Source organism: Pseudopipra pipra, chromosome 19, assembly GCF_036250125.1.
Source record: "Pseudopipra pipra isolate bDixPip1 chromosome 19, bDixPip1.hap1, whole genome shotgun sequence".
NCBI classification, from domain to species: Eukaryota; Metazoa; Chordata; class Aves; order Passeriformes; family Pipridae; genus Pseudopipra; species Pseudopipra pipra.
This window is the reverse complement of record NC_087567.1, coordinates 1,134,940-1,195,904: the sequence shown is the minus strand read 5'-3', so window position 1 is coordinate 1,195,904 and position 60,965 is coordinate 1,134,940. Positions and strand designations below refer to the sequence as shown.

Here is a 60,965-nt window from a genome sequence, read left to right as displayed (position 1 = left end):
TCCCCCCTCTCTGCCTGCTTTGCCAGCTTTCCTGGTCCCTGCACCCAGAACTGGAATCTGCTCGAGGAAACTCCCAGTCTGATCCAGTCATTCAAAAGCCACCACTCATTGGGACCAGCTTGGGCTGACAAGCAAAGCTCCTGTCTACAGGGTAAAAGAGGCAGAGAGGATTGTTCTGGCACAAAACACAGGCATGACGCTCCAGCGTGATCCAGACCTGACAGGCAAGATCTTGGTCTTTATCCCAATGCTGTAATGCAAAATCAGACAGACAAAGTCACCCTCTGGAGCAACCCAGGTGTTTGTTTCTTCGTTAGTGATCCAGATACAACACAGCTTCCTGAAGGACGGTGAGGGCTTTATTCAGATTCTAAATAAAGGGTTTGGAAAACTGATCTTTTGAAAAAAAAATCAGTGGAGAAAACCAAAATAAAATGGGAACACAGATGTATCGTCACTCCTAATTTAACCTAAAAAGTAACTGGATTCCATTTTACTGTCAATTTTCCTCCTGTCACCTGGGTTCTGATACCTGGTTACATCCCCTATCACTGAGACCTGCCCATTGTCTTCTGGCAAATCCATGGCCCCTCATGGCCTCTCACACCTGATCTCTTGCAAAGGTCACACCTGCTGCTGTTACATTATCAATAGCTTTTAGCATAAACCTCAAAATCAAAACAGCTCAGAGAGAAGAACTTCAGGCTAAAAGAAGAATGCCACATGGCCTGGTGAGCCCCTGGAACAGGAGCTGCATGGCAGATCCTGTCTCCACAAGGACTGGCACTGCTGGCAGACGCTGGAGCTGCAGTCCAGGGAGGTCCATGATGACCAAGCAAGCCCAGAACCAAGGCCAGCCCCTTTCCTGCTGTGCCGGCGGCACCCTGTGCTCCCGAGGCCTGCGGAGAGCAAGGAATCTCTCTCAGAGCAGAGCATTCCCAGCCGTGTCTCTCTCAGTTTACTGTTTTAAGCTTCTTGTCTGGTACTTCCTGGTGGTTCTTGGCCTGTTTCCGTTTCTGGCACGCTGCCCCCGTGTTCTCCCCCCCAGTCAGTCTGTCCAGGACCAGGGCCGTCTCCTTCAGGAGCCGCATCTCCCGCTTCTCCTTGCGTTCCTCCATTTCCACGATGTCATCTGCAAACAGAGCTTTCAGCGGCGGGATCAGCTTCGGGATGGTTGGAAAGTCACCGAAACGTACCTAACACACAAGCACAAGAGCACCTGCATGAGAACTGCTTTTTGTTTCCCTTCCTGCCCCTTGCCCGTGGCCTGTGCAGACGGCAGGGCACTGCCCCTCCCTGTGTGCACACCCGCACCCAGCAGCCCTGGCTCGACAAGTTATTCACATTTTCTTCACAGAAATATCATGAATCAGTACAAGTTCTGATTGACAGGGAGCTGCCCTCACTGCCACAACTGCCTGCAGCCCAACGGTAGCAACTTTTGCCTCCCAGATGTCTGCTGCAGAAAGCCATTGAAGCAGCACACAAATTGAGAAGGGAATCGGGATGGAAGCAAAATTAGGGTTTTGGCTGGGAGTAGCAAGCACAGACTTAAGGTGCGTGAGGGAATTACCCAGTCAGTGTGTTAGGAGTTGGATTCAAGAGCTATCAGCACCTGCCTCACCCTGTGCCACCCTTTCCCCATACTGGTGATGTCTGCTGTCAGCAGTTAAAGGAGCTCTTTCACAGGAGACTGCTCTTCAGGAGATGGAATATCGATACAACTGGAGAATTTAAATCACGAACAGCCATCCTAAAGCAACACTGCAACCTCTCCCATGGCCTGGCCCCAAGCTCCCAACTCACCCTCATGTGGTCGAAGGCAATTCCAACCTTGTCGCTGAAGTCCTCGCTGAAGAGCGGGATCTTGGCGTACCTCTGGCTGAAGTGGTTGAGCATGATGAACTCTGCATTCATCTTCATCCCAGTCTGGATTGCCTGGGAGGTCGTGCTGCAAGGGAAGCAGGAGCACTCCCTGGTCACACATAGGCAGGGCAGGGTGCTCTGCACACAGGTCACATCATACCAAGTGACCTCACCCCTGCTGGGCCCAAGGGTCCCCACAGGCACACCCTGCTCCTTTCCCTGGGGCAGCCTGCCCTGGGGCAAGTTTCTCACTTCCAAAGGGCAGGAAAACAGGAGGTCTGTATTTAAGAGCTCCACAAGTCCCTAGGGACAGGGACTTTTTCAAACACTTGTCCCAGAGGTGCCAGCACGCCCAGCTCTCTTGCACTGTGACTTGCAGGTAATTCCATGCAGCTGCTCTCAGGTTTCCCCCTGTTTGCTGGGGGCAGGGTGAGGAATTCCTGACTGCAGAACTCACTGGAATTGCACATTTAGGATGACCCTTCTATCCCCTAAGCTTAGGTCCAAGATGTAATCAAGCAGGGGGTACTCTATCTGTAGAGTTACTACTATCTACTTGACAGCTTTCCCCATTTATTTTGAGGGATGTTGAGAGGAGCTGCAACGGTTACAGAGCTGCTGCAATTAGCAACACACCGTTTTTAGTGTGGAAAAGCTCTACACCAGAACTTCTACAGGACCCCTTCTGGGGCCCTTCACCCCAGCTGCAAGAAAACACCCAGCTCAGCACATTTCCCTTCTTAACAGGGACAGACAGCAGAACACATCCCACCTGTGGGTCTTCTCTATAGCTTCTTTTTCCAGGCCATCTTCCAGCGTGGCTTCATGGATCAGCAGGGTGGCATCTTTACCTGTGTAAACCATCATACATTCAATTTTCAGTTGAAGACTGACTAGTTCAACTGCCTACATGAGTTCTCCTTGCATTGCATGGCAGGCACAGCACCAAGGGTTTGGGGTTGCCCATGTCAGATACTTTTCCAAGAGATTCTTCAAGCAGAAGGTTCTGTCACCTACCCATTCGCACTAAGGCCATGCAGGGCATTGTGTCCCCAGAGTAGACTACTTTCCAGCCAGATTTGTGGATCAATGAACATGCAAAAGCATTTTTACAGTGCTGGACTTCACAGGTCTGAAACTGAACACAGATACAAGTGTTAGAGCCCAGGTCCTCTCCTGCCCCTTGCAGCCATGGAGCCCCCAGCTCAGGAACTTACCTCAGCCAGGTCGTAGCTCTCTAACAGAGAGCTCACAAACTCCTTGGCTTTAGGTCTGATGTTCTCACAGTCTTTCACAAGAGACTGAGAAGGAATCATTCTGTGAGGGAGGGAAGAAGAGAGAACTAAGGAGAGGCACAAAGTAAAACCTGATCTAATTTTTACGTGGCTGATTTTTCCCGTCTCTCCTCCTCCGTTCAGCACCTTACAAACAAGGGTAGGTGTGCTTTGGTGCACCTGTCTGTCATTCCCCCTGCTTTCACTGGTGCCCCAGTAACTATCCCAACCACCTCTTCCCCACTGTCAAATACTCTCTCTCCCACTTGCCCAGCTATCTTTTCCCACAGAGAAGGGAAGCCTGCCTATAAGCCTCTATTAAGCAGCACAGCTGAGTAACAAACCATATCCTGCCCTCTGCAAACTGCACATCCTTATTCTACAGGCAGTAGAAGGACTCAGAGTCACCTCCAGTGAAGGGGCTGGGGAATGGATGATGAGTTTTGCCTTAAATAAGGACCCAGCAAGGACTTTTCTCTACACACCACACAGAACACTCACCTGATGTCTCCGAGGATCTCTTCACAGTGGTTGTGGTACTCGTGTAGCCAAGGCATGATCTGCTCAGGCGCCACCAGAAACAGAGGGCTGAAAGCCTGACCAAGGGCTGCCTGGAAAAGTAAAGGTGGGGGAAAATATCAGTACTAGGTGTACACCAAATCAGAGAGAAGAAATATCTAGGGAAGTGCTGGTGCTTCTCTACTACTCAGAAGTTCCTCTCCCCTCACCCCAAGCCAAGTTCAGGAGCAGTGGAACACCAGGGCTACTCACAAAAGCTCTCCTTCGCTCCATCAGGATGTGCACCAGCCCCTGCAAAGGGAACAAACAGGACACAGGCTGCAGTTAGAAATGCCTGGGGAGGGAATGGCAACAGTGCTACCACAGCTCAGCAAGCCTGGAGTCAGAACAAACCTGCAGTCACAAATCCTTGATTACTGCTTTTCAATAACTGCAACTTGCTGAGCTGCTGTGACACTGACACTGCTTATGCCCCAAGCTGGTGGCCAGAAGCCCCCAAGGCCCTCAACCCTTCCCAGAAGGGTGGAGAGCAGCAAGCAGTAAGTCCCTATCCAGCTCCTCAGTGGCCAGTGTGATGGCCAGAGAACAGAGAAGCACACACCATGTCCTGCTCAGGCCCAGTCTAGAACAGATCAGCTGGTCCATCTGTGACTCTTTACTGCAAACAGTAGAGGGGGGTGGGTTGGACACTGCTAAAAAATTACAACTCTGGATGATTCCAGGGACTCCAAACGGGGAGGGAGAGAGAATTAGAAACACAGGCAGATGGAGCAGTGCCTGGGGAAGGAATGCAGAGAGGAATGCAGAGCAGGGCAGCCCACACTCATCAGCTGGAGCTCCAGCTGACCCCAAAGAGCAGAGCACACGTGCACAGAGCCCCCTCCCACACTGAACCCACCGAGTGATGGTCCGTGTGCATGTGGGACACAAACACAGCCACGAGGTTACACAGCACTTGGTCAACCTGCTCTCCATAGTGACGGCACAGCTGCCCAAAGGTTCCTTCTCCACAGTCCAGGAGCAGGGATCGGGTAGCACTGGGGAGACAAGTGACAGGGACATCTGGCAGCCACTGTATGAGCTCTGAGCAGGGCCATGCTAAGGGGGATCTTTTGGGTTGGAAAACAGAGATCCCAGTGTTCTACACCCCGCAGTGCTGCTCCAGCCCCACAAGCCAAGGCTTTAGAGACTGTTCTGTCTGCACACCTCACTCTGGTCTTGTGCAGATGCCGAGCACGCCCTTGGGGCAGATGGTAAAATGGAGACATTAAATATTTGGCTTTACAGGTGGCTCTTGACTCTTCCCCACCTACAGAGAGACTGGTGCCTGAAAGTGCAGGCTCCAGGATGGGGCACTCACCCCGTGTCACCAGCACTGTTTAGATCAGCCCTTGGGCAGCACCCCCGAGACATTGAGCCTCCTCAGGCAGAATGCAGGGCACTGGGATTTACCTGGTATTCACCAGTGTGGAACTGACATTTCGGATCTTCATTGGAATTGCAGATCCTGTTCCCAGGAACACAATTTCAGGATAAGCATCCACATTTGCTAGAGAAAACAGACAACAAGGATCTGTAAGTGTTATCCACATACTGCCCAGTCAGACACCATTCAGTTCACCAGCCCAGTAACTCCAGAGCCAACATGCCCAGCACAGTCAGTTTTCCCTCCCTCAGCAGCAGGTTTACAAGGGAAGGCAAAACAAGCACCACCACTTCACAGCTTTGTCTGGGCTCTAAAGCAGTGGGGCACCAAAAGCTCCTACTTCCCATTGCACTGATCCAAGCCAGGTTCCTGATCCACACCTGGTGCAGCAGACAGGCTCTCTTTGCACTCCTTCACACAGGTCTGGAAGTCAGGGAGGTCCAAGGCTTCACTAACAAAGGTGTTGTGATCACAGACAGTCACAGCATCTCTGCAAGAACAGGCCACATATCAGAATGGGGCAGAGCAGGCACTGAAATAGCCCTTCCTGTGCCACAACAGCCTTACAACAAGGGGGCAAACACTCTTTCCAAGTTCCGAGGAGAAGACATGTCCACAAGTGTGGTGTGTCCCAAAAAGGCCTGGTTGTGCTGAGCCAACCACAGTAATGATCGTTCCACCAAACTGGAGAAGCTCCTGGAACAGAACCATGTCCTGATCCAGGGCTGCCAGGCACTAGATGGCACTGCAAGGCAGCACAGAGGGTCCTGGAAGAGGAGCAGCCACCCAAAAGGGCTCCAGGCTCCACTGAAAAGCATAAGAGACTTGTGCCCTGGGCCTGCATCAAAGCACGTGCAGTACTACAGGCCTTCAGACACCTTGAGCAGAGAAACTTAAACTCTTCTTGGCACCTGGGCCCTCCTGTTCTGCCCAACAGAGCCAGAAATCTGAGCCTGGAATCCTCTTGCACCATGTGGTCCCTGGCCCTTAAGGTTCTCACTGAGCAGCTCCACCCACTTGCCCACAAGGCCAGCACAAGCAAAGCTGACAACTGTTTAACCACCTGGAGCTTTCAGCTCTGATATCAGGCTTTCTGGATCTTCAGACATTGTCTTTCACTGGGCTCCCCAAAAACTCTCTCCTTGCCCCTGTCTGCTCTGCCACAGCCACGGTTGGGTGCACAGCATGAGTCAAAGCAAAGGACAGAGGACCATGAGGCTACAGGAGTGAGGGACAGAAACAACACTCCAAACCACTGGTCAGGTGTTGTTTTCAGTGGTTCACTCATCCATGCCCTACACCTTGTCCAAGACTTTCAGGGACAGGGACACAGCCCTCTAGACACAGTTGGCAGCCTGGCAGAAAGGATCTGCAAAGGATGCTGACACAGTGTCCTCCCTCACTGAAAAGCTACTTCAAGACAAAACCCAAAAACCTGGGAAGTCAGAGATTCCCACTGACCTCTGCCACTCCTGCTGTGGCCTGAAGTGGTACTTGAGGAGGCACTCCCCTCGCACGATGGGCACCCAGCACTCGGCCTCTGCTTCCTGCGGGGAGGAGGGGACATGGAAGGGCACATGGAACACGGGCTGTGCTCAGGGCACAGGGCACATGGGCAGGGCCTGGCCTACCTTGCTCTGGTAGGTGGTGAGCAGAGGGAAGATCTCAGGGTGGATGAGGTTCAGCTGAGTTTGGATCTTGTAGCTGCGCGGGTTGTGCACAGCCGAGGAGTTTTCATTGAGCACCAGATGCTGAGTCCCGGGGCCAAACCTGTCAGAGGACAAGAACATGCACAACAGTTTCAGCCCCACATTGCACACACATGCACACCTGAGCTAAAGATCTCACCTGAGCCAGCAGAGACCTGCTGCCAGCCAACAGCTCTTTGTACTTCAGGAAAAACAAGAACAGGCTGCTGCCAACAGAGTCACAAACCCGGTAACCAGAGGACCACATACCTCTGCATCCACTGCTGGTAGCGGCTGTCTCGGAGCACTGACTCAGGAGTTATGTGAATAACCAAGGACACCTGGTTCTCAGGAAGTCCCTCTTGGTACCTGGGCACATTCAAACACAGGAAAAATACCTGTGCTTCAGTCCATTCCTTGGCATACCCTCCCCTCTCTCCCTGGTGCTCCCAGAGATGCCCCTTGCGGACAGAGCACAGGCCTTCAGAGCACAGCCCAGGAGCTCCGGGCTCCACAGCACCAAAGCACAAGGCTCAGACCCATCATCTGCTGACACCTCCACCGTCCCCCACAGGCCAATTCCTCTCCTCCATCAGCAACAACATCTGCAGGGCCTCCATGAGCCCAACATGCCCCAGCACAAGCCCTATAGACTTGTTATGTGCAGTCCAGGCTTCCAGCACCCAGGGAAGCAGCAACCGCCACTGCTCCCCAGCCAGACACCAGTGCACATTCCTGCTCTGGGGGCCCCTGAGGGAAGACAGGTCTATGACAGTCACAGATTCCCACAGATCCTGCCTTTCCTAAAAGCCTCAAAATGCACCACCAGTCCTTTCTTGCATGTTGAGCTCCTTAACAGTGCCAAAGAGCTCAGCCATCAGCCACGAGAACCAGCACATCCAGACCAGGACAAGAGCTCCTCTTTGGCAGAGCTCAGCACAGGGCTCCTTCCCCAAAGCCTGCAGGTGACCCCCCTACCTGCGGAAGGTCTCGTTCTCACACACAGCATCCACAAAGCCCTCGTGGGGACACTCCAGCACCAGGAACACAGGGCCAGGATCCGTGGGGGTGCACAGCTCCTCAGGGAATAGCTGCAGGAGATACACAATGGTCACACCACAAACAGTGTCTGCACACAGCCCCTCCTGCACTACTCTGTCAGCAGTTGTTCCACCAGGCAGCCCCCCAGCAGCCCCTCTCAATGCTCAGCAAACCCAGTCAGGGCAGTTCTTGTTCCCCTTCTGCTCTCATGGCACACTGTGGAACAACAAATCCCCACCCAGATCCCAGGGCAAACCACAATCAAATTTAAGGAAAGGAATTTTAGCAGCTTTTAGATTCCCATGGCAGATTCAGGAGGTAGAAAAAGCATGTTCAAGTAAAAAAAAGGCTCTGTGAAATTCTTGTGACACAAAGATATGTCAATCCTCTCTCCCAGATCAGGATCTTCACTTGAAGATCACCTGGGCCATGGCCAGAGCTGGCTCTGCCTCTCACTCCAGTGTTTGAGAGATTCAGACCCTGCACCCAGGAACCACTGAACTTCTTTTGATATAAGAAGTGCAAACACAGTAAGGAGGGAGTTATGGCTACACAGGCATTCAATCCCCAGATTTAAAAAATGCAGGGATTAACTCCACTAGCTTGCTCCTAGATCTGCATCAGTTTTGGGAAGGTGAGGGGAAGAAGCTCTGCCAAACAGCAAACATCCAGCCATACCCACACAGGTATTTATTTTGGAGTGTACTTCCTTAATCATAACTTCAACTGCCCCGGACACGCACATTCACCAACAATCCAGAGATGGAACAATCCCAGTACCCACTGGTAGGAAAACCATTCTGCACAAAAGCTTGTCACTGGGAGCCCAGTGAAGGAGGGAGGGTGGCAAAGCCACAGCAGAAGTACAGACACATCTTACCTCTTTGCCTTCAAAAGTGATGCTCTCCCCATTTTTGAGAGCTGTAATTATGGGAAGGATGGCTGGAGTTCCCCTGAAAACAAGGCCATACAAAGATTTAGCTGGACAACACCCAAGTGCCTGCTGTTGCCCTCTGCCCCAGGCTGGGATCTCCTACTCACACTGGCAGCCCCATCTCCTGGGCTTTAGCTACCAGGAATTTCCCCTTCTTTGGGTGAATCTGAAAAGAGAAAAACAGAATTATCAGCCAAATAAAGAGGGCCAGGAAACACGATCCACGTACTCCCAGTTTAAGTCTTTCCCCACAAGCCAAGGAAATATTTTTTTTCCTTTTCAGTTCCACAGCCACTGCTCTAATTTAACCCAAAAACCTTTGACCAGACTGTCTGCTTTCCAAGATCAGGCTGCTGCTTCTTGCTCCCTCCTTTAGCCAAGCAAGCAGGACAGCCTGTCCTGCTGGGAGGGTTGAGGAAGAATGGAACCTCCACACTCTTAACAGCTGCTCCACAAAGAACACATGTAAAAAACCATCTCCAATTTTACACAGTCCTACTCCTGCTACAGCAACTCCAACGTCGGAAAAGCAGAAACACATTATAGCTGCAAAGTACTACTTGAAAATGCTGCCTCCAGTTCCATCTGTCCAGCAAGATGAAATGTCCTCATGGCATCAGGGAGCATCTCCTTACAGAGAGGGAGGTCAAACACTGCAACAGGCTTCCCCAAGAGGTGGTCAATACCCCAAGCCTGACAGTGTTTAAGAGATGCCCTCAATAATATGCTTTCAATTTTGAGCAGCCCAAAGTGCTCGGGCACTTGGACTGGACGGTTCAACCCTGGAAGTGTCCAAGGCCAGGTTGGACGAGGCTTGGAGCAACCTGGGCTAGTGGAAGGTGTCCCTGCCCATGGCAGGGGGGTTACAACTAGATTATCCTCAAGGTCCCTTCCAACCCAAACCATTCTGGGATTTCAGGTGATCATTGTAGGGCCCTTCCCACAGAAATGCTGTTCTGTTCTCCAATGTGTTCTGTGTTGGTTTAGAGACCTCTGTGCCCAAGCTTACTTTACAAAGAAAAGCCATCACCAGGTCAGCATTCCTACTTGCACACTTCCGCTCATCACCTGCAAAAGAAAGCAAAACTACTCAAAATCATCACTCACTGTCACTTTCCTTAAAACCAAAATGTGCCAATATTTGCTAAAGCATTAACAGGAGCAACACAGGAACATAATCCACCCAACTTGGAATCCAGCAGCAAAACGTACGAGCACCCAAGGCCAGAGAGCCCACGGCTTCAGCTACAAGAAACCAAACTAAAGCCAAGACTGAAAAACAATCAGCCCAACATACAGCTGTAATTAAATTACAAAGGCTGGAGCACACACCCCAGCTAGAAGCAAACTACTACAGGGACTAATCACAACCCAGCAGGAATCAAGCCCAGTTTCTAGGCCTTATGAGGTCCCTTATGAGTTCTGTGTCAGGCCATTCCATGTTTTTCACCTGTTTGCTTTGGGCTTTCATTTCCTTTGCTCTCTTCCAAGCTTTGCTGTGCAGCTCTCGGGGATCCAGGCCCTGTGTCCCCTTTAGGGCTGTTTTCACCTTGGGTTGATGCTCCAGGACTCTGGGGCGATTTACTTTCAGCAGCCAGTGGTTTTTCTGTCCCAAATCCAGTAAAAGCAGACAAAGATCACTCAATCAAAAGGGACAGATAAGAAAACCGGGAGTAGCATTCCCCCTTCCATGACAGGGATGTTTAAATTGCACCAAAATACAAACCTCCATCCCTCCAGTCACTTATTTTGGGAGCCATCCCTCATACAAGTCCTCCTCCCCAAACTGTTAAACTCTGTCAAGTCTGTGCTGCACTCGCAGTATCACAGTTTTCAGCAGTAAGAACTCAGCTGGCTGAGACAGCCAAACCCAGGGATTTGGCTTTGACATCATTCCACCCACCCACACCCAAAGGAACAAGCCAAGGCCTTGACTCAGCAGGTCTTGTTTCTTTGAACAAGATCCTTCTCCTTAGAAAAACACACAAATTAATGAACTTCTGCTTACTCAGGATGGCAAACAAAAGCTGCTCCTTGAACCTCCTTAACTGTGCTTGTGTCAGTGCAGCATCAGGTGCTCACCTGTCAGAGGTATCTGGTAGACTGTCATTGTCTCATCCTTGTACTCAGGCTCTGTGTGCAACTGCACAGCTAAGAAGAGATCAAACACAGCATTAACACCTTCATAAGCAGAGACTCACACTCTACAACAATGCAAATCAGAAAAGTGTCTTTTTCTTAAACAAAACCTGTTGAACCTTCCCCTTGCCTTTCTCTGCCTAACTTCAAGCCCCAATGAATATTTGAAGTTTTAAAAGCCCACCATCCTCAGGGAGTTGCCCATGATACCAGTGAGCAAACTCACTGGCAGACTCTGGAAGCAAATTGCCTTCACAGAGTTTTAAAACCAAATGCTGTGTGGATCAGTCAGTCTGGCAGCCCCCCAGCAGGGGCAGAGCTGGAGACACTGTTGTGAGGGGTTTGAACAGTGTAGCAGAGCAAAACAGATGTTTAAAACTTTCTCTGAGTGGATCCAAACCAGAGGCATTTACTCTGAAGTTGCTACTGTTCAATGTAACTGTGATTAGAGATGAAACAAGATCTTACAAGTTCACTTGCTCACACCCCTGACCTACATACCTAAATCCATCCTTTTGAGAGGCCCCGGAAAGAGGCGAATGGCCTTCAAGTAGTTTTGCTGGAAAAGAGACAGTGTATCAGGAGGTGGCACAAGCAGTGCCAGGACAAGCACCGCTTCCAGCACCTACAGGTACTTCCAGAGAAGGGAAAGGCTCAGTGCCCAGTCAGACAAATCTGGGCAGAACCCAGGCAGCTCTGGGCAGGGGTCCCACCTCCAGTGGGCACAGCGTGTTTGGAAGGAGAAAGGATAACAAAGAACCACTGTCCCCACCCCTTCCATCCATAGAATTAGTCAGCAGAAACTGCATGGAAATAAAACAGTGCTGAGGATTGCGAATTTTCAGTCCAGACGTTGCATTAGGCTGGCAAGGACCTCCTTAAGCAAGAAATCAGACTGAGTTTCTATTGACATAAAACCCAGAGGGAGCAGACAAGGGAACAAAGAACTCACTTCTCTCAAAAGATGATTTATCAGGATACAAGGTGACAGGACAGTTTTAAGGAGCAGAAGTCTTACACTGTCCTGTGACTGGGATTTTGAAGGCAGCCCTCCTGGCTGACACTTATTCACACCAGCATTTTACACCCGCACAAAGATTCACTTTGCCACCACCTCTCCCAATTACAGTGTGAACTTTAACATTTCAAGGGTTTGCTCTCCCTTCTGCACCTTCCCCTACTTACCAGCTTTGGTGGCCCCAGGAACATACATCTCTGAAGCCCTATAGCCTTTAAGGTGAGAATCATACCTAAAAACAAGCAGGGAAACAGCTTTATCACAGCCCCAGTTACTGCTGGGAGATCCCAGAAGAAAGATCCCTCTCAGTGTGCAGGAGTGCTGGACCTCAGCCTGAACTGAGCTCAGATGCAAATTCAATTTTGCCTCAGCTTTGTCACTTATCTCTGCAGAGAAAGAAAATATCTACACATCTGGATAGCCATCATTTGGAGCAAGGTATCTGAACATATTATAACATCCTCTTTTCTTGGAGATTTCCAGAATTTTAACGGACAAGTTCCTAAGCCATCTGTTCTAATCTCCTCCTGCTTTAAGGACAGTGGTGGCCACAAACCTTTGTCATTCCTTTGGACTCAAACCAGCCTAACTCATCAGCAGCTCCCTGCTGGCAACATAACAGTGGTAACACCTCCTGCTCTGGGAGATTTTGGGAAGATAAAGCCCCGCAGGATCGGCAGGCAGGGCCTGTCCCACCATGTGTCTGCACTGTCACAGAGCCCCACGTGCAGCCCAGGCCCTGTGACTGCACCATCCCTGGTCCTGCCAGGACCTATAAAAACCCCAACCTCACCAAGCGACCACCCTCGGCCCGCAGAGCCGCCCCCGTGGCCGTGCCAGCCCCCCCGCTCACCTGGCAGCCCCCCAACATTGGCCCAGGCCACCCTGCTGAGGAAGATGCTGTCCAGGTGGGAGATCTTCAGCCTGCGGGGGGACACAGCGTGCGCGGGAGTCAGAGGGGCCGATCCATCCTTGAGGCGTCCCCCCGGTGTCCCCACTTACTTGTGCTCCTGCATGGCCCGCTGGGTGCCCTCGCCGCAGTTGAAAAGGTACCTGGGGGGAAAAGGGGCGTCAGGGCGGGCCCGGGACGGGCGACCGGTCCCGACCCCAGCCCCATCCCCGGCCCCTACACCGGTCCCGGTTCCGGTCCCGACTCCAGCCCCATTCCCTGCCCCATCCCCCTCTCCATCTCCATCTCCATCTCCCTTCCCAGCCCCAGCCCGATTCCCTGCCCCAGCCACCCCACCGGTCCCCGTCCCAGTCCCGATCCCATCCCCACTCCCGGCCCGGGACTGACCGGTTGAACTCGGAGAACACGTACACGGCTGCCCCCGCGTCCCGCGTCCCGGCCGCCACCACCTGCACGTACACGGTGTTGGGCCCGGCCAGGCTCCCGCCCGCGCTGCGCCGCCGCTCGCGGGCCCACACGTGCCGCGGTACGTCCTTGGGCCGCCGCGCGGGCCGCGCCGCCGAGGGGCCCTCGGACATGGCCCAGCCGCGGGACCCGGCCCTGACGATCCCGATCCTGGCCCCGATCCCGATCCTGGCCCCGATCCCGATCCCGGCCCCACTCCCCGCCCGCCCCCACACGAGCGCGCGGCCCGGCGACAGCGCCCGCACCAGCGCCCACATCCGCGCGCACCCGCCCCCCGCCAATCGCCCGCGCCGGCGTCCACGCCGCGCCGCCATGGGGGGCGGGACAGCCAATGAGAGGCGAGGAGTGCCCCGTCCGCCCCGCCTTCTAGGGCCACGTGATGCAGGCGAACCAATGGAGAGAGAGACTCTGCCCGGCCGCCCCGCCTCCTCAGTCGCCAGGGTCCTGCCCGGCCGTGTCACGTGACCGCGCCGGAGCGGGGCGGGGGCCTTGGGGGCGTTCCGGGTCCTGCCACTCACGGTCCCGCCATTCCCGGCCCCGCCATTCCACATCCTCTGCCGTCACATGCCCAGTGCCGGGCACTGTCGCTGCCGGGCCCGGACCCGTTCGCAGCGGCGGCTCCGGTGGCCGCCGGGCCCCGCCGGACTCCTCACACCCCGCACTCCCACAGCCGGGCGCGGATTCCTCGCCGGTCCCACCCCAGCTTTCCAATGGGTGACCCGTTCCATAGAGCCACTGATTCCGGCGCAGTAACACAGCAATACCCCGAAGCCGGCGCCTCCGCGAGGAGACCCCAGCAATGAACCGCTCGCTTTTCTCCCCTCACTCTCCCTCCAACCCCGCCGCGTGTCCCAGTGTCCCTCCTCGGGCTGTGCCGCCGCTCAGCTTTGCCGTGCCAAGGGTGGGCAGCTCACGGTTCCCCCAGAGCTCACCCTGCTCCCGTTCACCGGCCCCGGCGGGTCCCGGTGCCTCCGCAGCCCGTCCCTGCACGGAGGAGGAGAAGCACGAAGGTCAAGTGCAGGTTTCCTCGAGAACCTCTCCAGGTAATCGGTCCAGTGTTTGAGCTCCCTCCCGGTAAGGAAATGCTGAGCAGAAGTGTGCAAGTAGGAATGCTGACCTGGTGATGGCTTTTCTTTGTAAAGTAAGCTTGGGCACAGAGGTCTCTAAACCAACACAGAACACATTGGAGAACAGAACAGCATTTCTGTGGGAAGGGCCCTACAATGATCACCTGAAATCCCAGAATGGTTTGGGTTGGAAGGGACCTTGAGGATAATCTAGTTGTAACCCCCCTGCCATGGGCAGGGACACCTTCCACTAGCCCAGGTTGCTCCAAGCCTCGTCCAACCTGGCCTTGGACACTTCCAGGGTTGAACCGTCCAGTCCAAGTGCCCGAGCACTTTGGGCTGCTCAAAATTGAAAGCATATTATTGAGGGCATCTCTTAAACACTGTCAGGCTTGGGGTATTGACCACCTCTTGGGGAAGCCTGTTGCAGTGTTTGACCTCCCTCTCTGTAAGGAGATGCTCCCTGATGCCATGAGGACATTTCATCTTGCTGGACAGATGGAACTGGAGGCAGCATTTTCAAGTAGTACTTTGCAGCTATAATGTGTTTCTGCTTTTCCGACGTTGGAGTTGCTGTAGCAGGAGTAGGACTGTGTAAAATTGGAGATGGTTTTTTACATGTGTTCTTTGTGGAGCAGCTGTTAAGAGTGTGGAGGTTCCATTCTTCCTCAACCCTCCCAGCAGGACAGGCTGTCCTGCTTGCTTGGCTAAAGGAGGGAGCAAGAAGCAGCAGCCTGATCTTGGAAAGCAGACAGTCTGGTCAAAGGTTTTTGGGTTAAATTAGAGCAGTGGCTGTGGAACTGAAAAGGAAAAAAAATATTTCCTTGGCTTGTGGGGAAAGACTTAAACTGGGAGTACGTGGATCGTGTTTCCTGGCCCTCTTTATTTGGCTGATAATTCTGTTTTTCTCTTTTCAGAATCACCCAAAGAAGGGGAAATTCCTGGTAGCTAAAGCCCAGGAGATGGGGCTGCCAGTGTGAGTAGGAGATCCCAGCCTGGGGCACTTGGGTGTTGTCCAGCTAAATCTTTGTATGGCCTTGTTTTCAGGGGAACTCCAGCCATCCTTCCCATAATTACAGCTCTCAGAAGCAGGCAGAGCTGCACTGGGGCAGGCACAGGCACACACACAGCTGGGCAGTCCCTTCCTCTCCTTGGCTGCCAGGCCCAGGCTGGACACAGCCCTGAGGCCCCTGGTCTGACCTCCAGCAGCAGGTTGGACCTCTCAAGGCCCCCTCCAAGCTCCAGTCCCCCTGTGATTCTCCAGGCCTACCATTCCCTCCTGCTCCTCTCCCACAGGAGCCTGTTCAGGGCCTGTGTACAAGCACCAGGCTGCAGCTCTGTTTATTTTCCAGCTCTCCAAACCCAGTGTGAGCTCTCAGGCTTTCTGTTTGCTTCAAAAAGAGCCACTAATGTTACTGTAACCAGAGTACCCCAACATAAACAGTACTGACCATCAATATCCCTTGTCTTCCTGAGTTCCAAAGGCAAACCTTATCTTTCCCAGTGCTTTGCTTTCCAAACACTGTCTCCCTTTATTCTTAGTGCCAATGTTCTTCCCTTTGTCTTCCAGTGATCCAAACAGCCTTTTGAGTGAGGACCTCTCTAGACCTCCAGATCTTGTCATGGCTGTTTACAGCTGTTCTTCAGACTACAGCTGTTCTACAGACTTCCTTCAGACCTATAGTACATCTAACATTTATCCTTCTGATTCCCATCTCTTCACACAACAGCTCAAAGTAGCACAGTAGTTTTCCTTGGGTATTCCCACTTCTGGGTTAAAGAAAAGGTTTGTTTGTTACTTTGAATGGCAAACTCTTTGTTCACACACATTTTCCACATTACAGTGCTGCAGCCTTGGCACTTGGCTCTGCACCCTGTAGCCACATGAGAAGGGAAACATCAGCTTAGATCTTAAACTCTTGTTGGGGTGTCCTGTGCAGGGCCAGGAGCTGGACTCGATGATCCTTGTGGGTCCCTTCACTCTGTGATTCTGTGATTTTTAGAATGCTTCCCAATAAAAGCTGGAGTTTCCAAAGGCAAGTGTTCTGTCTGTGCGTTCCTGCCTGACTTCTGTATCATTCCCTCCCCCTGGAAATGTTTTTCTGCTCAGGTGAATTAGGAGGTATGAAAATACCTTTTTTTGTGCTTAATGCATTTTTTAAATACTTTGGGAGCACAAGAGTTTTCTTAGGGCTCTGACCAGCTGGCATGGGGGCTCCAGCCAGTGTTTCTTTAGTGGGTGAAGTAACTAAGGCAGTGTGTGGTATTTTTCATCGTATGAATCCTGGCAGTTCTGTCCAACCTTGCTGGCTTGGCTTTGCATGCACAGGCAAGTGTGGAGAGCTGTGACTGCATTTCTGCCATGTGACAGAACTGCCTGTAATATCTCATTAGTCTTATGGAGATTTCACTGGAAGTACATAAGACTCTGAGCCTGATAGGAGGCTTATGCTTGATGTCAGCACGTGAGTGCCCTTGGCTGTTTGGACTGCAGGGTGATCTGGCACCTCTCACAGGGGGAGGAATTTCAAAGACTGGATCACTGTTTAGAAGGAAATGTCTTTTGTTTCGCAGTTTGGTCCTTGTCTGGGGTGAGAGGGGTCCCAGTTGAACAGATCAGTTGGTGGACAAGTGGGGACATCCCAGAGTTCAGTCCCTGCAGCAGCTGTAAAGTGAATGACTGGGAGGGGCTCCTGCTGGTCCAGCTGGGAGGGCCCGTTCTGCAGCAAAGCAGCTGCTGCAACACTCTGAAGGTCCCTCCAGCTCTGGAGTCCCAGCACAGGAAGGACATGGAGCTTCTGGAGAGAGTCCAAAGGAGGCACCGAGATGATCAGAAGGATGGAGAACCTCTGCTGTGAGGAAAGGGGAGAGAATTGGGATTGTTCAGCCTGGAGAAGAGAAGCTTCAGGGTGCCCTAATTGCAGCCTTCCAGCACCTGAAAAGAGCAAAGGAAAGATGGAGAGGGACTATTTACAGGGGCATGGAATGACAGGACAAGGGGCAATAGTTTGAAACTGAAAGAGAGCAGGGTTAAGTGGGTTATTGGGAAAAAATTCTTGGCTGTGAGGGTGGGGAAGCCCTGGCACAGGTTGCCCAGAGAAGCTGTGGCTGCCCCGTCCCTGGAAGTGTCCAAGGCCAGGTTGGATGAGGCTTGGAGCAACCTGGTCTAGTGGAAGGTGTCCCTGCCCATGGCAGGGGGTTGGAACTGGATGAATCCCTTCCCACCCCAGCCATTGTGGGATTCTGTGGCACTGCCCCAGGAGTACATGTGTCTCCTGGAACAGATCTCCCGGCCCTTTGATAGTAAATGCTAAATTACAGTCTGATTTCCTCAAATCCTCCCTCACCTTCACAGTGATCACACACAGGGATCACTCCCAGCTTGGAGAGTCACCATAAACCCAGCACTGCCTCAGGGCTGTGAGGAAACACTCCCCATGTGGCCCATTAATGCTCCAATAACACAGAGTAATGCAGAGTTTGGGTAACTAACCCAGCTGCAGCAATAGCATCAGCTGTGCCACAAGGGAGATTGAAAAGTAATATCCCAACAGACCCCAGGAACAGACAAGGGAGGATCCTTATCTTTGGGACTTTCCCAAGATGATACTGATGTTTCCATTTGTTTGCTAAGAGAGACTGTGTATTATACTGATTATCATCATCCCCTGGAGTCTGGGGTTTAATAGAAGAGCAGGTTTATGTGTAGATTAAAGACAGCACAGGACAATATGAAGAGTTTATGGGGTCAGTGGCTCGTAAAGATAACCAGTCTGGTCGTGATAAGAAGCAAAATTAGGGGAAAGTCAAAGACCTTGAGGGCAAAGCAATAACCAGGAAATACTGATCCCAGGCAAAAGGATTCCCACAGAGACAGCAGGGAACAGGGGAGGACACTGAGGAACAGGTCTGTGAGCTGCCCGAGACTGCTCAGGGCTGCCCAGAGGTGGAGAGGTCACCCTGGGACGGGAGGCACTGGGACATGAGCACATGCAGCTGGGTACCCAGACTCGGTGCACACTCCCTCTGTGTGGAACTGGGATAGCACTGCAGAGCATGGACAGGTCCCAGCCTCTCCCCTAAGGTGCCTCAAGGCCTGGCCCAGCACCAGAGAGGACTCTGCCACTGGGGAGTGAAAAGGATGGCCAGGAGCATCACCTCAAGAGGTGAAGGACTTCCCTGTAGTACCCGTGCCCCAGAGTGACCTTGGGGAATGGGTACTCCAGAAGGAGGCTGTCCCAGACCCCCTTCCCACTGCCCTTTGAGCCAGACACACTCCTGCCCACTCTTCCAGCCCCTCAGAGGCAAGTCCAGCTCATGGAAACTGCACAAATTGAATCCCAAACAGACTAGTGGCTGGAATATCGTGCCCAAGCCGATCACAAGGGGTGATCCAGGAACTTGTGTGAGTGTCCCTGAACCTTTCCTCAGAGCAAGCTGTCTGCCCAGAAGGGCATGATAATATCCAATTACCCCTACAGCTTCTACTCTAACATCCATTGTCTGGGAATTACATGTGAGCAAAGGTTCATGAGTGAGCCTTGCTTCCCATAAAACTTCCCAAACTCCCTTCCAAGCAACCAGTGTCAAAATCCCCAGTTTCCCCGATGGGTTGTGCCCCCTTCAAAAAGGGCTGCACAGGGCAGTGGCACAAAGGAGGGTCTCACAGAGGTCCCCTCTTGCTCAGCAGTGCAATGTGCAGCTTCAAAAGCTCAAAGGATTTACCTTAAATCCTGCTGAGTTTGGCTCTGCAGAGCCACAGGGGTGGGCTCACTCTGCAAACCTATTTTTCCTGATAGATATAGTAACTGCAGTTACCAATCATATCAAGTAATCAGGAACAGACAAGGAATCCAGGAGGAGAAATCAATTTGACAATGCTGCTTTTGCCATAAATAGAAGATCTGAATGGAGGTTAGGGATAGGATTACTTTAGGAGCTGAGCTTTGGGTGGTTTTATCCCTCAGATTAGTGGTATTTTGCTAAAAAACTCCTGTTTCTCAGTGACAAATAATGACAATACTTGACAGAGGAGTGGGGAAATTCTCACAAAGTGGCACAGGACATGACAGAGGGTGCCTTAGTAAAACAGTCAAAAAAATCCAGAAAATAATTAGACAAATAAATAGGCAGCTAATGGGAAAAGAGAAATAAACTCATTAGGCCACAGAAATACTTGAATTTAGAATGATTTCAGGGAGCCAACAGCAAGGTGTAACCCAGGGAACTTCATTAAAGAGCAGTTTACACTTCTCATCTGCAATCTCCCCCAGCCCCTCGATCCTGTGCCTGCCAGAGGAGCAGATGTGTGGACAGGCCTGGCCCCTGCAGAGCCTGGTCTCCCTCTCCCAGTCCTCCCAGTCCGGGAATATTGCTTTCTGCTCTTTCAATAAAAGGAAGGTAAACACCCTGCACCCAGCTGAGGGGCTTGTGATTGTATTCAATCTTGGCTGTCAAAGTATAAATTAAATCAATTCCTAGTGGTTCAAGAAGGATCAGTGTCCTTCTCCCTCTAATTTGCTATTTTTTCGCTGTCTGTGGCTCACAAAAACCCAGCCAGTGTCATCCAGCTGAATGTCACTGTTTTGAGGTGGGTTCAGTGAGGGACACAAAGCTTCCCCTTCCACAGTGGGAGCTGGGGCAGCTCAGGTGGATGAACTGGGGCTTTTCCCAACTGCAGCTGTGTGGCTGAGACGTGGGAGAGGGGGAGAGCGTGAAGCACTGGAGAAACAACATTCTCAGGGCACATGGTGTGTCACAGTCATGTCTTTTAGCCCAACACGTGCACTGGGAAGTGCCTTGTGTTCTCTGCTTTTCCAGGTCAAATTTGCATTAAACTGAACAGCACAGGCTGCAGCACAGAGGGAAAGTCTTAGAGGGGCTGATGGTAGAAATCAGGATGAGAACAGCAAGTTTACTGTGGAATCGATGCTGAGGAAATTCAAATACCTGGAAATACAACACCCAGGCAGGACATGCAGGCAGCCTCAGCTTTGGCTTCAGCAGACCCTCCACCTCTAGACCCTTGCTGTCCAGTCCATCACCACCAGGCTGTCCTGGGGCTCTGTGTGCCCAGGTCCAGCCCTTCCTTCGATAGCTTTTCCCTGGACAGCCAGGATATGCCAAACTGCCAGCACATAGAAACCAGCCCATGTCTCTGGTTCAGGAGGATTTATTGCCATGCTTCTCTCTTCTCAAGGCACATCTGTACTCATTCCTGTGTGACCCAGGAGCTTGGTATCATCCCACCAGAGGACTGATCTGGGCCTGATCACCCTGTGCACAACCAGTGCTGTGCCTATGTGATTCGATTCCGGTCCCAGGACAGCCCTCATCAAACTGAAGCCAAACTGAGGGGCACTTCAGGGCCAGGTTTCAAATAGTGGATGAGGCTCCGTCTGCTCTGGAGGTAGTGAGGAAAAACCCACAGCTGCATGGGCTGGGAGACTGCCTGGTCTGCCCCAGGACAGGGAGGAGGTGTCATAGCATGGGGGGCCATAGGCCAGTCACTGCACTGTCATCAGCACCAGTGAGCTCCTGGGAGACAGTCTGGGGACACTGACCTAAGACCTGACATACATACCCTTGGCTTAGACACCAAGAGTCAAGAAAGGCCCAGCTGTGCTCTGGAGCTTTTTGCCAGACCCACATTGCAGGGCAGGACAAACTCTGAGCGCTGGGACCCGCTGCCCCATCACCCACCCAGGACTAACTCAGGACCAGCCCCGTGGGGGTGCACAGGAGGAGGTGGCTCCATCTGCTCCTGGGGACCGCACCCCAGCCCTCGGGCCCCTCGGGCGCTGCCGGGGAGCGCTGGGCACAGTGGCCAGGACGCAGCTCCGCACGTTGCCCGAGAGGCTCCGCGGGCACCCCCGGCTGCGGCCCGGGACCCCGGTGCGGTTCGGCCCCCGGTGTCGGGGGTCGGCTCGTGTCGTGTCACCGCCTGTCCCCGCTGTCCCGCGGCGGCTCAGCGCGGCCCGTCACCTCCCCCGGCCGAGCGGGGTCCACGGTGACTGCTCCCCCCGGGAGCTCCGAGCTGTGCTCTGGCGTTCGGCACGGAGGGAGCGGGGGAATGCGGTGTAAGGGCACGGTCCTGCCCAGTCCCGCGGCCCCGGGACCACCCGCAGAGGCAGCCGCGGCTCCACAGCCTCTTCCCGCAGCCCCGCAGTCCTATCCTGCAGCCCCATCCCGCACCCCCGGCACTGCAGCAGCCCGCACTCGGCTCTAGATGGCACCGCGATCCCGCAGCTCCGCCGCGGCCGCCTCCTCCCCTCCGGGGCGGAGCGGGGGGGCCCGGCGGGGCCGCGGGGATCAGAACGGGGCGGCCCCTGCGAGTCCCTCCGCGTCCCTCCACCCACCCCGTGCTGCCCCGCTGCCCCTTGTGCAGCCCCGTGCCGCCCTGCTCCCTCCCAGGCTGTCCTGCTGCACCTTGCGCTGCCCCATCCCCTCCGTGCTGCCCCTCCTCGCACCCCGCGCTGCCCCCGCCCTGCCCGGCTTCCCTCCGGGCTGCCCCATGTCCCTGCCCAGCCCTTGCTGCTGCTCCGGGCTCAGCCCCACCCGGACACTCCGAACCCTTCCCCCAGCCTGCAGCACAGAGCTCTCACCCTCTGCCCATCACTTGCCCTCTGTGCCACTTCTGGCACCCCCAGCACAAATTCTGATGCAGGGCCAGGCTTCCAGGAGTCGCCTGCCCAGCGAAGCAGAGCCAGCCTCAGCAGCTGTACAGGCAGGGCCTCTGCCCCAGGGGATGCCCTGTCCCCCTCCAGTGCAGCCATGGCACTGCAGTCCAGCAGTCTGGAACATGGGACCCTGCCCTGCCAAGGATGGCACAACATCCAGGACTAGCCCCACTTCCCACCCTCACCCCTGGGCCAGCTCCAGCTCCAGCTTGGATAGTCCAGAACCCCAAATTGCTGCTGGATTTTCACCATCTCATCCATCACAGGACTCTCACTACAGGGCCTTGAAGCTGGTGCTTGTCATGGGCAACCTCTGATAGTTAAAGTGGGCCATGAAGCATCCATGGAAAGCAACCCCCTTTTCATCCCCAGGGACTGATCCCCAAGGAGGAACAGTAGGCTTTCCTCTACTTTGGGTCCACCTTGGTCCAGTCCTGCTCCCTATCCCGCTGCTCATGTGGATTGTGTGCTGCAGGAGAAGATTCCTGCAGGATCTAATGGCCAGGACCTCTCTGGTTGTTACAGGGATGACCCACCATATCACCTTCTCCAGAAATCAGACTCAGGATTTACGCTGGGATTTCATCAACAGATGAGATGTGCCTGGAGAGTGATGCAGGGAGAGTGAGACAGCCCAGAGCAGGTATGTCCCAGCAGAACCAGCCCCTCTTACTTCCAGGTGGGCTCAGTGGTCCTGGACCTGTGTGTAGAGAGGGATGCCAGGATCCCATCTCTGCTCAGAGCAGTTCCAAGGTACAAAGCTGCTTCCCTGCACTCCCAGTCATCCCATGAAACATGCTGGGTAGAGAACACACTTCAGTAGGAGCTTGATGGTTCTCTCTTTGACACAGAGCTCCTTTAACTCTGTCCCCCTCCTCATTTATTTATGAGCCTTCATCGTGTCGTGGCCTCACCCTGATGGACGGTGTTTGCACATGTCCTTCTTATCCAGAACATGGGGCTTTGCAGCCACTTCTCTATTTACTGTAATTTTTAGCTCAGACACAACCAGAACTCCCACCCTGTCTGGGCGTCTCAGTGCAAAAAACAAGACTAAACTATTTTGGGATGTTTTTCCCTTTTTCTCATACTTGGGTGCTTTCCCATGTGGCTAAGTCTTTGGAGCCTCGGGGAGGGTGAACCTGTTTCGCACACCCCCGGGAGCTGCCTCTGACCCCTGTACATTTAACCCTCCTCTGACCACAGGCACCTCCCACACAAGGCAGCTTCATGCTTCACTTTTTTTCCAAGCTAGAAATTGTATCCAGTGTCAGGGATGAGCCTGAGTGCAGTGGATGGGAACGAGCCTCTCAGGCTCCATCCACACCATCCTCCCTTGTCACCTTGTCTGGTCACACCTCTCCAGGGTGCCCAGAACACTCTGTGCTGCTGCCCCAAGGCAGAGTGGGGATGTGGGTTTGGCCCTGTTTGTTTGGCACATGTGGAAAAGAGCCTGGAAAATGCTTCTTTGCCTCCATCACTCCCGTTTTATCCCCATTGCGTGGCATCCGCGAGGGAAAGGCCGGCACGGAGCCCAAGCGATGTGCAAACCTTCCCCTTTTCTGCCTCTGTCACAGCCAAGGGTCTCTCCATTGAAGTTTACTTTAAAGTCTAATAAAATTTTCAAACTGGAAAAATCTTTATGCAGAGGGTTCTCTTTGTTTAGAGGAAGAGGACCATAAAGATAAAGCCCTGCCTGCCCGCTGCTCCCCTCCCGCTGCCTGGGCAGGGGCCGCGCCACAGCCCTTCCCTCCCAGCCTGGCTGGGGTTGGAGGAAGAGCTTGTTTTCCTAACGAGAAGTTTGAAGATTAAAAGGGGGGGAAAATCAGCCATTTGGAATCCTCTACTGATGCTGCAAATACCCTCGTTAATAGATATGTCTCGTTTTGTTACCTCATTTTAATTAATCATTAAACAAAGACAGCTGCCAAATTTTGGCTCTGGCTTTGAGCCTACAACTGACTTGGAGCCCTTGAAAAATAGACTATTTATGGTGCCTGGGCTTAAAGCTTAAATTTCTTGTATAAACTTTACCCTTCCTAAGAATAGCGTGGGGTGGGGAGTGCAGTGCCGGCCACATCCCGGTGCCCATGCCCCCGGTCCCCAGCCTGGCGTGGGAGGGATCGGGGTCCCTCAGGCTCCAACAGCCTCATCTTGCACAGAGGAGTGGCTGCACTGGTTCCAGGGTGTCCCGCAGGCAAGTGCTGCCCCTGGCCCTGTTGTCTGTACATGGGCAGGTGCCTTCAACATGGGAGGTGCCTGATTCCCAGCGCCAAGTGAGAGTTATCCCTGCAGCATCCTGCAGCAGGAGAGCTTCCCTGCATCCCTAGGGTTGACTGAGTGCCTAAGGGAGGTATTACTACCCCAGAAAAGACAGGGTCTGGGGTGAAGAGCCTGTTACATGTGTTAGGGCATGACTGTTGCATCCAGCCCTGCCACTGCTCCCTTGGGACTGGGGCTCCTGTGTCTCCTCCACGCAGACCCTTGAGACCAGAGCTGCTCAGGCTGCCCACAACAGGGACACAAGATTTCTGTGTCTTCCCTTGGACACTGGTTTGGGGTTCCACAGACTCTGAAAGGGCATTTTTATTCCTTTATACAATTTTTGTTTCTGTTCAGAGTATCGTGGGGACAGGCAGCCTGTCCTCAGATCATAGGAAGGGAAGGAGCTTTCCTGAGGGACTGTGGCTCAGCACAGCTCAGCAGGAGCTCCATAGCAGCACTGGAGGAGCAACCCCAGCACAGACTTTTGGCTGGTGGATCATCCTGTGCCAGGTGAGGCTCAGGAGGTGGATAGGTTGAAGCAGGGACTGTGGTCCTTGGGTGGTGGGTGCCCTGGTGTGCTGCTCACAGGGCATCATGCTACAGAGCTCACTGTGCCCTGTGCTCCTGGCCTTGTGTGTCTACACACCCCTGCACCTATTCCACAGGTTCACAACACAGAATTCAGTGCAGATCAATTCATCACCTTCTGTGGTGTCACACACTCAGTGTCACCCTGAGACCCCCCTAAGACTTCCCTGAGAGCTCCCTGAGAGCTCCCTCCTTGCACACAGGCAGGGCTGAAATACCTGCCCTCCCAGCCCCGGGGCTAAGCCAACTCTGCCCCACGTTCAAAACACCCCTGCTGTTACGTGAGCACCCACACTCCTCACACCCCTCACATCCTTCACACCCCTCACATCCCTCACACCCCTCACATCCCTCACACCCCTCACATCCCTCACATCCCTCACACCCCTCACACCCCTCACATCCCTCACACCCCTCACACCCCTCACACCCTTCACACTCCTCACACCAGTGACCTGGCTTTGGGTAGTTCCCCTGCAGCAGCTCTGGCAGGCCCTGTGCTTTGTCAGTGGGGTCACCCCATGGCCCCCGAGCCCTTTGTGGGATCCTGACGCTGGAGAGCTCCCCGGCTGCCGGGCTGGGTTGTGAGTGTGAATGAGGGGATGTGCCGAGGTGGTCAATAAACCAGGTGCCTGCAGCGAGCATCTGCCAGTGCTCAGGGCGCAGAATCTGGCCAGGTGCTGGGCAGAGGACATTTGACCCTTCCAGCACTTCAGGAGCAGCTCTGAGGAAAAATCACCCTGCACGGCTGCTGGTGGCATCCCGGAGCTAGGCAGGGAGCACGGACCCCGCGAGGGAGGGGTTTCCCACAGAGCTGCCCCACGGCTGAGCGTGACCAGGGCTGAGCCCCACGGTCCGGGGCTGTCCTGCTGGCCGGTGTCCGTCCCTCCCTGCTCGGGGTGCTGCGGCCGCACACAGGCACTGCAGGCTCCGCACCGGCTCCCGCCGACCTGCCCCTCCTGCCCCGGGGAGGGAACGGGGCCGGGCTGCAGGATGAGCTCCTCCAGCTGCAGCCGGGAACCCGCAGCTCGTATTTCACCCCGCCAGCAGGTCTCCCACTCGGGTGACACCAAACGCGTGTCACACGCGCTGGAGGCACGGGCTGCCGGCCCCCGCCCGCCCACACAGCCTCGGACCGGATCTTCCAGCCGCCTCCTGCCTCGAGGGCTAAAATAAACTGTCTGACACACAGCCGGCGCGGGGCTGCGGGGCTGAGGCTGCATGGAAATCCAGCCACGCACGGGCAGGGACAGACACCCCAGGTCACTTCCCCAGCACCTGCCTGGATCGGGGGTGCTGCCAGATCCAAACTCTGCATCCTGCTTCCCACTGTCAGCTCTCCAGGACACCCCTGGACCCCCCATCCTGAGCAAAGTATGAGTACCCATGAGTGTGCACAGCAGCACGGCCACACCAATGCCACACTGCCACCACCTGTGGAGCACCGTGGCATTCACGGGCAGCCAGGAAGGGCGGCTGTGTGGCACGGGCAGCAAGTAACACCGTGCTCCTGTGCCGGCTGCTCCAGTGGGATTGCCAGGGAGCACGTCCATGCCACCTCTGTGCCACCCATTGGTGGCCCTGTGCCATCAACCCGCCTGTTGTCCTGGGCTGCAGAGCTCGGAGGACGGAGCCGAGACCCTCTGCTGAGGGTGCTCTCAGCTCACAGCACTGCTGGGATAAACTCACCATGTGGGAGCTGGCAGGGATGGGATTCCCCTCTCTGACCTGGGGTGTTATCCAGCTGCTGGCACACAGGGCTCCCTCTGAAAACTCCTGTGAAATGGATCCATCACCTCCAGAGCTCCCTTTCCTCCTCACCTTGGCCTGGCTGTCAGCACTGGGCCATGGCTCTGGTGTTGCTGCAGAATGGTCCTGCTCCACTTGAACTCTTGTGGCAAAACTGTCCTGAAGACCTTCCAGTGCAAGGATCTTCTGACAAAAACTCAGATGTCCCCCGTGGGCAGGAGCAGTGTGGACAGCAGATGGATTGGATGAAAGCAGAGAGAAGTGTGAGTTGTTCCACTGCCCAGTGTGGCCTGTTAACTCTGAACCCTAAGGATGCCAGCCTCAATAACAACACAGGTATTGTATTAGTACAGAAACTCATTAATACAGAAACTCTCACCTCTCCACCTCATAAATGTCACTATTTCCCTTTGTGTGCTGTCCTAAAACCCTCCTGCTTCTGAAGGACATTTTGTATGGACTGTGGCTCTGCCCTGTGCAAACTTACCCTGATCAGACCTCTCCCAGACACAAGGCCTGGATGTGACATTAAAGTGCCTTCCACAGGGACCATTGTGCCTGTTTCATTGTTGGTGTGGGCTCTTTTGGGGCTCCGGCTCAGATCTCTGCTCGACCAGGAGCTGCTCTGCCAAAAGGACTTCACTTACAAGCTGCTCTGTAAACAAACCCAGTGGAAGCCGGGGATTTATGGAAGAGCTGGAGAAGGGCTGGGGGAGATCCCTCTGTTACATGTGCCTGCCCAGCCAGCAACTGCTGCGAGACCAAAGGGACTGTTAGTGTGAGCAGCAGGTTCGCCGGCGGGTGAGTTTACAGCGAGATGGATATAAATAAATAGAGGAAAAAGGACTTTCCCTGCCTGAGGAGCGGCGTCCTGCCTGCCTGCCTGCCTGGGGAGGGCTGCCCTTGGCCTGGATGCCACTCAGAAGAGGGATTTGCTTCAAGGGATCTCCCTGCTGGTGTCAGAAAACCTATAGGGATTTTTGTTTTTTTTTCAGAAGGGTGAAAGTCGTGGAGGGGAGGATGGGACTGCCACCAGCACTGTCCCCAGTGCACCCCAGTGCACCCCATGATGGCACCAGGGGCAGGGGTGGGAGGACAACATTCTGCTTGTTATCAGTGAGGAGAAAGCACTGGGGAGGGGATGTGCAGGGCAGAGGAGGTGTAGGGAGCATGGGCAGGGAGCCTTCAGGGCTCGGGGTTAAGGAGGGGAGCTGAGCTGATCCAGGCTGAGCAGAGGTTTCAGCTGCCTCCTGGGCTGCTCCTGTGTTCAGGGAACACTGGGGAGCCCAGGTGGTGAGGACAGCACCTGTTCCCTTCCCAACAGCAAGAGCCTGCAAACCTTCAGGGCTTCAACTGAGATCAAAAGGGAAAGGGTTGATTTAAGGGACAGGCTGCACTGGCAGAGCTCAGCCCAGTGGGATGGCCAAGCCCTAAAAAGGTGTTTATAGGTGGGAGAGTGATATTTTTAGGGATTTGATGCATAAGTGAAGTCAAAGGGCACTCAACAGCAGCTCATTCTTCACTCCCAAGGAGTGAAGAATCCCAAGTTTGGAGAAATCAAGTCCTTTGGGACCTGCTCGCACAGCAAACATGATAAAGAGCAGCTCCATTCCCCAGGTGAGGCTGTGTCCCCAGAATGCAGGAGAGCAGGGTCTGTGAGCTCCCCCTTTCCCTTTCCATTCCCCATCCCTTCCCCCTTCCCCAGCCAGTGCTGCTCCCCAAAACAGCTGACCACAGCCTGGTGCTTCTGTGGGCATGGGAACACGTGTCTCACACCTGCCAGGGCAACAGTGAATGTACCCCAAAGGAAAGTAAAGGAGGACTGTCCTTGGGGTTCTCAGTGCACTGGACCTGCCTGTCAGGAGAGCTCTTGGAGCGCAGTTCTGCCCTCCACCACCCATATCATGGGTTTCACAGCTGGGACATGCCATGCTGGCTTGGTGAGCCTGTGAGAGGGACTGCTCTGCTCAAGGTGACAGCACCTCTGGGAACACTGGGCTAAGCTCAATAAACCCTCCAGTGTCTCTCTAGGGAGAGACCTTCTGGTCCTTGAGTCCAGACTTTGGAGGAGAGCAGGATGCCAGGACTTGAGCCACCTCCTCCAGCCAACCATTGGAAATCAACCGCTCGTAGCAGGCTGAGAGAGGTTGAGAAGAGAAGGCTCCAGGGAGACCTCAGGGCCCCTTCCAGTGCTTGAAAAGGGCTCCAAGAGAGATGGAGAGGGACTTTGGGCAGAGGCCTGCAGTGACAGACCAAGGGGGAATTGCTTCACACTGACAGAGGGTAGGGTTAGATGGGATATTAGGAATAAATTGTTCCCTGTGAGGGTGAGGAGGCCCTGGCACAGGTTGCCCAGAGAAGCTGTGGCTGCCCCATCCCTGGAAGTGTCCAAGGTCAGGTTGGATGGGGCTTGGAGCAACCTGGGCTGGTGGAAGGTGTCCCTGCCCATGGCAGGGGGTGGAATGAGATGGGCTTCCAACCCAAACCATTCTATGTTTCCATGTGCCCTCTCCTCCAGTGGGCCACAGCCAGCACACCCTGTTTCTTCTAAGCACAGGAACTTTGCAGTGCCAAGGAAACCTGTTCCTGCTCTCCCAGACTGGCCTCCTCGGGCAGAGGGAGATGCCCAAGGGACACTGTGAGGCAATGAGTCTCGCAGGGATTGACCCATAACTCGAACGCCCTGGCTGGGATCCTGCCCCACTCCCCTACCAGAGCAGGACCCCTCCAGGTGCCTCTGCTCTCCTCTACCAGCACAGACACTTTATGAGGTGCAGAGAGACTGGGGGGGCCAGGGCTGCCACTCCCCCTCCCCACGCAGCCCCAGGCCCCCGGATGGGACAGTGGTAGCCCTGGGGCTGTGTCAGGAAGGGGACAGCAGCGGCAGAGGCGCTCGGGCAGCTCTCCCGGGAGGCCCCGTCCCCCGCCCCTGCTCCGCGGGCTGCAAGAAGTTAATTTATTTTTGGAAAAGCAGCTCGCGGAGTTTGTCTAATTCCACCCGCACCAGCTCCGTTCACTCTATTTTAAACCAGTTCTTACTGTGCTTCAAGTTTATAAAACACAATCAGTGCTCCCTGGTCAAGGCAGCCCCAATCCGCGGAGCAGACGAGGAGTGGCAGAGCAGCATCTCCTCCAGGACACTGTAGCTCAGCTGAAAAGCCCGCAGGTAATTTATGTTTCCTACTTCATGTCCTTCTGTTCTCTGGCCGCTTTGTCCCGTGCGGGTTTGGTTGTGGTGACACACGGCACCGGCGTGTTGGGACAGCTTTAGGGAGACAAGCACAGCCAGAGCTGCCTGCTGCTGCTCCCAGGCTGGTGTGGGACCTTGGTGGCACCCAGCAGGTCGTGGATTACACACAGATGTCTGTGGAGTGTGGCACTTCTTTGGGAACAGGCACAAAGTGCATTTGGCAAGTCAGGAGCTGGCCTTGCTGGAGGCTGGCAGGGAGAGGGAGATGTGGTGAGGACACAGTGGCTGGCTGTCCACAGGGAGGATGGTGGCGAAGGGCCACTGTGGTTCCTAAAGGTTCTTGCTTTGCTGCAGCCCTTTGGAGGCTGCTCTGATGGTTTCTCTGGTCCCCCCACCCCTGCTGGCACAGAGGGTTCCCCCTCAGCAGGTCAGGCTGTGTGGTGGCACCCTGCTTTTACTCCTCTTGCTTTGCCAAGACTGTGCCACGGCTCCCTTAACTGTAGAGGGTCGTTCTGGCTGCAGCAAATGCTCGGAGTTTAACACAACTTCTCCATGACTCACCAGTGCAACCCACAAAAACTGTTTAGAAGAAGCTCCCGGCGTCGCTCACACGCAGAAATCCAGGGCATTTATGGAGCGCTTTGTTTCTGTTACATGAACACATTGCAAAGCGCTGCCCGTCAGGAACCACTGATGTCATTTGCTGAGTGCTGGAGCACTCGGGGGAGGTTTGTCAGCCTCGTGCTGGGCTCTCTGGTGTTTCGGGGGTAAAGTTTTCGAAAGCGCCACCTTGGCAGCCGCAGCCCTGACATTTCCAGCACGGATGGTTCGACTGCGCGGAGCGGGAAGGGCGGCGGCACTGCCAGGACAAGGCTGTGCTCGGTGCCTCTCCTTCTCATAGGCTGCCTGACCCAGTGCTGCATGTAGGAAACCTCTCTCCCGACCAGAGCAGCTCTCAAGGCGTGTACAAGTGTTTTTGGAAAAGGGGTGAAGGTTCAGGTTTTAGCTCTGTGCATTACAACTGCTGCTTCACTGAGCTCTATCTGCATCCTGCTTCACTTTCCTTTATTGCCTGCTGATGAAACACACATAATTTCAGCTCTGAATGGGAGAAAAACACCACCCCAAAAGGCTTAGAAATCGAAGTGGTTTTTTTTGGATTGCATGACCCAATCTCTCCTATAAATGTCATCTGTGAGATGGCCCCAGGGACAGCAGCAGGCAGTGACCCCAGGTCCCTCTCTCCGGTGCTGCCTGTGCATTCTGGTGGTCCAGCTTGCAGGGGAAGGGAAATGCGGTTGTTGTGTGGAGTGTATGGGCTAAAAATAATTTCCCTCTCGTGCTCCATCTGAATGGGCAGCCACATATGACTGTACATGGATTTGTCTGATAGTCCCGTTTCAGTGTAAGAGACAAAATATCTTAGTTATGGCTTTGTTCTTCAGCTAACAATGGGTAGCTAAAAATATCCGACTTTGTTCCACTCAATAAAGTTCTCTCAAGGGGAGACACTAACGTTACATTTTTGCCAAATCCACGCAGAACACAGCCAAAGAAAATGCACATTTTTGCCAACAACTTTTCATAAACCATGTAACTAGCAGAAAACTCCATACTGTTCTGTGAGCAGGGTTGTGCTGTCTGCTGTGCAGCATCCTGGGGCTCCTGGCTGCGCCGCTCCCCTGGAGCATCCGAGGGGGGTGAGGCACATGACTTCCTCCCATCCCCATCCTCCTCCTCCTCCTCCGTGCACACTCCAGCTGTGCCACGGCCTGCCATGAATTTGGGCTTGGTGGGCACAGGAGGATGTGCTGCTGCCTGCTCGTGCCTGGCACAGGGTGATTGTCCCATCACTGCCAGTGGCGGCTGGTTGGTGGTCACTGTGGTCTCGCTTCAATTCCCTTATTTCCCATTTTCTGGCAGCCAGGGCTGGAGGGCGGCCAGGCTGTCCCAGCCCCGCTGTGCGAGCGCTGCGCTCGTGTTTGTGAGAAGCCTGGCACGGCTGCAGTGCAATCACAGCCTGACAGCCAAGAGGAAACCAGCAGAGACCTCACTGAGCTGGCGCAGGCCCCATGGGGAGGAAGGAGATGGGCCCTCCTGTGCTTACCCCCATCTCCACACTGAATCTCTCTCCCACTGCTGCTGCCAGGTTCCCGGTGCCTTCCTTCCAGCTGCAGCCCTACACAGCTGGAACCTGCTCCCAGAAAGGCTCAGGGAGGCAGGAGAACCAGTCCTACCCTTTCTGTCTGTGAAGACCAGCCTGCTGCATGGGTGACACTCCCTTCTCACTGTGCTGCCTTGCAGCCCTGGGCAGGGCAGAGCTGGGTGAGCCCAGCCGAGGAAGCCCCTCTTTCCATGTCAAGGCTGCACCAGATGAGTGAGCAGCCACACTGTTTGCAACAGGTACTTTGTTTTCCTGTTGCAAGTGTTCCAAATCAACTGGAGCCCAGTTTGGTTTGGGCTACAGAGCTGCTCAGCAGGTGCTGGCTGAGTGGGACCAAGTTTTACCTGTGCTCAGCATTGGGAAAAGAGGTTGCACTTCTGCCTTCCATGGCACTGCAGTTTTCCAGCCTACCAATCATTCCTGTAGCTCTTCTCTGAACCCATTCCCATTTTCCAGCATCCCTCCTCTTGTGTAGGCACAATGACCAGCAGTAAACTCCCTGGTTCTGGTGTCTGACTCTGTGCTGTATTTGCTCTCCAAGTCACAGTGCCAGGTCCAGAGCTCTGGCTCCATCAATGTGCCCCTTCCTGCAGCCTTGTCCCCTTGCTGTTTTTCTTCAGGGCTACTTTGTTTTGCATGTGGCCACCTTAAACCCCACTGGAATTCAGAGAGAGACATTTCAGAGGAGCAGAGAAGGTCTGGTGGTTGTGGCAGAAGCCTGTGCCAAGCCCTGTGGAGCTGGTTTGGTGCTGGTGAGCAGCTGAGGGTGCTGATGGAGGAGGGACGCAGCCCAGGGTATGCTGTGTGGCTCTTCCACGTGTCATGGCTGAATCAAAGCCTCCCTCTGCCTGGTGGTCACCATGCTCCTTTCACCACCCCTGGTGTGGAGGACCTGTGTCCTGCTGGAAAGGCTGAGCTCCAAAGGTGGGCTGCCCACACCAGCTGGACGCGCGTGTGTTGGGAAGGAGCCGCAGCATGACGTGATTCATGTAGTGTTTGCTGCTGCAGCATTCCCGGAATGTACCTGCTTTATTTCTTGGCCTTCTTGCCTGTTATCAGAGAGGAGCTAAATTAATGCACTGGGGTTCAGATGACAAAGAGATCCAGCCCTGCTCTTGGGCTCAGGGAATCATGCACCCATGAACCTGGAGGGCTTGGACCAGGATGAAGGCCCCCAAGCAGGAGGGTAGGGCTTTGCTGGGATGTTGCACTGTCAGACGTGACACATTTGTGATAGGGCTATGTGTCACCTCCCCACCTGCCTTTGAGGCCCTGGCAGGCTGGCTGTGTGTGTCCTCCACCACAGGCTGCCTCTTGGGTTTGCAGATTGTCCCCTGTCCTGAGGTGATCAGTGATGTCCCACAGTGCAAGGCTGGGGCATCGCTCGTGGTGCCCCCTCTCCTGTGGGCCCACCAGAACAGCTCCACTGGAGGATGGTTCAGAGGTGCAGCACAGACCTGGCACCCATCGGAGCAGAGGCAGGAGGCACCAGGGAAGAGGTTCTGCTGGCCTTTTACCCCTGCTCCTCCATGGAGCACCTTGGCCCCATCAGCCCAGCCGAGTGCCCCACAGGAGCAGTCAGTCCTTGCTCTTCCCTGCACTTCCCTGGCTGCCAGAGGGTACACACCACATAGACGATGTGTTTTGGGAATTCCTCAAAGCCCACTTCCCCTGGCAGCCTCCTTCCCAGGCTCTCCTCAAGGACCCATTCTCACCCTTGGGATGGGGAGCCAGTGGTGGCCTTGGATTCAGGCATCAGATAAGGAGTCTGTGTCCAACCTCGAGACCCTGTTTGGGAAGTCCAGTGAGCAGCAGTGAGCAGATAGCTGGGAAAGGGGAAAAAGACCACACTGGATCATGGTGTCCAGGTCCTTGCTCTTGGGGAGACTTGCAATAGCACTGTTGTGGTGAGTTAAGGCAGGACCTTTCTGGAAGAAGACAGGAAGCAAGTTCATAATTTTTTTGGCTGAAGTGATACAAGGATGTCAGATTTCCCTGCTAAGTGGTTGAAGTGGTTGAAGTGGTTGAAGGCCTGAGCCTTCAACCACCATCTGTGTACTCTCTAGAAGCACCTCTGTTTTGGGACTACCCTTATTGTATGTGAGCTGCGAGGATAGCACAGGCACTGAAGTTCAGGATTATGACCCTAAATACCCCTCCCAGGTCACTGTGACTCCAGGTGTCTGCTGCCAGCCTCATGGCCCGGAGACAGGGCTATGGCTGTCTCTGTGTGGCCCATCTGTCATTCACCTGTCCCTCAGTGGTGCTGGATCTCTCTTAACCTACACCTTCCATTCCACTTCCCATGTGAGTTGTTTCATCTGATGCTTTCCCTGAAGCAGGGATGGATATTCAGCAACCAGGAGTTCCAGTTTCATGAGGCAGGCAGGGAGAGGGACCCCCATATTTGTCCTTCCTTCTGAGCCAGCTCCCAGCTGGTTTCCAGTCCCAAAGACAGCAGTCCCAGATATGGTCAGGGCAGGTGAGGGAAGGGGCTGTGGCCATGTTCAAGCACTGATATGAGGGTTGGGAACAGTCTGGCTGTGCTGACCCTCCCCACTCCACACCTACAGCCAACTGCCAGGACATGGGGGGTTCTAACTTGCAGGAAGGGGTAACTGAAGACAGAGGCATCACACATGGGAACAGTTCCTCCAGCCATCAGAGGATACTTCTTTGGGATCTTCCAGCTATGTGTTTGTGTCTGCATGGCCCCAAGATGGGATCTCATGACTAAGGGTTTATGCACAGGCCCTTGCCAACCTGCTGTGGTTGTCTCCCATCCTACCAGCTTATGCTGCTCATCAGGTTTAGTTTCAACTGTGAGGTAATTTCTGAGACTCTTTGATGGGACCGTGTTACCTTTGTCTTCCAGGTCATGCTGTGTGTGTGGTACACGTGGCTTCCTGGCCAGCACACCCTCCTCCTTGGGTTCATGGAGCACATGGGTAATCCTGCTCTCAGGATTGTCCCCTTGCACACATTGGTGCTTCACATGTGGCCCTGAAGCCAGAACAGCCAGTGCAGTGACTTCACGACTCTCTGACCACTGCACCCGAGCCCTGCCTATGTCCATCATGCAAAGTGCCCAAGGCACATGGCAGCCACCAGCTTGGGGCTTTTGACAGTGTCCTAGAGAAGGCACCAGGGCAGGGGCTGTACCATCAGGGGCCATTTCTGACTCACATTGATTTATGTCCCAGCCTCAAGCCAAAATACACCCTGCTTGCACAGGCACTGTTGGAACAGATGCAGAGGCTTATCAGCTGTCTCCAGGGACTTCCTGGCTCTGGACCTCACCATGGGGATGTGGCAGCCACGAGCAGCCTCAGGAACAGGGCCATGTCCCCCCTCACAGCATTGGGGTTTGAGCTCTGCTGCCTCTCTGCAGGGATGGCAGTGAGAATCTGGGCCTGGAGCTGCTGTGTGCTGTGGGTGAAGTGTGTCCCCTCCAGATAGCACCTGCAGTGTTTCACTCTGGATGGCTTTGGTTTGGTGTTCCCACCTTCACCAGGGATGTGCCTACAGTGCCAGCCACAGTGACCCAAAGGCTCTCCCTGAGCCCTTGGAGCTGTCACTTGAGGGCAGCAGATAACACCCAGCATCTGTCTCCCTGGACCAGTCCTCAGCATTTTATTCTCTCCTTACAGTCTTCCAATCCCTTTAACTACAGCACTGGTTTTATCCTTTATGTGATTTTTTGGGCCTCTCCAGGCCAATTCATCCTCATGTGCTGCTGAAGCCACTGCAGGGGAAAAACACTGTTGGCTATTGCGAGTGACAGTCTGGTGTGCTCTCACTTTCAAAGGTTTCTCTGTGCTTAAGGTGAATTTGTGAGATGATACTGCTCCCATGATGTGTTACACGTGTGCTCCCACGATGTGCAATGACTGAGTTTTGCAACTTTCCTGCATTTCTAGAAGCTGAATTGCTGCTGAGGTAATGCAAAGGATGAGGAAATAGGGCTCAGCCTCTCACTGTAGGAGCTGGTTCTGAGGCATTCCTCCAGGGCCTTGCTGAGATCAGAGGGACCTGGGGAAGGAGGAGCTGGAGGGAGCAGGAGGGCCCCGCTGGGTGTGATGCAGCCCCAGCACACGTGTGTGCGTGTGTTCCCTGTCTGCAGGGCAGGCTGGGCAGTAAATCACAGCGTATCACTGGGGAAGGGCTGCCGGAGCAGGTCATTCCACAGGGCTCTGACAGGGCCCAGCAGCTGCTGGACGGGGCAGATGGAGTTTGTTTAACTCCCAGCAGTGGCAGGACTGCCTTGGTCCAACAGCTTATTTGCAGTGTGAGCAACAATAACATGCCTTCACTGTTGAAGGAGAGTTGCAATGCCATGTGGGATTTGCTCCCAGCCCAGGAAATGTTCCTGGGAAAGTCTTTCCCCTCCCAGCGTTAGCAGAAGAGGCGCGAGTCCTCTCTGAAGTGGGACGATGAACAACAACTCCCCAGAGATGTGGCAAACGCTGCGGAACAGCCTCGCACGGCCGCGAGCTCCGGCGCGAAGGATCCCACTGCGTTCTGTCCCTGGAAAACTCGCAGGGCCCCACAAACAGCACGTAGGCACCTCCCCGTGGACTGTCATCGGCCCCGAGGAGCTGTCCCAGCACAGCGCCGAGCCCCGGCCCGGGGCTGACAGGCTGCTCCTGCCGGGATCTCTGCATCCCTGTGCCACACGGGCTTCCCCTGCCGGGCACTGCTGTGGGGGCTGGCAAAGGGCAGGGCTGGGTGCCCATAATTCATGGAGTGCTGTCAGCACAGCCAGCCCTGCTACTCCCTGTTCTGGTGTCAGCAATGGTCCTTCAGGTGTTTTTTTCAGCTTGGTAAACTCCTCGTGCCGTTACTCACACATCCCATGTCACTGCTCTGGGCTCTCTCTCTTCCTCCAGGCTCCAACATCAAGCTCTGTAGAGCAGACACAGCTCCTGGGGCTGTGGGTATCCACATCCCCCTGCAGTCCTTCCCTGCAAGAAAAAGAGCCTTCTCTTTAGCAGCACAATCAAAACTGACATTTGCCCCATCAGTGCAGCAGTGTCAGGGCCCTCCTGGCAGGGACTGTCTCATGTCCACATGACACCCAGTCCTGTGGGGCTTCCAGGGCCCAAGAGGTTGGATAATGTTGCTGCACAGGACTGTCCCCATCATCACAGAGCTCTGTCCTGATGTCAGACTTCATCTTCAGGGATGTGTGTTAGTGAAACAGGATGACACAGCCCTTCAGAAGGGTTCCTAAACACACTAGTTCAGCTGGAACAATAAGGAGACCAAAAATATTTATCTCAAGTGGTAGTGCCGGCATTGGTTTCCTCCCGAGGAAACTGCTGCTCCAGACCCTGCTCCAGGTCTGCAGAGCCATGGAGAACAGCAGAGGCAGAGGGCTGAGGGGCATTGGGGGCCAACAGCTGCTGCCTGAAGATGGACCTGCTGTGTCCCACCTGAGACACCTCCCACCAATCTTGACTTGGATAAGGCATCAGCAGGCACCTAAATCCAAGCCTCTGGCTCATGTGTGCTGAGCACAAGGAGCAGGCAGGGTTGAAGAGTGGAGAGATCCCAGGCAAAGCATGATCAGGGCACCTGGGAAAAGGGAGAGGATTGTCATTTGGGACCACAGTAGATGGTGTCCTTGAAGGGGAGGCATGTTTGGCTCAGCCCCGGGTGCCACAGACCTGCTGCTGTTACTGGAGTACAAGGGACTGGATCTGGGACATCAAGAGTGCACTGAGGAGTGGAGCTCACAGCAGTTAACCCATAACACACAGCCAGGCCTGGAGAAAGAGATAAGGGATGTCTAAGCCTGGAGTGGGAGGCAGCAACTCTTTGGAGAATCGTGGGATGTGCCAAGAGCCCTGTTTTGTGCTCTGTAGCTGTACAGCAGTTTGACACAGAGCCCGTGCCGGCTGTGCCGCTGGGGATTCTCCCCTGTGCAGTGCCCTCGGGGGATCTGCTCCCCTGCCTGCCTCCTCCAGGGCTGTGTGACTGCAGCACGCTCTGCCTGCCCAGCTCCACAGCCATTTGTCACTGAGAAATTTAACTTTCTGAAGTCTGCAAGCTTGCTAAGAATAAACTTAATAAATTAGTGAGCATATTTAAAGTGCAGCACTGCTCGCTGATCTGGCATTTTAATCTACTCGTGAAGCTATCCAGAGTGTTTGCTCAGCGTGTGGCCAAGTTCTGAAATATTTGCATGCTTCTATTGTCAGTACATCTTCTGACCCTCTGCAAAAGGATGGCAGGAGGAGTGAATTTATAAGAATCTTCCACTGGTGAAGGTAGAGGAGTGGTTCCTGCTCACACACTCCAGAGTTATCTCCCTGGGATCATCTGCGCCTGCTGTTCAGATCCAGGGGATGAGGGTACTTTTAAAAAATGCAGCTGTGCTTTATGTTCTCCAGGGCTACATATCCTCTGCAGTGACACACATTCCTTGCAGGTCAGTTGTAAAACATGTTTGCTGTTGGCACACAGGCAGCTGGAGCCACTCTCTCCCCTTGGCAATGGCCAATAGCTACAGGTTGGAGTGGCCTCTGCCCCATTAAGGCAAAGCACTGCCCTGCCCATCTCCTTCCTGCTGCTTCCCAGCAGCTCCAGGCAGGTGGACAGTGGGAAGAGGGGACTTGTGCAAGCCAGATGAGGAATAAGGAGCTGTGTGCAGGGCTCCAGGAGCTGGTTCTCCTCCCCTAATCCTCTACCTTATTGCACCAGTGTGGGTAGTGGCCTCTCCACGGGGTGGCTTTTCTGTAAGCTGCCTTCTTCCAGCAGCTCATGAAGATTCACAGAGCTCTGATGAACTGGAGCAAGAAGCCCTTGGCTCTCTGTAGCCATGGCTGTGCTTCTTTCTGTGACTATCCCCATGCTCTGTGTGAGGTGCAGGCTCTGGCTCCACAGTCCTCACACACCTCTCGGAGTGCCTTCGCTGTGAGCAGAGAGCAGACTTCCAGCTCTAAGGCACTGGAAAGATTTCAGAGTTTCTCAGGGAACCCAGGGGAAACTGGGCACTGTTGGCATTTTTATGTAATGGATTAGCTGCTCTTATTTATCCATCTACTGAGTGCAGGCTGAATTCCTTCCCAAATGCCACTGACTATGAAGGCTGCACCTCTCACCCAGGTGGGGAGAGGGACAGAGCAGTCTGGCCCCAGAACAGGATGCCTCCCATCCTTAGCAGTTTTGAAAGGTCAGAGTTTCTGGAAAATATTTTTGAGAACAATTCCTGACATGTCAAGGAATAGAGATGACAGCAGGTCCTGCCATGCTTGGGGGCCCAGCAGAGCCTTCCCAGCCTGGCCAGGCGACAGGTCAGTGCCCTGAACATGATGCTGGGACGACAGCTTGGTGGGTGCAGATGAGGAAACAAACCTGACAAGAACGTGAGGGAGGGAGAGAGGAAGGCAGGGAGGGAGGGAAGAAGCAGGTTGGAGATCTCAGTTGGCCAGTTCTCTCCAGGGGCCAAGCACAGGAAGGACATGGAGCTGTTGGAGCCAGACCAGAGGAGGCACCAAGATGATCAGAGGGATGGAGCAGCTCTGCTGGGAGGAAAGGGGAGAGAGTTGGGATTGTGCAGCCTGGAGAAGAGAAGCTTCAGGGTGACCTAACTGTGGCCTTTCAGGACCTAAAGGGAGCCCACAAGAAGGATGGAAAGAGACTATTTACAAGGGCCTGGAGGGACAGGACGAGGAGGAATGGCTTCACACTGACAGAGAGTAGGTTTACATTAGACATGGGGAAGAAATTCTTCCCTGTGAGGGTGGGGAGCCCCTGGCACAGGTTGCCCAGAGAAGCTGTGGCTGCCCCATCCCTGGAAGTGTCACAGTCAGGTTGGACAGGGCTTGGAGCAACCTGGGCTGGTGGAAGGTGTCCCTGCCCATGGCAGGGGATTAGAATGAGATAATCTTTAAGGTCCCTTCTGACCCAAACCATTCCGTGATTCTCTGAAGTTAATAGCTGATTTGGGTCACTGTGATTCAGGTGTGTTCCTGCCTGAACATGTAAAGAGAATAAGACATACAGTTTGACATGTAGGATTAGGGGAAGTTAGACCTTAGGTAGGAGTAGACAGAGCCAAGTTTTTTGAGGAAGCTCGGTTTTCGGTTAATCTGGGATAAAAAAAACCCAAACAATCTAAGACCTTGCAATCTTGTAATGAAATAAAAACATTATTTTTTTAGAAAATAATTAGTAAAAAAATAATTTTGAGATGGATAGAAAAGGGGAGTAATGAAAGAAGAAAACAGAGGGATTAGAGCTGTAAAAGGCAAGGTAAGGTGTCACGCCCTGGTGTGACATGTCAGCAGGGGAAGGAAGTCACAAGGGGTGCCCAGTGCTCCGTAGAAGGTGCAGCTGGGCCGCTGTCCTTCCCTGCCCAGATTCACAGCACATCACCCTTCAGACTGTTTGTCCCCTCTAAAATTGACCATAATTGACTCTTCCTGTTAGGGACCTGCTCAGCAGCCTTGTGCCCAGTAAGTGACACAGCCCCACCAGAGGACCACATGTCTGCATTGAGTTCAAGCCCCTGTGGTTCACAGGCTGCCAGGGCATGGAGGTCCTGAGGAGCAGGTCTTGGAGAGAGGAGAGATTGCTTCAGCCACACCCCACGATTTAACAAAGCTGTTGTGGTAATTCACCTCTTTTGCTCTCTAGAATCACTGCAATTCTAAGAAATGGCCATAGCTGTTTTTTTGGAGCAACTTATCCCCAGGAAAAATGCCCTCATTGAAGGTTTTGCTGTCAATGAGGCAAGATTGGACCTGGCCACTGTCTCTTAAGCACAAGCAGAGACAGCAAGAGCAGTGATGGTTTCATTTGCAGAACTCCTTTCCATCACCGTTTGGACCAAGAGGCCTTCAGATACCTTTGTGACTGTCTAGTCTGGTTACCAGGTACAGTCTGAGCCCAGACTATCTCTGCATGAACCAGAGATCAACCAAGCCTAATGTAACTTTTGCCAGTGATGAAGATTCCCACACTGCCTTAGTAAATGCTTCCAGTGACTGATTACCTTGCTGGTACACCAGCAGGCATCATGCCATACTACTGGTTTCAGTTTCCCTAGCTTCAGCTCCAGGCATTGGACCACTCTAGAACTCGGAGAGGCTGGAGAGTCTTCCATGAGGGAATACATGTTGTCTAGATACCCCAGAACCTGCTCTTTGTGAAGCAGAATCAATTGAACTCTGGAGGACCTTCACTGCAGGGTTGGTTCTCTTTAATCATCTGCAGCTTTTCCCCAGTCTCTCAAACATTCTGGTGATGAGCACCAGAACCAGGTGCTGGGTGGACACAGTCACTCAGGTGCAGGGCAGTAGTTGGTCCTGGAGGCTGTTGTCCCAGGAATATGCTGGCCTCTTGGCCACCTTCCCCTGTGAGGAAGTACAGCCTGCACAAGCTCTACCAGACTCCCTGGGGTCTCACAGTCACCCAGACACAGCACCCTGAGGTGTCTCTGTGGCCGATAACCTGCCACCCTGTCCCAGATGTGTGACTATATTTGGCTGCATTATCTGTTTGTGCCCAGTTTAACCAGCAGCCCAGGCCATTCTGCAGTGATCTGGCTTTGTCTCCATTTGCTGGTCTCACTAACCCAGTGTCATCACAGATGATTTAATATTTTTTCAGATCATTGATAAAATTGTTGAAGAGGGGGCCAAGTACCAACCCCCAGGGACTCCTCTACACCCCTCTGGGTGTGGAGTTCCCATTGACAATTGCAGCTGGGACACAGCACCACACAGCCAGCTTTTAATCCATTAAATATGGGCCATGTTGACGGGGTATTGTTCTGGTTTCTTCATCAAAATATCACAGTATCAAGGCAATTGCCCTGCAGAAGTCTGAGCGTATTATACCACCAATATTATTTTTATCAATCAAACTTGTATTTCAGGAAAAAGATGAATCTTAGTTGGACATGTTCTGTTTTCCCCAAGTCTATATGAGTTGTCTTTAATCATATTTCTCTTACTTAAACCTGTCTGTTGGTGGCTGTAGCTGCCTTTGGAGTAGGCTGCCCAGAGCTGATGCCAGGCCCCACCAGAGCTTCATTCAGCCGAACACTTCCACAAACACTGGTGAACGTGAGATCTCTTCTGTTGCTGTGGTTGCTGTAGTACATCCACCCTGAGACTAACACAACCCACAGCCCCACAAGAGCCATAATTATTCCCTTTACATTGAGAAGAGTTGCTGCTCCTTCACTTCAGATTTGCAGCTTTTGGCTTTCCTTATCAGCTTTCTCACTTCTCATTTTCTAAGTTTCTCAGTTTCTCACTTCTCATTCACTATTATCAGTTTCTACTTTCTTAAATTATATATGATTTTCTTATTTTTCACAGTTGTCTTCACTTCCTTCACGAGCCAGAGTTGTCTATTTTTTTAACCAACGTTGCCTTCTTTCTCAATTGTGGGATTGTGGTTTTGGGGCAACACATAAAATGTTTTTCAACAATTCCCAATTAGCATTCACATTTTTCTGATTAAATTCCTTCTCCCAATTGATTTGGTTCATAATTGTTTCCAGTTCTGTGAATCTGAATCATTTTAGCATTAAGTACATATATTTTCAGAACAGAGCTTCACTTCAAATATTCACTTTTTGTCATTTTGCTTTTCAGTTAAATAAACTAAAACACTCTTTAGAGAATTTTGGCATGTGTTTTAGGGTCACAGAACTGGGAAATGTAAATTGTTCCTGAGAAAAGTTGTTTTCATGAAATGTATTTTGTCTATATATATATTAATTTGAAAAAGCCAAAGCTTGTCTGAAATCCGGCAGCATGAAGATGGCGTTGTCCCTCCTTTGGAACTGGAAATAGAGACATTAAGTCTGAAAATTTTTTGATTCTCTAAATTTCCCCAATGTTTTGCATTTGGCAATTAAAATGAGAAACTCTGCAGTCACTTTGAGGTTGTTCGGATTTCACTGGAAACACAATTTCCTTTTGAAATTGTGATTTTGATGTACAAAATACCACATTTCATTGCCAAAAATTTGAGTAAGCAGTGGTGACTTGTTCTGTGGAGGATGCCCATGGCTGGAATGTCTCTCCTGGATTGCCCAGCTTGTGGCAGGATTCCTCTGTCCCAGATGAGGTTCCCACCCCTCACTCCCAATCCAGAGTGGTGCTGCAGTGACTGACTGGCATTTTGATCTGCAGAAGGGACAGGGAGATGTAGTTGGGCAGCTTGTGCTGGCCCAGCAGCCAAACCAGCCTGTGTGTGGAGAGCTCACAAATTGCTGTGTGCAGTGAGTGGAGACCAGCTGGGGACAGGATTCCAGACCTCCCTTTCCACCCCACCGTGGTATGTCCAGCAGTGCAGTAGGGAAGAGGGCAAGTCCAAAGGGGCTGCAGCCCCCCTGGGTGCTGTGTGCCCAAACTGCTTTGTCAGGAAGGCAGGAGAAGGCAGGAGGCTGTGGATACAGCTGGACAGGCAGTTCCCTGCCCAGATCCCACAGAGAACTGTGGGGAGCAGGAGAGAGGACTGGCCACTCAAACCATGGGGCCGGGTCTCTGCCGACCCACTGGAGATTTCCAGGTGACCAGGTGAGGAGACCTCAGCACAATCCCTGTCTGTGCCCACCCTGGTCAGGATCCTTCAGTTGTACAGAGCCTTTCTGAACCATAGGCCTTTCTGCTGGCTCAGACCCCAGGGTAGGTTCAGCCTTTCCTCATGGCACACTGCCCTGGGAGGGAGGAACACAGGAGTTAACTGTGCCTTATTCTCATGAGTCACTTTTTCATTCACACATTAAGTATCTGCAGAACCATTTTCTGGCTTTCAAGGACAGAAGAGATCATCTGCTCTGACCTCTGCTTAGCAGGCCAGGGACTTTCATCTGCTGGTTCTTGCATCCTGTCTGCAATGTCTGGTCAAGAAAGACCATTTCTTTTACAATGATGTGCCCAGTCTTGAATTAAAGCCTTTTTGCTGAAAGCAAATCTGCTGTGTCCCCAGCCAAGTTGGTCCAATGGGCCAAGAGTGCTCTGTGTTAAAAGTGCACTACATATTTCTGTGCAGGACGTGGGGTTTGCCTGCCAGAGGAAAGAAACTCTGCCAGAGAGGTCTCCTCCCACACTGGTGTTCCTGGATAACTGGAGACGGTCCTGCTTGCCTGAAGAAAATAAAGCCTAGGATTGCTCCTGGTTTTCTCCAGATCTTTCAAGCTCTGTTAACATTCCCAGAGCCCAAGGCAGCCCAGGCAGGCTTCTCCCACAGCTCCCATCCTTCTCTTCTGCTCCCTACCCTGAGAGACCTTCAAGACTTACACACCCTTCTAAGAGCAGGATTTCTTTGATGGGATGCTTCCTCATGGCTTCCCTGCCCCAGTCCATGCCTGGGAGATGTTATTGACCTGCCATAACAGACATTTCTTCCTCAGCCACTTTACCAAGTGTTGTTGTACCCCAATGTTGGTCCTGGGCTCGGCAGCAATGGGGCTCCCAGTGCTGGTGATGGACAGACTTGAGGGATCCTCTCACATTGTCCAAGTCCTCCATGTCACAGGGACTCCAAATGTGAGCTGTGCCTGGTCATGCTGTGAGACAGCAGCTCTCTTGGGGCAGCCTAAAAGCAAAGGCAGAGCTGGAGCACTGCCTGGTCACTCCTGACTCCCTTGTACCCCCGACTCGGGAGCCTCTTGGCTAACCCAGCGCATGAGACCCGCTCCCAGGAGATCCCCCATCGTGACATCCAGGTCTGCTCCCTCTCTCTCCCTCTCCCTGCAGCCCTGGGTCACGTAACGCGTGCACAGCACAGGCCAGACAGACTCTCTGGCAGACTCTCTGGCATCATTTTTTCAAGCTTGATAAATGGGGCCAACTCCTCCAGATTGAACTCAGGAAAATACCATTATCTGCTGAGCAGTGACTCAGAGATTGCATTGCAACATCTCGTTGGTAATGTCAGATCGCAGGCAACGATATTAAAAATGAGCATTTTACCCTGGGCAGGGTATTAACTATGAAATGAAATCTGTATTTATTGCCTTCAGCCACGAGCGTCGAGACTTCCAGAATAAATGTTTTCAGTTCCGTGCAGGAAGATTCTGGCATTTATAGGCCAGACGTTTCTAACCCATGTGCACAGCCAGGGTGGTGGATTGCCCTGCCATGTGATGCCATGGCAGGGATGATGAGCTCACACCTCGTCAGGCTCAGCGGGTCTGACACACCCCGACCTTCGCGGCCACTCGTTCCTGACTGGGTGTGAACAGCAGCCACGTGCACTTCATGGAATCATAGAATTACAGACTCACAGAATATCCTGAGTTGGAAGGAACCCATAGGGGTCATCAAAGTCCAACTTCTGACCCTGCACAGGGCAGCCCTAAGAATCCCACCATGTGCCTGAGAGCATTGTCCAAACGCTTCTTGAGCTCATTTGTCTTTGGCCAGTGCTGAGCAGAGCAGGACCCTGCAGTGTGAGGATGGAGGGGGCTGTCTTGGAATAGGCTTTGTCCCCAGCAACATGGCATCAGCCCTGGCACCACCCTGGCAGGGCTGGGGCTGGCATGGCAGCACTTGTCAGTGACAGTCACGTGTTTCATCCATGACAGTGTCTCTGTGGGCCTGGCATGGGATCGTGGGGCATCCTCCAGGACAGGAGTGAGCACAGTTTCCCAGCAGTGGGGCAGTCCTGCTGTGAGACCCCCAGCTTTCTCCATGCTCAGCTTGGATGGACATGCAGCGGCAAAGTGGGTCATGGATTTCATTTGCCCAGGGAGAGTGAGATGCCTGTGAGCCTGGCACATGCCCAGGGAGAGATGCCTGGGGCCCTCAGGATCCTGTGGTAGCACTGCACTCAGTGCCAGGGCTCAGCCCTCCCCCAGGGTGGGTCGCAGCAGCCTTGTGTGCCCCTCGGCACAGCCCTGGGAGGGCACAGCCCAGCCCTGGGTTGGACAGAGCCATGGGCAGGAGGATGAAGGTCCTGCAAAAGGTGGGTGCCACGTACACCTTGGGCAGCCGTGGCATCAGCTGTAGGATCTTCTCTTACTGGACTGCAGCTTTTGATCCTCAACTGTCTCCTCCTCCTCTGCCTCTCAGTTCAGGAGCTTTTCTGCTGAACCAGAGAGCTTCACTGAAATGGCTGCTTTGTGCAGAAAAAGGTCTGTTCTTGGGGGGAAAAAAATCAGTCAAGTGAGTGCAAGTGTCAGAATCAAAGCTGGGTGGCTTTGTTTGGGAGCAAGTGGTTTATCAGTGACGTTTTTCAGTTGAAAACCAACAGAGAGGGACATCTAATGTGAGGGGCAGAGGAGGGGCAGGGACTGAGCTCTGCTCTGGGGGGACCAGGGACAGCAGCCAGGGAAGGGCTGGAGCTGTGTCAGGGCAGGCTCAGGTTGGATCTCGGCCAAAGGTTCTTCCCCCAGAGGCTGGTTGGGCACTGAGGGTTGGACTGGATGATCCATGTGGGTCCTTCCAACTCAGCATATTCTGGGATTCTGTGATTCTGTGATTCTGTGATGATGTTCAGGTTGATTCAGACTGAAATTCCCTGCATGAAAGATCTTTTTTTTTTTTTTTTCCTCTTCTTTTTTTTTCTTATTTCTTTTTTTTTTTTTTTTTTTTAGCAAATTTTTAACAAATATTTGGAATGGTTCTTAGGTTGGGTTGAGCTTTCGTTCTGGAAGAGTTTCTGGTAGTGTCTGGCTCTCTCACCAGTGTTCCCCAGGGTGTGTTTCCTGGAAGGTGGGAACCATGCACAGCTGTACAAGATGTTGCCAAATACACCTGCAATTTCCATACTGGCTGTTCATGGGGAAATTCTGCCAAATCAGCTTTCCAGTGATGTTTCCAGTGGCTTGAAATGCAGCAAACATGTCCAGCTCCTTGTTCAGAGGCTCTTAAGTCTGTGCTCATACTGGAAGGGGAAAGAAAATGAAATGCTCCAAACTTTCTTTGCAAGCCAGCATGGTGTAGTTTGCATTCCCTAATAATGGCAGCACAGCTTGAGATAGCAGCACTCCCGGGATGGGTTGTGAATGACCCCATGGTGTTGCTTTTAGGAAATATGGTCACAGCCCCAAACCTGCCAGAGTTCAAGGAGTGTTTGGACAATGCCCTCAGGCACATGGTGGGTTTTTTGGGCTGTGCAGGGCCAGAAGCTGGACTTTGATGACCCTGGTGGGCCCCTTCCCACTCAGAGTATTTGCTGATTTGTGCTGTGTCCCAGGGTGGTGCAGTAGGGAGCCCAGGGTGGTACCAGCAGTCCCATCTCACAGGCCCCAGGTCTCGGGGCTCCCCAGATACCCTCTGGGGACACACGGCTGCTCTCAGGGTGAGCAGAGCAGGGCCCCTGGGACAGCCCTGAGGCCCCTCCCTGCACCCTGACCTGGCTGGGGATCCCTGAGCTCTGCCTTGGCTGAGTCCGGGGTTTGCTGGCAGTACCACTGTGCAACAGGGCCATGTCCCATTCCCACAGCCCTCTCTGCCTGTCTTCCCATCAGGAAGCTGAAGCCACAGCTCTTGGCTTGCATTCCACCCCCTCATTCCTCCCCTGCGGTTTGGGGTGACTGCTGCCCCGTGGGGTGTGAGCAGCTCTGCCCAGAACATCCTCCCCAGGCAGAGGTAGAGCACAGGAGACTGGGAAGGGGACTTCAAGGCCTTTTCCAAAAGGCTTCCTGTCTAGAGAGCACTTATTTGTTGTTAAACACGAGAATACTTCACTGTTGTCCAGTGCAGAAATCACTTTCTGTAGTGTTGTGCAAGCCCCATGTGTGGTCTTACACAGAGCAGCTGGCACGGGGTGTGTCTGACACAGCAGCCAGGGCTGCCTGACCCCATGGGAAACAAAACACCACAGGATGCTCTCACAGGCCAGCCCTTCTGCCCTGCTCAGTGCAGGGAGCTGGGAACTCTGCTTCCCAGGCCACCCCAGTTCCTGGGCACAGGTCAGATTGGGTGCAGGCCCCAGGCAGGAGGCTGTGATGGCCACCCTTGGGCCATCTGCAAACCCTCAGACCTGCTGGTCCACCAAGGGCAGCTGGAGGCTGGCGATGATCACCCAGGGCAGCCAGGGATGTGACCCCAGGGTCACTCTCTATCCGTTAAAAGCACCTGGGCAGAGGAGGGTGACACTGTGGTATCACCTGTGGTGTTGAAAGAGATGGTGAAGGGCCTAGAGGGGCCATATGAGGAGCAGCTGAGGTCACTTGGCTTGTTCAGCCTGGAGGAGGCTGAGGGGAGACCTCACTGGGGTCTGCAACTTCCTCATAAGGGGAATTGGAGCAGCAGCTCCATCTCTGCTCAGTGTGAGCTGCAACAGCATCTGAGGGAACGGCTGGAGCTGTGTCAGGGGAGGGTTAGGTTGGATTTTAGGAAAAGGTTCTTCCCCTGAAGGTGGTGGGGCACTGAACAGGCTCCCTAGGGCAGTGGGCACAACCCCAAGGCTGACAAGAGTGTTTGGACAACACTCTCAGGGACAGGGTGGGATTGTTGGGGTGTCTGTGCAGGGCCAGGAGTTGGACTGGATGATCCTCGTGGGTCCCTTCCAACCCAGGAGATCCTATTATTCTGTGATTTTGTATATGGGCCACCAGACTGTTCCAAGCACAAGTCCTGGGCTGTGTCTTGACCAGCTCTACCCAGAATTCTCCAAAATGTACCTGTTGTCCAAGTTTGTTGTCCAAGGGCATGTGAAAAGGGCACCCCTTACTGAGAACACAAACTCCCAGGGGAATGCATCCCATACACAGCCCCCTACAACCCTTCTGCTGGGCTCCTCACTCCTGGTCTGCCCCTGCGGATGTGGGCATCTCAGGCTGGGATGACCCGAAGGTCTTTTGGGATGCCGAGATCTATCACCTACGGCTGCTGTGTCCTCCTGGACATCCCAGGGGTGTTACTGGTGGCCACCATGGTGCCACTTATCAGACTGTGCTTTCACCTGCTCAGAAGAGACTTGTGGGTGCACAAAGCCATGACCTCAGAGACGGACTCAAGGTTAGGTTGCTCATCCTAAAGAGTAATTACAGAATCACAGAATGGTTTGGATTGGAAGGGACCTTAAAGATTATCCAGTTCCACCCCTCCCCCCCCAAGCAGTGGATAAGGGATTAGAAAGATGCCAATAGTCTTTTGAATGTTTCCTCAGCAAGTTGTTTAGGGGTGTGTTAAGGTAGCACCAGGCTCATGTGTGTATCCCTAGAACTGGGCAGGCTTTTTAGGAGTTTAACCAGGAATTTTATTTGTTTAAATGGCTGTTTGGGGAGTCAGTACTTCTGTTTTGTACTGTATTTTACTCTAAATTATTGGGATATACTTCTAGTACCGCAGCACAGCGTGGCTTTTGTCTGATTTTTGTACTGATTAAAAAAATCTCATTGGAACATTAAACAAGAAAGGTGAAGGGAACGTTCCTCCAGTAAGGATGTGAGCTGACCTAACTTTCTGGAGCTGTGAGTACCAAGCTTGCACTTACAAAAATGAGTGATCATGGAAATTCCATTGATCTCCTTGTCCAAGGGCCAGAACAGAGTAACTCCTGCACAGCTGACCAGGTCAGGCTTGTTGTTATCCAGAAGAAATACATCTCCTGAACCCATGGTGCGTTCTCCTGAATGTGGATGGTGCACAATTGTCTGCCTCATCTGCTGCTGCTCTGTCCCCTGTAGGATGCAACTGTTCTTCACTAGTCAGTATTTTTAAAGACTTCTAGAATTAATGGTTGGTCTTGCTGTGACTTTTCATAGTGACATGAGCTGAGAGCCCTGAAATGTCAGTACCATGAGGAGGCACCTCTGTGCTCTGCCATTTGTTGGGCAGGCAGAAAATGCCAGCTCCTAAGAGAGGACTTTTAGTGAAGAGCGGTGACTCAGGAAAGGCTGGAAATTGTGAGCACAGTGAGTTTCTCCTACAATTTGCTGCTCAGCATATATGGAAAAACAGGATTTTGGACACAACTGATAGTACCCAAGACTGTGCAGAAGAGATCCCTGAATCAATTACTAACATTTCTGTCTAGTAGTGCAAATCTACAGTATCTTAGGGCTTGGCTAAGTGTGTGCAGAGCATAGTTTGTGAGTTGATCTTGGTGAATTACAATTAGACAGATGATGGGGATATTTGCAAAACAATAGCCCAGGAATGGAGAGAAGCTGTAGGAGAAGAGGACACCTCCCCCGCAGTGATAAAGATCACTTTGGAAGTTTTCACAGAAGAGCTGTGGAGAAGATGCTGGGGCAGAAAGTCCATTTGCATGACTGTCAGCAAGGAGGAGGTGGACATGGGTAGGACCTTGTGTTTGCAGCACGTCTCCTGCTGGTACAGGATGTGGAAGGCTGTTCTTTTCACATGGGGTCAAAGACCATTGTCTGGCTAGAAATCTCCCCAGGAGGTGCCTCTGGCTTGGTTTGGCATCCTGGTACAATGAATGGCTGGGAAAACCAGACAAGAGGAGAGGTTTTAACAATCAGCTTTAGTGGACCAGTTACTGCCAAACTTATCCCCATAAAAAAGAGACTCAGTGATCCAAATCTGATACCAGCTCTTGATGTGTGGCTTGGATCCAGGCACCTCTCTGAGTTGGCCTGAGCAAAGCTAAGAGCTGGGGGGAAAGGGCGAAGTAAGAAACCCCACCTGAACTGGCAGAGGGTCTGCAGAGACTCAAGTGACGAATGTGGCTGAGTATCAACGAGGGGTTCCAGGATAAACTTTCACTGAGTAAGCAAATAGTCACTCTTTTGGGGCTGGAGATAAGTGGGGAAGGCCAAAGGCACTCCAGAGCCTTGAAGTTTGCCACAGATCCCAAATCTTTTCTGGCAGAGACTCACCTGAGAAGGAGGGAGCTGTGAGGGAGGGAGCTGGACACTGGTTGAGATATGGAACCATGTCTGTTATTGATGGCGGAAACCCGGACACGGGTCCTGGCCAGAGAGTCCTTGAGCAATTAGAAGTGATATGTCCTGTCTGTAAAGCAAGAGGACTGGCAAGAAGGCAAAAATTAGGAGAAGCCAGTGAGTTAGATGCTGGCACCTTCCAAACTCCCTATTTAAAGGCCCTTCCTGGTTTGCAGGGCTGGTCCGAGTTGGCAGCTGAACCATCTGAGGGAGGGTTGGTCCCATTACCCCATGGCTCCTGTCACCACCTAGAACCATCAGAGCTGTCTCCAGCCCAGGCACTGCTGCTGACAGGGCTGCTTTTAGTGTAGTGAAGAAAACACAAACCCAATATAGTATCCACACCCCACAAGCAAATCCTGCAGGTCACAGCATGGGCACTCCTCCCATGAAGCAGCCTTGAGGACTTGAACACTCTTCTTCCTCCAGAGCCCAGAGAGCATCATACAGGGAATTCTGGGAGTTTATAGACCCAATGGATGAAGAAAATTTCTGCCTGGATGCACCTGGGCTCTTCACACAAAGTACATCCTTAATTCCTGAGGTAGGGAACAGGGGGTCTCACTGCAGGGTTTACAGTGGTTCCCTGAGAATTCCAAGTCTCCAGCTGTTCCCCAACCCCACATTGCTTACCCTGGGTGGTTTTCCATCAGAATGCTGCATCTGCTCTGCTTTCTTCCCAGGTTTTTTCTTGCCCTCTCCCCTCTTGTGCCCAGCACTGTAGAGGCAGAAAGCAAAGGAAAACCTGGTGTCTGAGCAAAGGAGCAGGAGGGAGGGCAGGATCAGAAATGCTGTGATGTGTCAGAGTTTGCCTATTTTCCCCTCCTCTCTTTGCCTCTCAGTCCCTGAAGAGCAGAGCTATTGCTCCTCCTGCATCACCAGAAGTGTTTTGCTTTTGTACAAGGGACAGGGTCTTGGAAAGCTGCCTGTCAGGAAGGATGAGGCTGAAACAGGGAACAGGATCAAGGACCTCAGCTGCCACTCAGCTGCTGTACATTTGCCACCTTTGGGTAGTGCAGATCATCAGAAAGGTTTGGAGTCTTTACCCTGGGATTCCAGTTGCTGCCTAGAAGCTTTGTTGGGAATAACCTACACTCTGCCTGGAGCTCTTCTGCCTTGTTTCTTGGAGGTGTTGTTACTCCTCACTCCAGGATGAATTGACTCTGGCCCCAGAAGCCTCTCTGGTTCTGGCATCACAGCTCTTGTGCATCAGCCTAGCAGCCCTTAACTCCAGTAGGAATTGTGGGGTGCTGCAGGATGTGGTAGCAAGGCTGAGCCCACTGAATCATCCATTAATCCCGGATCTTTGCCTTTTCTGCTGATTCATGTGGCTGCAGCACTGAGGCCTTGAGCTGCCATCTTGCAGACATGTGTCAGAGTGTGTCACACCTCTGTTATGGGCTCTTATCTCCCCTCACTTATTTGGTTTCCCGTGTCCACTGAGCAGTGATTCATGGTGCCTCCCCCAGCTGTGGGGTGCTGGGCACAAGCTGCAATTAAGAATGGCTTTCAAACTGTCAAGATAATCCTGTATTCAGCTGAAATGGATCCTCATCAGCTCGAGCCAGGAACTGCAAGGGACCTCCTGTGATTTCAGTGGGGTTTCAGCTTTCTCTGTTCCTCCCTCAGGCTGGCCCAGAACAGAGTGTACTGGATAGAGGAGACGACTTTTCCGGGGCCATCACATCTAGGAGGTGACACAGAAGCTACCTCAGTCTCTCTGAAATGCCTTTTCCATCCTACCTCTCTCCAAGCTCATGGCCAGCACCGCTTGGCACTTGGCAGAGCATCAGAGCTGTGTCTGCAGTGTGTGCTGGGCCCAGGTCACTGTGCTGCTTCTCCTTCCTCCACCATCCCAGGCTGTAGCTAATTTTTTCAGAACACATTCTGCCCCCGCTCTCTGGACAGGCTGCACCACTCATCTGCATGGAGGTGGCAGAGTAAAATTTCCTGCAGCTGCAGCCTGGGCTCCCCACTCTGCCCAGTGCCGAGAGCCCCACTGGACCTCAGCTAGTCCTGTTTGCTCTTGCTTGGCACATCCAGTTGTGATCCTGCTGGAGATCCCTTATCTTTCAGTACTTCCTGATGCTGTGCTTTCCTGAGTGACGTAAAAGTACACTTTCTCCTCATTAATTATCAGTGTTTTGTGGAGACAACTTCCCTCATGGCTGGAGGTATGGTGTGTTCTGGGTGACCTCCCTTCTAGATGGGAAGGACTTTGCCATGTGATTTTTAGGGTAAACCAGGGAACATGCATCACAGCCCAGGGGTTCCTGCCACATGCTCGAGGGTGGTTCATCCCTCTCTGTGTTTTCTCCCTGGTTTGCATTAGACTCCTTCCTCTAAGGATTCAGCTGAGGCAGGTGGTCCAGCACTGAATTAGGAGCATAGCAATCATAGCAGTGGTAGTTTGGCAAAAAAGCCTGGCAGCTCTGCCCACAGCAACACTGGGGCAAAATCCCTCAGGTGTGTGCCAAGGATCCTAAATCCAGAGCAGCAGCCAGCACTCAGGGAATTCTCCCTTGCTAGTGTTGAGCATGGGTACATGGATGGTTTTCAAGCCTCTTCCTCCAGCACTTCCAAAGCAAACACGGGGTTTTCCAGGGAAGATGTGCTGCACGTGGGTGGGATGAGAATCTGCAGGGGAGCTCCTGCTGTGTGCTCAGGGGTGCCTGTGCTCCCCAGAGCTGCAGCAGCGAGGCACACACTCGCCTGGCTCCACAGCCACTGGCTCTGCTACCAGAGCAGCCACTGCCAGAGCTGATTATTCCTCCTGTGCTGCATTGGAGAGAGCAGCTGGCAGCCACCTCCTCAGTGAGAAGGAGGAACTAAACACACAAGCCAAGCCAGCGTGGTGCAGTCCCCAGGAGACTGGGCTGGCTGGGAGCACCGGGCTCAGTTCTGCCACCCAGCCCGGCGCTGAGCTCACACACATCCCAGCCCTTCCTTCAGAGCAGCTGGAACTGGGAGCAGGGGGTGAGCTGTTGGGTGGGTTTGCTGCACTGTGTGTTTCTGCACCAAGTCTTTCCCTTGCAGAGAGCAGCACAGGCATCTTGTAAGGTGGAGGATGTTTGGGAATGGCTGGAGCTGGGTGATGGAAGCAATGAAGGTGGATGCTGCCCTGCCCTCCCTCACGTGGCTAGTGTCATCCTCAGGTGTTCAGCACAGAGATGAGCTCAGTTTGTTAGAGCATGTGCTAATAACACCAAGGTCGAGGGTTTGATCCCTGTAGGAGCCATTCATTTAAGAATTGAATTCAATGGTCCTTGTGGGTCCCTTTCAACTCAGAATATGATTCTGATTCTGAGCTCTGTGCTCGGACACAGCTCATGGTCTGAATTGGAGCACAACTCATGCAGGAGCACTGGCAGAGCTCTTCCCCTGGGTCAGGGCAAGAAGCTGCTTGCACTATTCCCCCCTCATCAGGACTCCCAGGGAGCCACGGTCCCACTGTGCCTGGAGCTCCAGGCCCGCGGGAAGCCGAGCATGTGGAGCTGCAGCGCGCATGGGCTGCAGGGCTCCCACGGTCCCTCTAGAGGTTTGTGAGTGTGATGACTCCAAGCTGCTGGTGATGATTTCCAGGATGAGGGATGTGAGTGCTACTGAACAGTGTGAGGAGTGCCGCAGGCACAGTTCTTTCACCAAACACCCACGCTGGCTGCACTCTCTGCAGAGTCTCTGAGTTTTCAGAGAGGAGATGTTTGGTGTGCTCAGCAGCTTCCTTTCCTTCCTAACTGGAAGAGGGCATCCAGCTGAGATGATCACTGAGCTCACAAACATCACTGGGCTCTCATATGGCTTTGGCAGACCCCCAACACCAGAACTAAGAGATCCAGGTAACCCACTCCCTCCCACAACCCAGCCTCAGGGAAAGGGCTAGGCAGGAAAGCCCAGATCTTCAAAGCTGAAGGATACACTTTTGTCCAGTCCTGAAGCTCCTGAACACTGGGTATGGGGGAAGGAGATGTGAGTCTTTCTTCTCATGCCCCTTTGTTCCAGCCTCAGACTGAGGTGTCCTGCAGCTTGTGTGGCACCATGGCTGTGTCCTGTTGAGGTGGCCCAGTTTGGTGGAGCAGTTGACAGCAGTGGGTGTTCCTGGATCACAGGGGTGAAAAGAGACCGCCTGTGGGAAGGTGAAGGGGAGTTGCCTCCCCAGGGAAAGCAAATCCAAATCTATAAGGCTACTGAAGGGTACATTCATCAGAGTGGCTTTCCAGGCCTGCCGTGTGGTCAGGCTGTGCTGTGAGCCAAGCCAGGCCACATCCACAAGGACGTGGCCACCCACCCTCAGGACAGATGCTTCCATTGGACTGCACGTTATTACACTGCCGTGGGCTTTCAGAGCTTCCCTTGTTCTTGGAAAGATGCTGTGTTGTACTAATTAGTAGGAACATTCGGAATAGACATACTTTGCAAGTCCTGCTGCTCGTGCCAGTCCCCATTTTTCAGTTTGATTTAAATAACGCCCGCTCTCCCTGCCCGGAGCAGCTGAAGGCACTGATGCAAAGTTGCATAACCCAGTGCTGCTTGTGTACATGCTTGAGAAGAAACAGCCACGGAAAAATCCTGTAACATTCCTTGGCTGGTCCGTCTCCTGGTATCAAAGCGTTTCCTGCTGTGCTTTCACCTTTGAATCTTAATCCGATGGCTTTGTAAGAGTGGAGAGAGGGGGTGGGCCAGGGCTCTGTAAAGACCCCTCTGAGGAGAGGGTGGGTAAAGCTGAGTCACACTGTGTCCTCCAGAGGAGCAAGAGATCCCTTAGCTGGTGTCTGACAGGAGGAAATCTGTCCCCTGGGCTGTGCAAAGCTGTGGGTCCTGGTGGCAGAGTCAGTGCAGATGTTGTTGCTCACTCTGCCTTGGTTCCCTGGGGAGGACCCACAGCTCTGAGTCCCTATATTCCCCAACACTCTCCTCTCATTCAGCAGCCAAAGACTGGTGTGTCCGGAAAGGCAGCCCCAGAACCAGCTTTTATATCAGAAGAGCACATTTCAGCCCTTACCTATTCATTACTGAACCACTCCTGCTATGTGAGCCCCCAGCCCAGGTACAGGTGGCTGGACCAGTTTGTAGTTAGAAGCAAGTCAGATTGTTTTCTTATGTTCTCCTCCGCTGTCCTGTGTGACTGATGGTTGGGATTCCCAGGGAAACAGCAGCACTCAAAGAGAAGATCTTTTTCCTTTCTGACCTGGGCTTGTAGGATCCAAACTGTCAGCGCTTGAGGCAGGTGCTGAGGTGCCCTCTTCCCATAGTGGGCACCTTTTGCCCATCTCCCCTTCCCAGGACAGTCTGTTTTCTGGGAAAAAGGAAGATCTGGGCAAGGAAACTTGATCAGAGCAGAGCTGAAATTTCCTGTCCCAGGAGGAATTACTGTCCCTTGCAGAGGTGCCAGGGCCTTTTCCTGATGGTGTCCAGGATGGGAAGGAGAGCAGAATGGATCTTCACGTGGTGGGTGTGGGAGTGGAGAACATGGTGTCAGCTCTGCACCCCCAGGGTGGGTGAGTGCCCTGCTCCCCCCCAGGGGCACCGGCAGGTCTGGCTGGTCAAGAGAGGAGGGAGGGCTGTTCCCACTGCTGTCCCCTGGTACGGTGGTGTTTGGAGGGGTGGCTGCTGCCCAGCCTCTGCTCTGGGAAGCTGTGCTGCCTCTCCTGGTCCCAAGCCTTGCAAAGACAGCTATGGACTTGTCTGAAGGCTTGCCCATGACATCAGTTTGATATATCTGCCTGCCCTTGGGAGCACAACCTGGTTAGATCAGTGCTTTGCCTGATATGAGGGTTCTGGGGACACTAAAGCCAGCCATGTGCTGGGGGACACCTCCCCTGAAGCAGCAGTGTGCTGTGGCACTGCCTGCCCTGCTTGTGGTCTAGTGTGGACTCTGCATGGTGGCAAAGGACGAGAACAGGGAGCCCCAGGGACATAAAGCACTGAAATGTCTTAGGATCCTCTTCCTCCTCACCCTCAGCTGGCTTAGCAGCCTTTCCAGGACAAGGAAGAGGTGGGGTGTGCCTGCTGCCCACAGGAAGGTTAAACACAGACTAACCATGAGAACCACTATGAGAACTCCAGAGCCAAAGTGATTCATGCATGTCCCCATCCCTCCCAAAAACTGAACAAATGTTGGAAACAGTTGCCACCTAAAGCGGCTCTGGACCCTGATCCTGAAGTAACCCAGGAAGGAATGAGGCTTTATTTCCTGCTCTTTAACATTTCTGTCACATCTCTGCAGTGTGTGCAAGGGCTGCCTTCCCCTACAAGCAGCACAGACCTGTGTTCAGGGGCCTTCCAGCCCTGAGATAATCCACTGAGTGTTTGACACTGAACATGGAGACCCAAATATGCTTCAGATGGAAGCCCTGCTCAGTCCTTGCTGACAGAGCATCACCCCACAGCAGCTCCCACACCTGCCTGAGTGCCAGTGTGTGTAATGGAATCCACAGGAATTGATGAACTCCACATCTCTGCTGAATTAAGTAGGTGTGAGAAAGGTTGAACCATGTGAACTGGTCCATGCCCAGCTCATGTGGGTGTCTCTGAAGTGTCAGAGACACTTCTCTCAAAGCAGACCCTGCTCCTTGGAGAGCAGAGATGGCAGTTTATTGTCATGTACCTTGAGTGTGACATTTTGGCTTTGCCAGCCCTCACTCCAGGCAGCACCTTGGCTCAATCCTATGGGTTCACTTTATGACTCACCCTGCAACTTGATGCATTGTGTCCAGATAAAAGATACTTTATCCCTATGATAAAACCGGACAAAGATGATGTCAAAATAAAAGAATGTTTTCTCATCCGAATAAAAGTTGAAGCTGCTGTTCTTGGGGTTATTTTGCTTGAAAACCTCCAGAGAAAGCAAGACTTTGAGTTTTTACCATTTATAGTTAGTTTCAGAAAATTCTGCATGTGAGGTTTGCTATCTGCCTTCCTCCCCTCGTTTGGAGAGGAGTGTGTCTGTGCTGGTTGTCTGGGACCATGCTGGGGCTGCAGGGGGTATGTGACCACCCGGGATGGACCCAAACTCGTGGGACACTCCTTGGGTAGGGAGGGGGTAGCTCTGCTGGGTACTCACAACCTCCTGCCAAGGCAGCTGTCCCAAGTGTTGTGGAAGAGCTGGTACCTGGAGGACCTGCAGACACAGCCTCCAAGAGTTCACCCCGAAAATGAAGGACTGTCCTTGCCCATCCCACCACCAGAGCCTGGACATTCCCACAGTGGGATCATGGCCAGGCACGAGGGCAGCCAGTCTGAGGGAGGGCCCAAGCCCTTGGGGAGCTGTGTCTTCCTGGCTGTGTTTCATTGAGCAGGAGTTTAATTTTAGCAAACAATGCCAATTAGAGAGAGATTGTTCAACGGCTGCGTCTCAACGGAGAGCAACAGCTGCTGGCACAGCACTGAAGGACCCCATCTGTGGAGGATCCTCCCAGGACAGGGGAGGGGGCAGCTGAGCTCTGCTCTGCTGCTGCTTCAGCTTCTGGTTCTTCTGCTGCTCTGAGGTCACAATTCCTGTTCCTTGGGAAGCAGAGATTGGGCTCACCAAGTGTCACCACGGCCTTCTGGGTGATCTTGAAACATTGGGTTTAAAGGCTGTGGTTGCCTCCACTCATTGGTCTCAGAAGAACCTGTGCCTCTGCCCACACATGTTCACTGCAGTTGGGGGGGGTATTTGTGTGGCTGAAGGGCCAGAGAGGGATAGACAGATCTATCTGCACTAGTGGGAAAGTGCAGAACAAATAAGCACAAGTAGGAATCAGGCAAAGGACCATCCTGTGTGGATTCTTGTTTCAGAGGTGAATTGATCCCATTGCTTCAATTAAGTTGTTCTTATTAATATAATTAAATTTTTGCTGGAGGAGGATCATGGATCACCTGCACCCTGAGTGCATGCAACCATCAGACTGTGTCAAGGGAAAGTGCTCCATGAGAATGCCTCAGGGTGAAAGTACCAGTCTGGGGTACCCAACATTAGTTGCTTTTTGGTATTTTTCTGGCTGTAAAGACAAAGTCTTTCAAGTCTTTGACCAGTCAGCAAATTTGTGACCTTCCCTCTGAATCTGTGCCTCAGAGAGTCCTAGAGACAGTGGGGGGATAAAGGTCATAGGACTCATGTCCTGTGGGCTCTCAGGGGGGATGAAGTCCTCTGAATGTGTCAAAACAGCAACCATACAGGCTGCAAAGCTGATGTCCTCCTGAGGGAAACCAGACAGTCACTGTTGCTGCCCAAAGGAATTCATATCCCGGTGCAGGCTGTTTGCACCGTGAACTGTGCCCAGCCCTCAGTTAATTTGCCAATGAAACAACTTTTAAAAAAGGTGAAGAGAAACCACAAGAGGGAAAGCAACAGAATCACAAAGATGTCAAAATGCCTCATTTTGGAAATGAAAGAGCCTGCTGGCAATGGCAGAGCTTCACATGCTGAGTTGGAATCACAACCCAGGGAAAAAGGGAATGGATTAAACAGAACAAGAACTGAGGGACTCTAAATGCTGTCTTCAACATTTCAGTAGAGGCCTCATAAATCTAGGCAATTATGAGATGCACTTAGAGAAGCCCAGCACTGTTATGTTGGGGCAGGAGGGCGACTCCTTGGAAACAAAGAATTTCCAAGGAGCTCTAGAATGAGGGCATACTGGAGCAATGTGACCTGTGTGACTCTTTAGTACCTGAAAGGGAAAGGCTGGATGAATGGAGTGGGTTGGAAACACTAACTTCATTAACTCATGCAACACAGGACAAGACAAATGTTCCTTGGCTTCAGCCTCTTTCCTTTTTTGGATGCTTGTCTGAATCCGGAGTAGCCAGCCCTGGAGTCCCCTCTGGGTGTCAAGGTGACTCGTGAGAGGAGGCTCTCGATTGAGCTCCTCCAGGGCTGGGCTCATGCCCTTGGTGTGACTGATTTTCCACCAGACACTGACAGGAGACTCAGCCTGTATGGGCTCTGCAGGAGAGAGAGATGCCTGCCTGCCTTGCTACGCTGTTCAGGAGCCTTTACAACAAAAACTAGAAGAAATACATATCAACACACTATTTTGTGTGTTTTCCCCTCCAGACTGTAGTAGAAAGAGCCCTTTTAGTGTGTTAGAGTACCAGTGTGCTGGCCTGTGCTGAGGGTTCAGCCACCAAGAGCCGGCTGAGGTGAAGCGGGGTGGGTTTTCCTGTGGCTCCAGGGCTGTGCTGTGGGTGGGGACAGTCTGCTCTGCACGGGACATCAGTGCTGGTTGCAGTGCTCGTGGGACCCTACACTAGCACAGGGAGGGGAGCACAGTCTCAGTGCAGGTGCAGGGCTCCCCTGCTCCACCCCAGGGGTGCTGTGGTTTGCACCTGCATCCCCTCCAAGCCTCCTCCAGCACAGGCAGAACTGCCCACGGTGTCTCCTCACCTGGAGGTGGGAGTTTGGCACTTCCCTACATCTGGTCTCCTGCAGTTTTATCTTTTCACAGCTCAACACCATCCCTGTCCCAGAAACATGAGCAGGGCAGGGAAGGGTGTGCTGAGGATGGAGGCGCTGGACACTGAGGTACTTGGCTGCCATCACGGAAAGCTCTGTTTTGGGGGTACGGTGGGATGAGCAGTCACTGGACAGCACCATCGCTCCCAGTGAGCAGCAGGAGTGGGGGTGTTGTGCCCTTTGCAGTGTCAGGGAGGGACAGAGCAGGTGAAATGGGCAGAGCAGTCCCCTGAGGCCGCCAGGGGAGGGCTGGCACAGCCCCCAGCCCTGACAAGGCAGGTGGTGTGGGAGCAGGGACTGTATGTCCCCAGGCTTCACATTGAGCCCAAGCCCTGTCTCTGCCCTGCAGCACTAAAACCACCCCCAGCACACCCCCAGCACGGACCCTGGGAGTGCAGGACAGCCCAGACGGCCCCTCCACAGCCCCCTCCCTCTGCAGAGCTCAGGGCTTGCTGTGTCTTGGCCGAGCACCTCCAGAGTGAGGGCCAGACACCCCTGTGCCTGCCACAGAGGAGCTCAGCTCTGGGATGGCCTGGATGTGTGTGGCTGCCCAGAGCTTCCCCAGGACCATCTCCAGCCTCGTCCTGTGGTCAAATAGGATGAAGCAAGAGCTCACTGGGTACTTGCTTGGAAGGGAGTGTTTCCCTTCTTCCTTTGTGTGGGAAGGTGAATGAACCAGCCCCAGCAGAGGCCATTCATAAAGTGGATGTGGGCC

The 60,965-nt window shown here is 53.2% G+C and overlaps 1 protein-coding gene and 1 long non-coding RNA gene across 4 annotated transcripts; one reads left to right on the top strand and one right to left on the bottom strand.

Annotated features, from left to right (window-relative positions):
* Positions 1-337: 337 nt before the first annotated feature.
* ELAC2 (elaC ribonuclease Z 2) lies at positions 338-13,609 on the bottom strand. Of its 3 annotated transcripts, none has more exons than XM_064675613.1 (24): positions 13,203-13,609; positions 12,908-12,958; positions 12,759-12,829; positions 12,073-12,137; positions 11,389-11,446; positions 10,831-10,899; positions 10,199-10,354; positions 9,758-9,816; positions 8,856-8,914; positions 8,695-8,767; positions 7,752-7,864; positions 7,044-7,142; positions 6,717-6,855; positions 6,547-6,632; positions 5,466-5,575; positions 5,112-5,208; positions 4,558-4,696; positions 3,912-3,950; positions 3,642-3,751; positions 3,084-3,183; positions 2,884-3,004; positions 2,639-2,717; positions 1,807-1,951; positions 338-1,196 (listed from the first exon to the last, which is right to left on the bottom strand). In XM_064675613.1, the coding sequence occupies exons 1-24, from the start codon at positions 13,592-13,594 to the stop codon at positions 954-956; spliced, it is 2,673 nt and encodes an 890-aa protein (XP_064531683.1). In that variant the 5' UTR covers positions 13,595-13,609; the 3' UTR covers positions 338-953. The 3 variants fall into 3 exon arrangements, with proteins under 3 accessions (XP_064531683.1, XP_064531685.1, XP_064531684.1); XM_064675615.1 differs by having other exon boundaries at positions 4,624-4,696; XM_064675614.1 differs by having other exon boundaries at positions 13,227-13,609.
* Positions 13,610-14,234: 625 nt separating this feature from the next.
* LOC135424415 (uncharacterized) lies at positions 14,235-15,514 on the top strand. The gene is made up of 3 exons (XR_010435206.1): positions 14,235-14,354; positions 15,265-15,323; positions 15,395-15,514. It is a non-coding gene; the product is annotated as an uncharacterized LOC135424415 (long non-coding RNA).
* Positions 15,515-60,965: the final 45,451 nt, after the last annotated feature.

Coding starts and splice junctions, on each gene's coding strand:
- ELAC2 (XM_064675613.1), bottom strand. CDS start 13,594: ATGGCGGCGCGGCGTGGACGCCGGCGCGGGCGATTGGCGGGGGGCGGG. Junction 6,856..7,043: donor TACCAGCAGTGGATGCAGAG/GTATGTGGTCCT, acceptor GTCCTCTGACAG/GTTTGGCCCCGGGACTCAGC. Junction 4,697..5,111: donor TCCACACTGGTGAATACCAG/GTAAATCCCAGT, acceptor TTGTCTCCCCAG/TGCTACCCGATCCCTGCTCC.